The 72,089-nt window shown below is 40.2% G+C and overlaps 1 protein-coding gene across 1 annotated transcript; it reads left to right on the top strand.

The window, feature by feature from the left end:
* Positions 1 to 40,558: 40,558 nt before the first annotated feature.
* On the top strand, positions 40,559 to 69,703 carry ATP12A (ATPase H+/K+ transporting non-gastric alpha2 subunit; the record flags this gene model as incomplete). The annotated part of the gene is made up of 24 exons (XM_081279566.1): positions 40,559 to 40,567; positions 41,114 to 41,131; positions 41,235 to 41,393; positions 44,992 to 45,051; positions 48,967 to 49,170; positions 50,125 to 50,238; positions 51,059 to 51,193; positions 51,325 to 51,442; positions 51,675 to 51,943; positions 53,226 to 53,424; positions 53,580 to 53,689; positions 55,273 to 55,407; positions 59,616 to 59,808; positions 61,972 to 62,147; positions 62,853 to 62,989; positions 64,862 to 65,012; positions 65,750 to 65,918; positions 66,007 to 66,161; positions 67,640 to 67,763; positions 67,958 to 68,103; positions 68,556 to 68,689; positions 68,838 to 68,939; positions 69,366 to 69,457; positions 69,675 to 69,703. 24 exons carry the CDS (start codon positions 40,559 to 40,561, stop codon positions 69,701 to 69,703), a joined length of 3,138 nt encoding a protein of 1,045 aa, XP_081135692.1.
* Between the last annotated feature and the right edge of the window lie 2,386 nt (positions 69,704 to 72,089).

The raw sequence follows: 72,089 nt of genomic DNA, 5'->3' as shown, positions 1-72,089 counted from the left end.
AGAATTCAAAAAACTACTTTGGTCTCTTTCCCACCCCACTGCCAGCTAGAGAACTTACTTTGAGATGAGTATCTCAAGATTAAGTTTCTTATGACTTTTTTTTTTTTTTTTTTTTTTTTTTTTTTGCCCCAGCCCATGGCCAAGGGAACTCTTGGCATTTCTGACAAACACCTGAGTTCTGCAGGTCTAGAGAGTTGAGCAGAAAAAGTAATGTGACATCTGGCAGGATTGTCTATATTGGAACCTGCAGGAAGAAAATGCTAGAATAGGAGGTTGCTACTGCTTAAGAAAACCCAAAGACAATTGACTAGGAAGTCAATGAGACTCCTGGGGGAAAACCCAGGGTTGAGTTCTCTTCACTCCACAAAAGCTAGTTACTTTCAAAGGTTCAAGTCAGAATTTCTATACAATACCTTCCCCTGCAGGGGGCACTGCACTACAGGGATGGGCTGAAGCATACAATTACATTTCTGTTCAGTTGGATTTGAAGTCATCATAAAAATCCAAAGTAGAGCAATACAAAAAAAAAAAAAAAAAACTTTTCTACTATGGATTTAAGGAAGTAAGAATTTGGGAGGAAAATAGCCTTAGTAAATAGTTCTTAAACACTATACAAATATTTTATCTTTTGGAGCCATGGAGCAGGATGGAATGGGAGGTGCTGTGCATGTATCACATAAATCTGAGCCAGGCACAGAAGCATAAACCTGTAACCCCAGCAACTCAAGAGGCTGAGGCAAGAGGATCACAAGTTCAATTTCAGTCTCAGCAATTTAGCAAGGCCTTGCTGAGGCTGGGTCAAATACTTAAAAAGAGCTTCAACAGATTCCAAACTCTTGATGAAAAATTTGACCTTCTTCTCTGTGGGCACTCTGATTATGAGCTTCTATTTAAGCTAGAACACATACTAGAATCCAAGATTTACAAAATTGCTAAGGCTAAATGTCTAACCCAATGCTCACAAACAGACATCTAAAGCATGGAAATGTTACTTTAAAACTGAGGATAACAATATTTCAGGCACCATGTTCATCAAATGTTCAAACATTTAAGGAGATGGAAATGCTATGTAACCTGATCTGATCATTATAGACATTATCTCATAAGTATTTAAATTAACATGTGCCAATTAAAAATTTTAAAAAGAAGGGTTGGAGGCATAACTTGATGGTAGAGTATGCTTAACATGCACAAGTTCCTGGATTCAATCCCCAACACAAGAAAACGAAACAAAGCAAATTTTTTTAAAACTAAAGATACTATTTTACTTTGTCAACTTAAATTCTCCTTATTCTGTTAACACACCCTTTCAAATTCTTCTTCCATTATTTCATACTAACAACACTAAAGTTTACAGAATACCTCTTGATAAATAGTACTACAAACCAAATTGCTCAACTTCTTTTACCTGGACAAATAGGACCATATCACCTGACATGTTCCTTTTGTTTTGGCTTCCAGAACCTTAAAGTCGTACTTATTTTAAACTCTCAATAGGTAATCTGTCTTCAATGCCTAATACATTAAGTCTTTCAGACATTACTACAGATTTTTTTTCTTTGCAAAATTAGTGCATGGCTATTGTAGAAAAGTTGTACATTTAAAAAAATAAAGGAAGAAAATGTGAACCTTCCATAATCTAAGCATAGATAATCACTATCATATTGATAAATTTGTTTCCAATTTTGTTTTCATGACATGAACTATATTTTGTTAAAATTTTTGAATAGCCAGGCACAGTGGTGCACACCTGTAATCCCAATGGCTTAGGAGGCTGAGGCAGGAGGATCACAAGTTCAAAGCCAGTCTCAGCAACTTATGGAGGCACTTAACAACTTAGCATGACCCTGTCTCTCATTAAAATATTTTTTTAAAAGAGTATAGGGGTGTGACTCAGTAGTTAAGCACCCTGGGTTCAATCCCCACTACTAAAAAAAGTAAATTTTTTTTTGGATATATATCTCAGAGACCCTGTTTGTTAAACATTCACAAGAGCCTGGTTCAACCCCCAGTGCCACATACACACAAAAAAAGTGGAATTAAATTTTATATAAAATGTATAGGCTGCTTTCTTCTCTGGATATTAATATTGAACATCTTCTTCCACGACAACTAAGTGTATCTTCAAATCATAATTTTTTTCTATCTGTATAATAATCTCTAATAGGGACATAGTGTCAATGGTTTATTGTTAGACTTTTTCAATTTTAATTATTATAAATTAGTACAATATGTAATAGATATAAATTATTTTATCCAGACAGCTCCGGGGGCTGTGTACATGCCTGTAATCCCATGATTTGGGAGGCTGAGGCAGGAGGATGGTGAGTTCAAAGCCAGCAATTTAGCAATTTAGCAATGCCTTAGGCAATTCAGTGAGACCCTAAATACAAAAAAAAAAAATACAAAAAAAAATGAGGGTGGGGGGGATGGAGCTCAGTGGTAAAATGCTCCTGGGTTCAATCCTTGGTACCAAAATAAATAAAAAATTTTAAAGTACTGTTGTACCTTACAAAATTGCTTTCCAGTAATTTTTGCCAATCTATATTCCTACTAATAATGAATGAGAAAGACTTCCCCCTACCCCCTGCAAGGGCTCTATCAAGAAACATCCCCAGCCCTTTTTTGTTTTAAGACAGGGTCCCACTAAGTTGCCAAGGCTGGTCTTGAACTTGCCATCCTCCATCCTCAGCCCCTCCAGTCACTGAGATTACAGATGTGTGCCACCTCACCCAGTGAGAATGTCTACCTTAAAACTCCCTGCCACCAGTATTTCATCCATTTGGTAGATAAAAGAAATAGCATCTAATTTTAATCTTCATGAATTTGGTTTCTAATCAAATATTTTTTCATTTGCTTATTTTTTTATTTGTATTTCTTCCATGCTCAATGTTTTTATATATTGAAATGTTTATGCTTATTTCATTGGTTTAAGTGTTGTGGGCATGGTGGGGCATGCTTCTAATCCCAGAGACTCTGGAGCCTGAGACAGGAGGATTGCAAATTCAAAGCCAGCCTTAGCAATTTAGCAAGATCCTGTCTCAAAATAAAAAAAATAAAAAGGGATGGAAATGTTGCCCTAGGGTAAAGCCCCCTGGATTAAAGTTCCAGCACTGAAAAAGAAGAAAAAAAAATGAGCTCTCTATATATTAATGCTTCTAGCATTTTTAAAAGTTCCAATTTTTATTGATGTTTCAAAAAACTGAACCAGTCAGGAGTGATGGCCCACACCTATAACCCTGCAACTCAGGAGGCTGTGGCATGAGGGTCACAAGTTTGAGGCCAGCCTGGGCAATTTAGTAAGACCCTGTCTCAAATAAAATATAATAGGGCTGGGGATGTATCTCAGTGGTAGAGCGACCCTGGTTTCAATCCCCAGTACCAAAAAAGGAGCTGGGTAGGGAAAACACTTCAGTAAAAAATAAAACCAGCTCTGTGTTTTATTTTCCACACTAGAACTTAGTCAAAAGGCCAAGAAGTGGTGTGTTTTATTTTCTGTATTGCTTGTCTGTTTTGTATTCTGCTGATTTCCATTCCTGTTTATCTTTCCCCCTCCTGCTTATTTGGGGCTTAACTACTTGTAACTTGGAACATACAATCAACTGATTTTAGATGGTTTTTATTGTCTTTTCTAATGTAAACACTTAAAGCTATAAATTTCCTTTCAAGTATTACTTTTATGCATCCCACAAATGATAATATTGAGTTTTTATTTTCATTTTTAGTATAAAATATTTTCTGATTTCTATTGTGATTTCTGCTTCTAACCATAATAATTTAAGATGTGTATTATTTAATTTCCAAATATTTGGAGATTTTTCCAAATATCTTAACAAATTGTTAAAGTTAATAGTAGTTACAGTTCATAACTAGGTTCTTGGATTTTCTCTATAGACATTCCATCTCACGGTATACATTTTATATCAGCTAGGCCCTCTAAAATTGTAGTGTTAAATTGTACAGGGAATAACATGAGTGCTATGTCTGATTTTTTTTTTTTTTTTGGTACCAGGGATTGAACCTAGGAATGCTTTATCACTGACTACATCCCCAGCTCTTTTTACTATTTATTTTGAGACAGGGTCTCAATAAGTTGCTTAGGCCTTGCTAAATTGCTGAGGTTGGCTTTGAACTTGCAATCCTCTACTTCAGACTCCCAAGTCATGAGATTACAGGTGTGTACCACCAGGCCCTGTTTACTATAGGTTTTGAGGCAATACCAATTAACAGATTAAAGAGGATTTATCATGAACAAAAATTGGAAATTTGAGTGTATTTTCTTTTTTTTTTTTTAATTGTAAACACAACACCTTTATTTTTTTTTAAGAGAGAGAGAGAGAATTTTAATATTTATTTTTTAGTTTTCAGTGGACACAACATCTTTGTTTATATGTGGTGCTGAGGATCAAACCCGGCCTGCATGCATGCCAGGCGAGCATGCTACCGCTTGAGCCACATCCCCAGCCCTTGAGTGTATTTTCTAATCCTACTACTATAACAATGTGATTGTTTTTTTCTCTTTTAGTCTTTCAATGTGTAGAAACCATGGAAGATTTTCTGATCTTGAATTAGTTTTCCATGTCTCAGAAAAATCCTGTTGCTCTTTTTTAAAAAATAGTCTGGATGTATTTTTTCTTGCTTTGTTATTATATTTTGATAGTGATTTTAATATATCTGAAATTTTAGGGGGCATATGATGAGAATCGAAATATAGTTTATTCTATAGCTGATTTTTCTTACACTATCAATTGAATAGTTATTGTGTACGCTCTAAATAATTTTTGCTTCTTCTTTTCAAGTATTTAAGTTATCCTGTGGTTTGGGATTTGTTGTTGTTGTTGTTGTTATTGTTTGTTTGCTTTTTACAATGCTGAGGATTGAATCCAGGGCCTCATACATGGTAGGCAAGCATTGTATCACAGATCTAAATCCTTCAGCCCTATCCTATGGTTTTCAACAAAAATTTGTGTTTGTTTGGTACTGGGGATTTTGCCCAGGGGGCTTTACCATTGAGGTTCTTCCTCAGTCCTTTTTATATTTTATTTTGAAACAGGATCTCACTAAATTGCTGAGTATGGCCTTAAACTTTCAATCCTCTTGCCTCAGCCTCCAGAGTTGCTGAATGCCATCATGACCAGCTTGTTAAAAATGTATTTTAATGTTATTGGCCAATTTAAATTTTTCTTGATAGTTATCATGTTATAAGTGATTTTTTTTAGTTCAATGATGGTAGCAAAGATTTTCATATATAGGAAAGCTTTAGAATATTCTCATAAGGACTTCTGTGTGTATCTTGTGTAGAAATATTTTCACATGGGGCTGGGGTTTTGGCTCAGTGGTAGAGTGCTTGCTTAGCACATGCAAGGCCCTGGGTTCAATCCTCAGCACCACATAAAAATAAATAAATAAAATAAAGGTGTTGTTTCCAACTACAACTAAATAAATAAATTAAAAAAATTATTTTCACATAGTGGAAAATCATTTTACAAGAGAGTTCTGCTTATCTTTGCAAGGGAATTTACTACTTTCTATTACCATAATACATTTTTTAAAAAATTTTTATTAGTTGCTCAAAACATTACAATGATCTTGACATATCATACATTTGATTCAAATGGGGTACATAATCTTATTTTTCCACGTGTACAGATTGCAGGATCACATTGGTTATACAGCCACATTTATACATAGGGCCATACTAGTATCTATTGTATTCTGCTACCCTTCCTATCCCCTCTCCCTTCCCCTCCCCTCCCCTCCCATCACCTCTTTCTACCCAATCTACTGTGACACTTTTCTCTCTCTCTTTTTTTTCTTCCCCCTCACACCATCTTATATGTAATTTTGCATAACAATGAGGGTCTACTACCATCTTCCCTGCATTCCCCTTCTCTCTCCCATTCCCACGCACCTCTTGTCCCTATTTAATGGTAATCTTCTTCTCATGCTCTTCCTCCCTGCTCTGTTTTGAGTCGCCCCCCTTATATCAAAGAAGACATTCTGCATTTGTTTTTTAGGGATTGGCTAGCTTTACTTAGCATAATCTGCTCTAATGCCATCCATTTCCCTGAAAATGCCATGGTTTTGTTGTTTTTTAGTGCTGAGTAATATTCCATTGTGTATAAATGCCACATTTTTTTATTGATTCATCTATTGAAGGGAATCTAGGTTGGTTCCACAGTCTAGCTATTGTGAATTGTGCTGCAATGAACATTGATGTAGCTGTGTCCCTGTTGTATGCTCTTTTAAGGTCTTTTGGGTATAGTTGGAGAAGGGGAATAGCTGGGTCAAATGGTGGTTCCATTCCCAGCTTTCCAAGGAATCTCCATACTGCTTTCCAAAATACATTTTAATGATAGAAAGGAAAGCACGTCCACTCTGGTCCATATTAATGATAACCAAGTTTGGAATCCAGTTCCAGCTGGACCTGGAGAAAGCATCAGTCCCAGATGGCCAGGTAGTAGCCTGGTTAAGCTCCATTCCCTGCAAAATTATCCAAGGACAAGATTCACCCTTCAGAGCAAGTAGGACTGTGGCTAATCCCAGGACTTGACCTAAACATAACCACTGATTTCAGTTCTGTATATTCTTCCAGAACCAGGATATATTCGCAGAACCTGCGTGTGCTTATACATATATTCAGAAATATGAAGTAGAATGAAGGGATGTGTGCCAGCTTCACCCAAACAGTATCACTTATCCTTAATGTTTTTACTCAACAATGTCTGGGAGATCTTTCCATGCAAGTACATGTAGGTTTAGCCCAGTACTGCATGATGTACCATTGTATCAAGCAACCACTCCCTGACTAATAGGCATCTAGGCTATTGACAATTTTTCACTATTACATTGCAATAACAATCTTTCAAGACAAAGTTTAAAGATATTCAGTGGCATTTGAGGTTCTCTACAACATGTTTTTTCATCTGTCTCCAAAGTCTTACCTCCCTGAAAGGGGCCCTTCCCCAAATAGCATGCTCCAGTCAAACTAGTTTAACATGCTTTTCTAGCTTAAAACTTGGACACAAGTCAATCCTCCCAAATAACAGTCTCACTTCTCAACTTTCTAAATATGGCCTATTGTAGAAAGTCATCTTGTATTCTCACTCTTCCTAAAATAATTTCACCAAATGGCTACTGTATTCTATATCACTCACTCTATTATATTTGTACACACCCTTGTATTATATGATATTGCATATTTCGTGAAGTTACCAATCCTGATGTCTCCCAGCAGAAGCTACTTGAAGTCAGAGAAAAGCTAAGCATTTGCTGTACTGTTGAGCTACACCCCCAGCCTCTCTTGATTTTAACTGAACTCCCAAGCTCTGTTTTATTTCCTTTTGAGGCACTCCCTTCTCCAAAGTCAGACAACTCCATCCACATTATTTCTTTGCACAAAAAGTGATGATGAGGACACAATAATGATAATGATGTCATCCTCAGTAGCTCCCTCATGAGTGATATCCTTCCAAATCAAGTAGTCATACCAAAGGAAATGTTTTATAAGGTGACTCCTGCCTTAGGCCTACAAAAACAACATTTCCTTTTCCCATTCCTTCACTTCCAAAGGAGCCCCCTCCTCTTTGCTTGTGAGCTTGTGTTAGTAGGGATAAGCTACCTCCATGGTAATAAGTAAATCCCCAGTGTCTTAGTAGAACAACACACCAAGGGATTTTCTCACTCTTGTTGCACTTGGCTGTAGGTCAGGATAATCTACTTGTAGGTCTTATTCACCACCTTTCTTCTCTGCCATCCACAGGTCTTCACTATAACCACACAGCTAAAAGAAAATGTATTCCCAAGACTCCCACTTCCTTTTAACTGTCTCTATCCAGAAGTGATTCACAACCCTTCTGTTCATTGTCTTCAGCCCCCAGTTGTCAGACAACCCCAGCATAACTGGAAAAGTCTAGGAAGTATGCTGGCACACAGAATACATGGCGAATACTATTGTTTCCACCATAGAGCTGCCATGATGAACTCAGGACTTTAAGAAATGGAAGCAGCAAGAAGCTAGAAGAGGCAAAAAAGAGCACTGAGAAATGATTCCAAGAGAAAGACTTCCACATCAGACTGGAATGGTAGCTCTGGTAAAAAAAAATATCTATTCCAGGGCTGGGGCTGTGGCTTAATGGTAGAGCACTTGCCTAGCATGTGTAAGGCACTGGACTCCATCCTCAACACCACATAAGAATAAATAAATAAAATAAAGGGATTATGTTCATCTACAACACACACACACACACACACACACACACACACACACATATATGTATGTATATATATATATTAATCTATTCCAATGCTATCTGAGAATCTTGACTAGGTCACCCTGACTCAAATTCTACCACTGCTATAGGCATTTGACTTGATGATTTTTTTAAGGCATTTACTCTGGGCTGGGGCTGTAGCTTAGGGGCAGAGTGCTTGCCTAGCATGCATGAGGCACTGGGTTCAATTCTCAGCACATAAAAAATAAAGGCATTCTGTCCAACTACAACTTCAAAAGGGGGGGGCATTTACTTTGAGAGGTCTAAGTGATGTTCTCTCTCTCTCTCCACTCTCTCCACTCTCTCTCTCTCTTTATATCAGATTTTTCTCATAACCTCTAAATGAGGTCAATGAAATAAGAACATTTTGGGGAAAAATGAGGAGGAAATCTTGGAGTATGAAATAGTTTAAAAAGTGGACATGTTCAGGTAAGGTGCCAATCAACCAAGGAGCTTCAACCAAGGAGCTTCTGACAGCAGAAGAGAAAAAGAATGGTAAAATGGAAAGAGCCAGAAGCCCTTCTCTGAACATTTTGACTTCCACCATCTCCAGAGAAGGAGCAAATCTTCCTTTTACTTCTTTCTCCTTCACTCACATCCTCGTTCAGGTAACACAGACTTCAGGCTGGTTTCTTAGATGAAGGAATGAGAAACATGGCATACTTCAACTACTTTGTGGTGATACAGGATTTTTTTTCCAGTGCTGGGGATCAAACCCAGGGCTTTATGCATGTGAAGGAAGTATATACTCTATCTCTGAGCTACATCCTATATGAGATTTTAATCTAGCCTGAGGATCCAAACAGCATCTTTAGCTATTTTTATAGAAAAATGGTAAGGTTCTAAGTTCCAAATACCTGAATTACTTAAAAATGAGATCTATTTTTCCTGATTATAAAATAATACATATAATTGTTATGGCGAGATTGCAATAAATCACCAAGTCAATCTTGGAGCAGGAAATGAAATTCACCAGCTGGCAGGCTGGGAGGCAAACTGCAAGTTTGTACTCCTTGACCCTCTCGAGGGCTTAGAACACACCTTTTAGAGTTTAAAACCACAAGTAAAGCATGTCAGCACATTAATCATAATGGCTGTTGCCATGGTTCAAAACCATAATCATGAGAGGTAAAATCATAAGCAGAAGGGGAAGTGGATCAAAATGACCCTAGTTGAGTACAAATTAAAGAATGATTACTAATGTCTAGACAAACAGTAACATTCTATACAGTCATGGTACATTACACAAGTATAGTGTATAAGAATTAGCATTTTGTGTTGCCAAACATGTTATGCTAAGCAACTGTTGGTGGGTACAGAAGTGGGGTTTTCCCATGGGAGAAGCATTTCTTACATGACTTATTTACCCATATAAGTCTCAGGGTAAAATGGAGTCTGTTTGGTCATTGCCCATATAGCCTGGCCAATAACATAATCATAAACTTTGAAAAACATAGGAAAACTTGAAGAAACTAATTTATTTTTTTTATTGGTTGTTCACAACATTACAAAGCTCTCGACAAATCATATTTCATACATTAGAATCAAGTGGAATATGAACTCCCATTTTTACCCCAAATACAGATTGCAGAATCACATCCGTTACACATCACATTTTTACATACTGCCATATTAGTGACTGTTGTATTCTGCTACCTTTCCTATCCTCTACTATCCTCCCTCCCCTCCCCTCCCATCTTCTCTCTCTACCCCATCTACTGTAATTCATTTCCCTCCATGTTTGTTATCCCATTCCCCTCATAAACTCTTATATGTAATTTTGTATAACAATGAGGGTCTCCCTCCATTTCCATGTGATTTCCCTTTTTTTCTCCCTTTCCCTCCCACCTCATGTCTCTGTTTAATGTTAATCTTTTCTTCCTGCTCTTCCTCCCTGTTCTGTTCTTAGTTGCTCTCATTATATCAAAGAAGACATTTGGTATTTGTTTTTTAGGGATTGGCTAGCTTCACTAAGCATAATCTGCTCTAGTGCCATCCATTTCCCTGCAAATTCCGTGATTTTGTCATTTTTTAGTGCTGTGTAATACTCCATGGCGTATAAATGCCACATTTTTTTATCCATTCATCTATTGAAGGGCATCTGGGTTGATTCCACAGTCTAGCAATTGTGAATTGTGCTGCTATGAACATCGATGTGGCAGTATCCCTGTAGTGTGCTCTTTTAAGGTCTTCAGGAAATAGTCCGAGAAGGGCAATAGCTGGGTCAAATGGTGGTTCCATTCCCAGCTTTCCAAGGAATCTCCATACTGCTTTCCAAATTGGCCGCACCCGTTTGCAGTCCCACCAGCAGTGTACAAGAGTACCCTTTTCTCCACATCCTCGCCAGCACTCATTGTTGTTTGACTTCATCATGGCTGCCAATCTTACTGGGGTGAGGTGGTATCTTAGGGTGGTTTTGATTTGCATTTCCTTGACTGCTAGAGATGGTGAGCATTTTTTCATGTACTTGTTGATTGATTGTATATCCTCCTCTGTGAAGTGTTTGTTCATGTCCTTGGCCCATTTGTTGACTGGGTTATTTGTTTTCTTATTGTCTAATTTTTTGAGTTCTTTGTATACTCTGGATATTAGGGCTCTATCTGAAGTGTGAGGAGTAAAAATTTGTTCCCAGGATGTAGGCTCCTTATTTACCTCTCTTATTGTTTCTCTTGCTGAGAAAAAACTTTTCAGTTTAAGAAAGTCCCATTTGTTGATTCTTGTTATTAACTCTTGTGCTATGGGTGTCCTATTAAGGAATTTGGAGCCCGACCCCACAATATGTAGATCGGAGCCAACTTTTTCTTCTATCAGACGGAGAGTCTCTGATTTGATATCTAGCTCCTTCATCCACTTTGAGTTGACTTTTGTGCATGGCGAGAGGAGGGGATTCAGTTTCATTTTGTTGCATATGGATTTCCAGTTTTCCCAACACCATTTGTTGAAGATGCTATCCTTTCTCCATTGCATGTTTTTAGCTCCTTTATCAAATATAAGATAGTTGTAGCTTTGTGGATTAGTCTCTGTGTCCTCTATTCTATACCATTGGTCCACCCGCCTGTTCTGGTACCAGTACCATGCTGTTTTTATTACTATTGCTCTGTAATATAGTTTGAAATCTGGTATCGCTATACCACCTGATTCACACTTCCTGCTTAGAATTGTTTTTGCTATTCTGGGTCTTTTATTTTTCCATATGAATTTCATGATTGCTTTATCTATTTCTACAAGAAATGCCATTGGGATTTTGATTGGCATTGCATTAAACCTATAGAGAACTTTTGGTAATATCGCCATTTTGATGGTGTTAGTTCTGCCTATCCATGAACAAGGTATATTTTTCCATCTCCTAAGATCCTCTTCTATTTCTCTCTTTAGGGTTCTGTAGTTTTCATTGTATAAATCTTTCACCTCTTTTGTTAGGTTGATTCCCAAGTATTTTATTTTTGTTGAGGATATTGTGAATGGAGTGTTTTTCCTCATTTCCGTTTCAGAAGTTTTGTCGCTGATATACATAAATGCCTTTGATTTATGTGTGTTGATTTTATATCCTGCCACTTTGCTGAATTCATTTATTAGTTCTAGTAGTTTTTTTGTAGACCCTTTTGGGTCTTCTAGGTATAGAATCATGTCATCCACAAATAGTGATAATTTAAGTTCTTCTTTTCCTATTTTTATGCCTTTAATTTCTTTCGTCTGTCTAATTGCTCTGGCCAGTGTTTCGAGAACTATATTGAATAGAAGTGGTGATAGGGGGCATCCCTGTCTTGTTCCAGATTTTAGAGGGAATGCCTTCAATTTTTCTCCACTCAGAATGATGCTAGCCTGAGGCTTAGCATAGATAGCTTTTACAATGTTGAGGTAAGTTCCTGTTATCCCTAGTTTTTCTAATGTTTTGAACATAAAGGGATGCTGTACTTTGTCAAATGCTTTTTCTGCGTCTATCGAGATGATCATATGGTTCTTATCTTTAAGTATATTGATGTGGTGAATAACATTTATTGATTTCCGTATATTGAACCAGCCTTGCATCCCAGGGATGAATCCTACTTGATCATGGTGCACAATTTTTTTGATGTGCCTTTGTATCCGATTTGCCAGAATTTTATTGAGGATTTTTGCATCTAGGTTCATCAGAGATATTGGTCTGTAGTTTTCTTTCTTTGAGGTGTCTTTGTCTGGTTTCAGAATCAGGGTGATGTTGGCCTCATAGAATGAATTTGGCAGAGCTCCCTCTTTTTCTATTTCCTGAAATAACTTGAAAAGTATTGGTATTAATTCTTCTTTAAAGGTTTTGTAAAACTCCGCTATATACCCATCCGGTCCTGGGCTTTTCTTGGTTGGAAGTCTTTTGATTGCTTCTTCTATTTCATCTATTGATATTGGTCTGTTTAAGTTGTGAGTATCCTCCTGACTCAGTCTGGGCAAATCATATGACTTAAGGAATTTATCGATGTCTTCACTATCTTCTATTTTATTGGAATATAGGTTTTCAAAATAATTTCTAATTGTCTTCTGTATTTCTGAAGCGTCTGTTGTAATATTGCCTTTTTCATCCCGTACGTTAGTAATTTGAGTTCTCTCTCTTCTTCTCTTCGTTAGTATGGCTAGGGGTCTGTCGATCTTATTTATTTTTTCAAAGAACCAACTTTTTGTTTTGTTAATTTTTTCAATAGTTTCTTTTGTTTCAATTTCGTTGATTTCCGCTCTGATTTTAATTATTTCTTGCCTTCTGCTACATTTGCTATTGTTTTGCTCTTCCTTTTCTAGGGCTTTGAGATGAAGTGTGAGCTCATTTATTTGTTGGTTTTTCCTTTTTTTGAGGAATGACCTCCAGGTGATGAATTTCCCTCTTAAAACTGCTTTCATTGTGTCCCATAGATTCCAATTTGTCGTGTCTGTATTTTCATTTATCTCTAAGAAATTTTTGATTTCCTCCTTTATGTCTTCTGTAACCCATTGATCATTCAGTAACGTATTGTTCATTGTCCATGTGATGTAGGATTTTTCCTTCCTTCTTTTATCATTGATTTCCAGTTTCATTCCATTATGATCTGATAAAGTGCATGGTATTACCTCTACCCCTTTATATTTACTAAGGGTTGCCCTATGGCATAATATATGATCTATTTTTGAGAAGGATCCATGTGCTGCTGAGAAAAAAGTATATCCACTTGATGATGGTTGATATATTCTATATATGTCAGTTAAGTCTAGGTTATTGATTGTGATATTGAGGTCAATAGTTTCTTTATTCAACTTTTGTTTGGAGGATCTGTCCAATGGTGAGAGAGGTGTGTTGAAGTCACCCATGATTATTGTGTTGTGGTCTATTTGATTCTTGAACTTGAGGAGAGTTTGTTTTATGAACGTCGCAGCGCCATTATTTGGTGCATAAATATTGATAATTGTTATGTCTTGTTGGTGAATGGTTCCTTTTAACAGTATATAATGTCCTTCCTTATCCCTTTTGATTAACTTAGTCTTGAAGTCGATTTTATTCGATATGAGAATGGCCACCCCTGCTTGCTTACGAGGAGCATGTGCGTGGTATATTTTTTCCCAACCTTTTACCTTGAGCCTGTGTATGTCTTTTCCAATCAGATGTGTCTCCTGGAGGCAGCATATTGTTGGATTTGTTTTTTTAATCCATGTTACCAGCCTATGTCGCTTTATTGGAGAGTTTAAGCCATTAACGTTTAGAGTTACTATTGATATATGGTTTGTACTTCCTGCCATGTTTGATTATTTATCTCTTTTTTTTTTTCTAATTTAGTTTGTTTCTCCATGATTAGCTTTCCCCCCGTCCTCTGTCTTTACCGAGGCACTTCCCGCTGATGGTTTTGGTTATTGTTTTTCATTTCTTCCTTGTGTAGAGTTTTGCTCAAGACGCTTTCCAATGCTGGTTTTCTGGCTACAAATTCTTTTAGCTTTTGTTTATCATGAAAGATTTTTATTTCGTTGTCATATCTGAAGCTTAATTTTGCTGGATACAGAATTCTTGGTTGGCATCCATTGTCTTTCAGTGTTTGAAATACGTTGTTCCAGGATCTTCTCGCTTTCAGCGTCTGTGATGAAAAATCCGTTGTTAACCTTATTGGTTTCCCCTGAATGTAATCTGCCTCTTTTCTCTTGTAGCTTTTAATATTTTCTCTTTGTTCTGTATATTGGATATCTTCATACCAATGTGTCTTGGCGTTGGTCTACTGTGATTTTGTGTGCTCGGTGTCCTGTATGCATCTACAATTTGTATATCTGTTTCCTTTTTTATTTCTGGAAAGTTTTCTGTAATTATTTCATTCAGCAAGTTACTCATTCCCTTGGCATGAATCTCTGTGCCTTCCTCTATCCCGATGACTCGTAAGTTTCGTTTTTTTACTTTATCCCAAATCTCTTGGATGTTTTTCTCGTGATTTTTTACCAGCCTATCTGAGTTGGCTAGACTCTTTTCAAGATGATATATTTTGTCTTCATTATCTGACGTTCTAGCTTCTACTTGCTCCACTCTGTTAGTGATACTCTCGATTGAGTTTTTAATTTGGTTTATCGTTTCCTTCATTTCTAGAATTATTGTTTGATTTTTTTTATAATCTCTATCTCCTGATAAAGATGCTTAACTTCTTCTTTTATCTGTTTATGTGATTCATTTTCAATGTGATCTTTAAGGTTCCTTTCCATCTGTCTAAGGTGTTCCTTGAGTTCTTTATATGGCCATTTTTCTGATGACTCCAGGTCCTCCTGAATATTTAGGCTGTCCTTCATTGTTTGTACTCCTTTTCTTCCTTGCTTTTTTATGCTCATGATACTTCTTGTTCTGTTTGACTGCTGAGTTACTGTTTACTCTTATAAATTTATTTGATGCTTAGGAGGAGAGGTATTAGAAGGGAAGGGAAGAAGTCACTAAAGAGAGTGAGTGTAGGCAGGTAGAATTCAAGAAAGGGGGAATAAGCAAATTGAAAAGAAATGAAAAGACAAAAGAAAAAAGTGAAAAGAAAGAAAGAAAAAACGAAAAAATAAAAATTTAAAACCAAAAAAAATTATAATGATAATAAACAAATGGAAATTAAAGTTTAAAAAATAATAGTAATAATAATAGAATAAAAAGAATTAAAAAAATTGAAACCATTAATAAGAAAGTTGAAGAGCAACAACATCAACAACAAAAAGTGAAAATAAAATTAAAAAAAAAATACCAATAATAATCATTAAAAAAATAATAATAATAATAATAAATGCAGTCATAGAGCTCAATTAACTTCTCTTCCAGTAGGTGGGAACTGGGCCAGGCTTCTCTTCTTGATGGGTGGGAACCAATCACTGTTCCTCAGCTCTTCTTCCCAGACTGTGCGGGTCTCCAATCCTGAGTGCCTAGGGCCTTCTCTTGTGGTTCCTCAAGCCAGGCCCCGCTCACCTGTGAAGCTCGCCACAATACTGGCTACACGCCGGGTCTGCTGCTCCTGGGAGCCCTGTTTCCATGGATGCCTGGGCACACCCTTTCTGTTTGCCTCCCTCAGACCCTAAGTTTGTAGGGCTTGGGGCTGAGGACCCCCAGCGAATTTGTTTGCCCTCAGGTAGCAACTCCCCTGGTAGCTGGTGCAATGGACCTCTGTTGTCAGCAGAGGGATACCCTGGGTCTGACTGTCGTGCTCAGTTGGCTTTTACCTCTGTGAGTTCAGGTGGGCCGACTAGTTATTTCAGCGGGATCATTAGTGCTGAGTCACGAGAAGCAAGCGAACCAGAACTAGAATGCAGCCCAATCCGGGCTCAGTGTGTTCTGAGAGGGGCAGACTGTTTGCCCGAGATCCCCTTCAGCTCAACAGTGCCTAGTGGTCCTGAGCGAACAGTATTTTGACAGTTTACTTCTCCCTATGCTCGCACAGCTGAAGGGGTTAGAGACTTGATCTCTCCGAGTCCGCCGCCATGTTGGATCACTTAGATTTTAAATTGTCACTCATCTTATCAGCTGTTCCATTTAACTCGGCAGCTCACTCGCGCGGTGAAGAGTCTGCTCTATGGTGCTCCGCGGGAAGCGGCGGCGGCGTGGTGGCGGCCCAGCTGTGGCCTTCGGGACCCCCGGGGAGGGGGTGCGGGCTGGGGGAGGGGAGGCAGCGCCTCAGGGCCGCGCGTGCTGGGTACTGGACATGCGGGAGAGCGGGCAGGGTGGGGGAAAGAAATTGAGATCTAGATTTAGGGACTGAGCGTGGGAGGAGAGACGGCAGGGGAGAAGCAAAGCAGAAAGGCGGAGAGGAGAAGGAGAAGGGGCCGAGGGAGCCAGGCAGCTCGGGGGCTGCAGCCTTACTGCTTGCGCTGGAGTGGTGATGGACTCACTCCACCTTGGCTGGAGTCGCGGTGGATTCACTCCACCTAGGCCCCTTTCTTGACACGGTGCTGAGTGTTTGTCGACAGATCTCCTTTAATGATCTTTACTTCATCTTTTAAGACGCGGCAACATACGCTGCGGGCGCAGCGGCGCGGAGCACGGAGCGGCTTACTCACTTCCCGCCGCCATCTTCCCACAGTTTTCAAGAAACTAATTTAAATCATTCATAGTTCCACTTTAGAAATACAACCTTAAGTTAATTCCTTAACTGAGCAGCATGTACTACCAGTCATCACACAAAATCATGTTTTGCGCTTCCTGGGTAAACAGATGGTATGTATTTCCAGACTCTCTTTCCATCAAATAAATAAATCAGTGAATCTATTCAAATTCAATGAGGTCCCAAATTCTAGCCAATAAGTTTAAATAGGGTTTTCTTTAGCCCATCTTGGGCTGGCCCATAAGAAGCTCCCACACTTGCCCTTTGTGCTGAAGACCTGAAACCTTTCCTTTTCACCTGACTGAAGTGAAGATGATCTCCAAGGCAGCCTTGGAAGCTACATATTGAAAAGAGAAGTGCCATGTAGGCCTGCATCATGCCATAACTGTGTGGAGGAGTGCCCCCCACCCATCTGCTTACACTGCCCCCCACTTAGTGCTAAGTAAGAAAAAAATACTTCCTTCCTGCATTAGTCTTCTTACACTTTGAATCTGCTCCTTTCTACAGTTAACCTATCCTGTTACTATAGCTAAGGATATTCCAGATTTCTCTCGTAACCTGAAAGCTGTCTATTGTAGACCTAAACGTCTGTTGTTTGATTATTGATCGATTAGCCTATGGACACCTGCATTTCCAGGGAACTAATTCCTATGGAATCCCTTTCTCTCTTCAACTGCAAAAGTTTCAATGCCACAGCTGCAGCTTTACCATCTGAAAACTCCAGTCACTGCCAGTCCCACAGGGAAGCATGCAATAGACTATGAAGTTTTCCATTTCCTCATTTCTTCCTCTAGGGAATAAGAAAGACCATATGCCTCTCAAAACACAGTAAGGTCTAACAATATAAAATATAACTATTTTATACATTCAGAGTGCCCAAGGGAATGTCATGTCATCAAAGCGAGATCTGTCATCTTCTGGCAAAAGTTTTTGTACAATAAGCTCACACAGACAAATTGATCTGGATGCAGTTGCCTTGTCCTGAATGTAGACAAGTAGCTCTTAGCACATACACAATAGGCAAATACCCCCACATGTCAAGAGAAGAGCAAAGTGGGAAAGTGAAATTAGAAGATTGAGGATGAAAAGCAAGAAAATAGAAGAAAGAAAGTACTTTCAGTGTTTACAAAAAACAGAAATGAATATATATATATATATATATATATATATATATATATATATATATATATATATATATATATATATATTGAACTTGCCTAACACACACAAGGCCCTAAGTTCAATCAGTAGCACTTCAAAGAAAAAAAAAAAAACGAGAAAAACAATAAACAAATAATAAAACAATGAGACCAAAAAAAAAATGAAAGTGAAAGTTTCAGGGGACAGCCCAAAGATTTTCCTGTTTCCCACGGCACTGGCAAGGGAGATTGGGTGGAGCCTGATTCTCTGTAGGGGATAAGCTAACAAGTGACTGAGGGCCTTTCACCCACTTTCTCCTCTATGAACATACCTGGGTGTGTAATTAAGTTAACTATTCTGGAATCTTCTTGAAACTAGTGCAACAGTTTGCTTAAACCTGAGTGGGGTAGGGCTGAGATTAGTGAGAACTGAAATGTTCCAGAACCATCACCTAAAGAAAATGCACTTTCTAAGTGGCCCTGTCAAGGTAGGACTTTAGCAACCATGTTAATGAGAAAGGCAGGGGCTAGAATAACTTTACACAGTATTAACTGAGACAAGGACTACCCTGACAAAACTGTGAGGTAAGCAATGCTCATCTTGCCCATTTTCCCATGTCTATGTCCCCATTATCCAACCTTTCATTCCCATCATGGTCTTACCTTCAGTGACTGGCATTCCTCTAAAATGACCAGCTCAGGAAGGTTGAAGGACATATACCTTTTAACCATAACTCTTAGCAGTGAAAGAACTTTTACCTGGGTGCAGTGTTAAGGTGAAGGCCAGCCTCAGCAACTTAGGGAGACCCTATCTCAAAATAAAAAAATAAAAAGGACTGAGGATGTTGCTCAGTGGTAAAGCCTGGTGGTGGGGGACTTAAAGATCCTTAAGGAGAAACTATAATGGCAGATTTCAGGCCTGTTAGATCCTTCCCAAGCCACACCACATGGGCACTAACAACTCAATAAATGTTTTAGCTTCTTCATGTCCAGGGACTTGAGTCTCCAAAGCTGGCACATCTTCCTGACTCCAGAACATCTTTCCAGTCTAGCTCTGGAAGTAATTACAGCTACATTAACCTAAGAAGTGAAGACTGTTAACTCCTTCCACTCCAAACTTGCATCTAGTTCTGTGCCACATCTGACACTGGATGCTCTATGTAAAGCGGTGCTAAGTGAAACCATTAAGTGACTGAACTTCAAGAAAACCAAGTGATTTGTATAAACAGCTCCCAATTTCTTCCTTCCCCTGCTTTGTGTAAACAGCTCCCAATTTCTTCCTTCCCCATGCATGTGATGCCATTGACTCCATGCCCAGAGTTATTCCAGCTTAACAAAGCCAATACACCTGTCCTGCCCCTCTGCTTTCTGGCCCCTTCCACTTCTACAGAAGACTTTATTATAAGAAATAGTAGTTACTAGAGAGTAAGATCAAGAGGAGAAACCAAGGACTGGATGATACATGTAAAGGAGGGGCTCCATGATTTCTCTTTGGCATACCCAGATGTCAGAATCACGACTCTTGCACTTTGTGGTCATTATAAAGTAAAATAAGAGTCATTTGAAATCAAGCACTGAGATATCATGATAGTCAATCTGATAAACAAGAGGGAGGGCTACTAAGTTTCAACCCTGTTGGGGACCGCAAATCAAGTCAAGATGGCGCCTGGCAGCCAGGAGGAGTGGTTTGTGAGGCAACACCACCGAGCCATTAAGATGGTGGGGATTCCTTATTGGCTGACTGCTGTATCTAGATGATGCTAATTGAGTCAAGCTGTGTGTGATCAGTTAGGTATAAATACCTCTGCTGTTCCGCAATAAAGTGGTTCCCGTTACCTTGGGTTCCCGCTACCTTGAGTTCCCACTACCTTGAGTTCCTGCTCAGTTCCCGCTGAGTCCCCCCGCAATAAAGCAGTTCCTGCTTCAACCTTCAAGTTGCTTGTCACCTCTTGGTTATTTTGCCCAGAAGGACTGCGGCACAACCCAGGCAGGTTGGAATAGTATAACATAAAATTTCATCATGCTACACAGAATGAAATGTAAAACGTGAATTGTTTATTTCTGGAATTTTCCATTTAATATTTTCTATTTAATTAATTTTCCATTTAATATTCACAGTTGACAACTGTTGCATGTAACTGAAACTAAAAGTGGTTAAGAGGGCACTACTATATGAAGCATTTCACCACATACTTTCCCCTGTGGGGACTGCCATCCTATGAACTAGAGAACATGAGGATGATACTCAATGAAGAAACCAAGTGGGTTTCACAGCTTTTACTTGACAGATGAACCCAAGCTTTCCAAATTCTTATCCAGGGTTTTCTTTGCTATACCAACTATTCTGTCAGCAAGTATGTTTAACTCCTGAAAACTGTTTTCCCATTTGATTAGTAAAAAGAGGTCTGTTGAGAGAAAGAGTGATCCCAGGAAAGAAAAAGACCACAGACACCAAGGCCAGTGCAGAAAGTCACCATCTACTTTATGTTTTCCATTCCTGTTTCTTGGGAAAGATGGATCCCTCTGAATACAGGTTCCAGGTATTCAGGTCTCGGTCAATACAGGATGGGTGTAGAACCAAAATAAGAAGGTAGAAAAAAGCAACCCAGATCTGTATAAATGAACTAAATTTACCTATGGGGGAAAAAAACAGAAACTAAGCTGGGCATGGTGGCACATGCATGTGATGCCATTGACTCAAGAGGCTTAGACAGAAGTACTGGAATTTTGAGGCCAGCCTGGGCAACTCAATGAGACCCTGTCTCAAAATAAAATAAAAAGAACTGGGAAATAAAAAAAAAAGAACTGGGAATTGCTCAGTGGGTAGAGCACCTGCCTAGCACGCTAGAGGCCTTGGGTTCAATCCCTATCACTGCCAAACAAAAACAAAACAAAAAACTATCCATTTGTGTTGTGGTTTTTTTTTTTTTTCAAACTCATCTGTATATTACTTACGAGAGGAAAACCTTAAAAGGAACCAGCACAAAAAGATTGAAAATAAGTGACTAAAAAGAATCAGACAAACATCAACAAAAATGAAGCAGGTGTCACAATATCAACAGCAGAATAGAATATAGGGGAAATTATTAATAAAGGTAGAGGGCTTGGCATGATGGTACCTGCCTATAATCCCTGTGGCTCTGGAGGCTGAGACAGAGAAATGCAGGTTCAAAGCCAGCTTCAGCAACAGGGAGGCACTAAGCAATTCAGTGAGACCCTGTCTCTAAATAAAATCCAAAAAAGGGCTGGGGATGTGGCTCAGTGGTTGATTATTCCCTGAGTTCAATCCCCAGTCGCCCCCCAAAAATAAAAATTAAAATTAAAAAATAAAGATAGAGGGACATTATCTAAGAATAACAGGAAAAATCTATCAGAGAGTACAGCATACCAAATTATAGAACCTCTAAATTATAAAACAAAAACTGGCATAAATTACAAGAAATGTCTGAATCCCCAATTATAATGGGAGATTTTAAGACACTTCTAAAAGAACAAACATATAACTAATTAATAAAATGTAGAACAATGGAACAACATGAGCCTAATCCCATGATTTCCAGACTCTGCACTGAGGTAGAGTCACAGAGACACTGTAGGTGGCTACAAATTTCTTCAGAAATAGCAACATGTAACATCTAGTCAGGCACTATGCAAGAAGCTACTAGTCTGAGGGAGTTCACAATTTCAACATTAGATTACTACTCTCTTTCCTTGCCTTTGTGAAGTCTTTGTGATTGGGTTTTTAGCAGTTGTGATAAAAAGCAATTGCCAGAGGGATATCAAGATGGAATAAAGATAAGACTGGCAGTAGCATCCAATTTGCTTCTAAAGTTTGAAAAGTTGTGCAGTGCCCAACAGGTACACACAGCCAGTTCATAAGCAATCATGATTAAGAAGTTAAAAATATTTTTCTTTCAATTATGTGCAGTATTTTTCAAATTCTTTGGACACAAATATTTATTAAGTCACTGGGATCTAACAGATTCATTAGATATTTCTTTTAGTCTAGGAGTGCTACAAAAATAATTACTTAGACACAAAGTATGCTGTGACAGATAAAGTTTGGAAATCTCTGGGCTAATCTAATAATGTATATAGAAACATCCTGCAAAATTGGGACATATCCATTATTTTCAGACATACAAACTTTTAGAAAAACTCGTTATATATTGGGTCACAAAGTCTCTACCTAGTTTAAAAAAATTAATATCTACAAATCATAATGTCTGTACTTGATATCTTTAAATTAGAAATCAATAATAAATGCTATTAATAGAAAAAAATAAGACCAGCTAAATTTTACAAAGTTAGTTCTAAACTTAGGCAACACCCTGAACCAAAGATAGTTCAGAATGCCCCACCCCACCAGCATGCAGGTTTTATTTATAGACAGAAAAAAAACTAAGGGACATAGAGAACAACTTGATTGGCATTTTCCTTGAATAGACATGGCCTGATCAGTTGGCATTTTCCTTGAATAGACATGGCCTGATCAGTTGGCAGCCTGTGATTGGCTGAGACTCCATTGCTAAGTTATAAAAGTATACTCTTAGGTAAGGGTATGATTTTTTTTTACATATCAAGTCAGGGTACAGTTAAAAATGTATGGAGGGGGCTGGGGTTGTGGCTCAGTGGTAGAACGCTTGCCTAGCACGTGCAAGGACATGGGTTCAAATCTCAGCACCACATAAAAATAAATAAAGTTATAAAAAAGTATTATAAAAAAATGTATGGAGGATTTTTGCTGTGGGCCAAACTATATCACCAAGCATAGAGACAGTCTATATCAGATTTATTTCAGTTTAACAAGATGGTTTTGGTATCAGAGGATCAAAAGAAAAACACAATAACAGTTTTGATTATACACACACACACACACACACACACACACACACACACACATACATACTGGGGATAGAACCCCAGCCCTTAAGAATTCTAGACAAGGGGCTGGGGTTGTGGCTCAGTAGGAGTGCTTGCCTAGCATGTGGGAGACACTGGGTTTGATTCTCAGAACTGCATATAAATTAATTAATTAAATAAAAGTCCATCAACAACTTAAAAAAATTTAAAAAATGAATGCTAGGCAAGCACTCTACCAATAAGCTACTTTCTTATTTATTTATTTATTTGGAGATAGGATCTTACTAAGTTGCTCAGGCTGGCTTTGAACTTATGATCCCTCTTCATCACCCGCCTGTGAATATTTCTAACTTAACAACAACAAAAACAAATCTACATTTTTAAAAAAATTCACGAAACATGCCTAGTGGGAGATGAAGAGGGAATTTATACTTTATATGCATTTATATAAATATATGAAAGATAAAAAATAAACACAAAAAAAAACTAGGAAAAGGGCAACCTAAACCAAGGAAACAAACCCAAACAAAGTAGGATCAAGAAAATAATATAGATTAAAGTAAGAAGTAATGAAATGTAAAATATAGAAATAATAGAAAGAATAGACCAAATCAAAGTTCATTCTTCACCAAGACGATTAAACTAGACAACTCCCTGTAAGACTGATCAGAAAAAGAAAAATTGCAAGTTTAGAATGAGAAGGGTGGCACATTCACATATTCAGTAGAGTTTTTTTGAGGGGGGGGGCTTTTGGGGGGGAGTAGCAGGTACCAGGGATTGAACTCAAGGGCACTTGACCACTGAGCCACATCCCCTCACTCTGCTATTTTTTGTATTTTACTTAGAGACAGGGTCTCACTAAGTTACTTAGGACCACACTTTTGCTAAGGCTGATTTTGAACTTGCGATCCTCCTACTTCAGCCTCCCGAGAGCTGGGATTGATTACAGGCGTGCACCACCTCTCCCAGCCTTCAGTAGGGTTCTTAAGATCATAATAGCACAAACTTAAAGTCAATAAATTTTCATAATCTTTGATGTAACAAAAATTCCCAGTAAAATATAACATCAAAATTTACCAAAGAATAAATAGGAAGAATAGAAAAAACTGACTCAATATTCAAAAATATCCCACCTAAAAAGAAGTGGGTTGTAGCTCAATGGTTGAGTACTTGCCTAGCATGCATGTGGCCCTACGTTTAATCCTCAGTATCATAAAATAGAAACAAAACAAAAAATATAAGGTAATAATGAATAAATGAGGAAAATAGGCAAATCTCTCATGCAGAATCCCAAATAATTTATGTAGCTATCTCACCCTCAAGAAAATAAAATATAACTTCCCACTTCTTAATTGTGGGCTGCACAGGGTGCAGTATGAATTGGGGAGTTGGGTGAAGAAAACAACTTTCCAGTGAAGAAAACTGTGAAACACTAGCTCAGCCACATGTTCAAGAACAATATTGATAGTGATAAGTCCTATGAATAATATGTGCTTTTTTCCCCACCAGTGGTATAGATTGAACTAAGGTCTTGTGCATGCTAAACATTCGCTCCACCACTGAGCAATTTCCCCTTTCCCTAATACTATATACTCTTGATAAGATGTGATGAGAATGATATTGCACCTCCATGATCTGCTTTCCCAAAACTCATAACTCCAGTGTAATAATGAAGAAAAAAAATGCTAATTGGGAGACATTCTACAAAAGTCAATATTCTTTAAAATGCCAAGGTCATTCTAGCTACTCAGGAGGCTGAGGCAGGAGGATCACAAATACAAGACTACCTCAGCAATTTAGCAAGACCTTGTTTCAAATTTTTTTTTAAAAAAAGGAAAATCTAAGAAACTGTCACTTTTGAGAGGAGCCAAGGGGAGTACTTAACAATTAAAAGTAACATGGCATCTATCCTGCATGGGATGTTGGAACAAAAAAGGATATTAGGGAAAACTTAGGAAATCAAAATAAACTATGGGCTTTAATGAATAATAATGTTTTTAATATCAGTTTATTAATTGCAACAAATATACCACACTAACGTTAGATGTTAATAGTAGGGGAAAGCATATGTTGGGGGAAGGGATATATAAGAACTCTCTGCGATATGCTATTGCCTCAATTTCTCTAAAATTATTCTAAAAAATAATCAAATAATCATAAGGCCACATTATTGGCTGGGGATATAGCTCAGTTGGTAGAGTGCTTGCCTCACATGCACAAGGTCCTGGATTCAATCCCCAGCACCACAAAAATAAAAAAAGGTCACATTATTATCTCATATACATGCAAAAAATAATTAAAATTCAACAACTGTTCCTTATTTGTAAGATAATAGGTTCTATTTGTTGAATTTATTTTTAAATAGATAAGTTACTTTTTAAAAAGTGCTTAGTAAATATGGAATAAAAAAGAATCTTCTTCACCTGATATAGGGCATCTACCAAAAGCGTCAAACTTAATTGGGAAACACTAGAAGGACAAAGGTGCCTGCTCTCACCACACTATTCCACAGAAGAGTGGAGACTAACCTCATATGTTAAAAAAAGAAGGAAAAAAACTAAGATTAAACAAAAAAAATGTTAAGATCGAAAATAAGTGGGGAAATTTTATTATTTATAAATGATAAGCTTGTTTATCAAATAAACCAAAGGCAAGCCACAGACGGACTACGGATTCAACTCTGTCACCTGACTCTGGTATTAGCCAATTTCCACCTCAAATGGGAGGTCTCAAAGCAAAAGAGGCTGTTGCTCAGGTTTTTCTTTTCATTTTGTATATTTCTCGAACTATCTTTTTCTGCCACATCATCTTCTTCCTCCCAACAAGGTCATCTGTAGTTTCTAACCCAAAGCTTCCCTCAAGATTGTGCTGGCTTAGCAGTTAAGAGGGAAGGACTAAAATGTAGGTCTGTGTCATTCACAGCCAGGGCTGAACTTCACAACACTCATACCAGATGGTTCCATAGGGCAATGGTGTCAGTCAGCCCTATACTCCCCAGATGCCTCCCCCACCAAATCCTAAATACTTGATGTCCTGTAGTTAATATTTTTCTTTCCCTATGTCAAACCAACAGCAGCTTTGTCCCTCCAAAAGGACAAAATACTCCAGGAACAGATAGGCCTCTCCCCAAACATCTTGAACCACTCAAGTCCCTCTGCCCAGCCTCAACAATAGGGAAGGTTAGTATGACCCCCAATATCCCAACACTGACATTCTACCGCCTGGCAAATGGATTTTGAAATAAAAATTAAACTTAGAAAAAACATTCTATTTCTTATCCAAGCTTGTGGTCTGAGTCTCACCACCACTATGTAAACACTATTGCTGCTCAATAAATATTCAGGGATGGAGACACTTAATCTGAGTCACAAACATCATAGCTGGGACCAATCTCTGTGACAATATTCCAAAGCAAGCTATCGTGGCGACAATTTCTGAGAATAAAGTGGGGGTTAGGTTGGTGGTAGATGCTTTCATGTTTATTTTATATAGTGCTCTATTACTTTTATGTTTTTCTTTAATTTTTCTAAAAAACAACTGCTTGCCTGGCATACATGAAGGCCTGGGTTCAATCCCCAGCCCTGAAAAGAAAGTAATGAGTGAAAAAAGAAATTAATTCCAGTCATTCCTGGTTTTTTGTCCCTAAATGAGGGATTACATAAGGATCCTGAATCATATGTGCAATTCATACATCATACACTTCTGACCTTTATGATACAATTTTCTAACCTATATATAATCCATATTTGCACAGACTTTATGGGAAAACAAATTAAAATTCTATTTTAAGGATATGCTGAGCTCATAAGGAAAATACAAAGTTTAATTCTAAGTAAATATATTTGGGCTATATTCTCTCCCTCCTTATACTCAGAAATTTTATCTGGTTTGGGAGGAGCCATTACTCCAAACTGGAAGGATGAACTCATACCTCATTACTCTTTTTTTTTTTTTTTTGATAGAAAGGTTTATTATTCTAAGACACTGTTCCTATGTCAGTACTTGTGCACTAGGGAGAGCTTGGCTCTCTCCAGCAGCTCTAACTTGTGGTCCCCTGGGCAAAATGCTCTCAGTTTTTGATTTTCCACAGGATTGCTAGGCTCAGGCAGGCCTACACAAACCTTGCTGCAAACTCACAGATCTGGGCTTTAGTTTCCATAGGCTCCGCCATGCTGTAGTCACAAGATGGCTCCTGGATAGAGGACAATTGATAAACTCCAGTGGAGAGGGGTTTTGTTTTGTTTTTTAATCCAGTTAATGAGTCAAGCAGACTATGATTTAGCTAGGGCAGACTGCCATTCCAGTCTCAGGATTTTTTCCAGGGAAAACCAAATATTCCTGCTATTTGAGTTCTGGGAAGCCAAGCTAAGAGAAATGATGCTTCATGCTATTCTGCTATCATTGTCTCCCAACTCATTGTTTTTATTGGAAGGAACTTTTCAAGATTTTTCCAATGTATCTCCCTGTCACTAGAGTTAGTTGATCAGGTTTTTCTAGGTTTTCAGGTATAGAATGCTACCTATACGAAAGTTCTACTCTCCAGCCTCCTCTTTCCTATCTTGCAATGTTCAATCCATTGATACTTCAGCTGTGGGGTCTAACAGTCCTCCCTGACTATGAGACCAGAAGTGGGCTGAAGGTATAGCTCAGTGGAGAGAACTTGCCTAACATGCATGAAAGCCTGGGTTCCATCTCTAGCACTAAGAAAAAATAAAAACTGTCCTTCATGACTATGTGACGAGAAGTGAGTTCACTCAGGTCTAAGTGCCATTTCACCTGGAGAGCCTTTCTCCCACTTCTCCTTTGGACACTGCCCATCCAGCATCCTGTACTTGGTATAGCTACCTACTGAATGCCCTTGATTCCAGTTCATCAGCATGACACTTTTTCAGTGAGTAGCAATAAAATTAATCTGTCTCCCAAGAAGTTTATAAAAAGAACCTGTTCTATTTTTAGATTGTGAAGGGAGAGGGGAAAGGTAAATAGTTGCCTAGCATTTCCAAGGAAGGCTTCTTCCTTCTGTCAACCTTCATAAAACTTTTGTGGAACTTTACAGAGAACATTCAACAAATCTTTCCTTCCTTTAAGCCCAGAGTCAAAAGAGTAAATCCTTTATGTCAAGAGTCAAGAGAATGAAGTACAGGCTACATACCAAAAATAACTCCAGGTTATTTTATTCTGGATTTTGTCCTTGTGTTGTCACTTGCTCTATGATATTGTGAAAACCACTTAGCTCCATTGAATTTCCTTCTTCCAATCTAGAAAGCACTTGTAGCAACTGTATCAGTCAGACTCCAGCCAGAGAAACAGAAGCAATAGGAGATACATAAGAGACTGAGAGCCAGGAATTGGCTGACATAAATTCGTGGGCTGGCAAGGCAAGCTGCAGGCTGTTAGGACAAACAGCTGGAACTTGGAGATGTGAGTCAAGCCTACGGTCACAGATAGAATTATTCCTTCTTTAGAGAAGCTTCAGCCCTTCTTTTTTTTTTTTCTGGTACTGGGGATTGAACCCAGGAGTGCTCTACCAATGAACTATACTCCCCATCCTTTTTTATTTTTTGAGATGGGATCTTGCTAAGTTGCCAAGACTGGCCTTGAACTTTCAATCCTCCTGCCTCAGTCCCCTTGTAGCTGGAATAACAGATGAGTGCCACTGTGACCAGCATTTTTTTTTTTTTTTGAAGGCTGGCTTCAAATTCCTGAGATAAAGTGATACTCCTACCTCAGCCTCCCAAGTACTGGAACTACTATTGCTGAATAGTATTCCATTGTGTGTGTTGGGGGGTGGGGGAGTACACCATATTTTTTTGTCCATTCATCAGGTGATAAACACTTAGGTTTGATTCTGTATCTTGGCTATTGTGACTAGTCTGCAATAAACATGGAAGTGTAGATGTCTTTTTTTATAAACTGATTTCATATCTTTTGTACATAATAGTGGGATGGCTGGACATATGATAGCTCTATTTTTAATTTTTTGAGGAACCATTATATTGTTTTTCTATAGTGGCTGTATCAATTTACATTAGAAAGCATGGAAAGGAGGAAGATAAATCCATAGTATAAAACATTGGTGAATGTATTGTACTTATGGTCATGTTGCAAGACTAAGATTCCCTGGCAAACATTTGGGGAAGCCACTCATAAGTGGAACCCTCAAAGAAATCACCATTCTGTGGTCCGTGCCATTTCCTGCAACCTCTGAAATAAATCAAAACCAGAGCTCCTGATTGATGCTTCTCTTACTGGAATTGATAGTTCATTATCTGCTAACTACACTAACTCAATACCCCAGTGTGAGTAAAGTGGCTTCAGAACTAATTATGAAAATGGAGCAGTCATCCCAGCGACTCAGGAGGCTGAGGCAGGAGCATTCCAAGTTCCAGATTAACCTGGGCAACTTAGCAAGACCCATCTCAAAATAAATAAAAAGGGCTGGAGACATAACTCAGGCATTCTATTCCCAGTACTAGAAGGAGAGAGAGAGAGAGAGAGAGAGAGAGAGAGAGAGAAAGTCTGATGATAATATCTGGACTGTCATCAATAGCTTTTTTTATATAAAACTTCATCCCAAAAGGCAAGATTCTAAGATTCTTACAGATTTTTTTTTAGCTAGGGTTTCACTATGTTGCCCAGGCTGGTCTCAAACTCATGAGCTCAACTAATCCTCCCACCTTAGCCTCCAGATTAGTTGAGACGGCAAGCCTGCACCATCAGGCCTGCCTAACATAATTTCTTTCTCCTTTTGCTAGAAGTTCCCCATGAAGTTTGCTGGGCTTAAAGGGTTTAACAAGGTTGTATTAGAATTTTTCACAGACCCAAAACCAATAGGATGTTGACAGAGAAAGAAAAAGGAGAAAGAGATTTATTTTAAAGAATTGACTCACACAATATGGGGACAGCACGTACAAAATCAGCAGAGAAGGCCAGAGTTAGTGATTCGGTGTAGAGTGGAGGCAGTCTGCAGCAAAGTTTTCTCTTCCTCAGAGGCCTTCATCATATCTCTTAACCCCCATTATGGAGGTAGGGTCATTAATACTATCTTTTAAAAAATTATGATTTCACAGCAACATCCAGATGTGTTTGGCTCCAAACTGCATGCTAAAGGCTAGAATTTCATTAAGGCTAAAAGGTTACATCACAGGTAAGGTGGAATGACTAAACGAAGACAAGCATTTTCATTTCCATATGGCATGCTGAGACACAGTGGATTGAGGTCCTGGCAAAAGACCTGTTTCCCAACCAATGCCAAGCCAAGCTTCTTGGGAAGTGTTCACATTCAAATCTGGATCTGAATAAATATGCCTCTAAGTCACCACTACAGTACTGAGAAGAATTCACAGGCATTTCATGAGACCAGCTGTGTGGTACTGGAGCTCTAAGCCGTCTATGATGGTCTGGATTCTCAGGCTCCACAGTTCTTCCTTCACTCACTGCAGGAGCAATGCTGTGTCTCTGCAGCAGAGCCAGCTTGCCGACTCTGATGACAGCATCAAGTCAAATAACACACCACACAGGGGTAGATAACAACTCACAAAGCACAGGATTCACTGAACTAAACTGGAAAATCTAGAGACCACGGGTGTCTGGACCCAAGACCGGGTCTCTGGGATTGGAAAATGACTATGTGGATGTAAGCTAGGTGCTTTTGGCTTCATTCCCTTCTGCTGATTCAGAACCCTGGTGCCTCAGGACCCCCAGTAGCTCCAAATATCAGAAATGGTCCAGTTTCTCTCCTTCCTCTTCTCTGCTATAGCCCTGGTCATACTCATTTCACATCCACCAGACATCAGGACTTGCCACCACTTCCTGCAAGTTCCTGTTGAACCCCGTGGGCTTCTATCAGGCACTGTAGCCACTGATGCTCAGAGACTGCAGGTACCAAAACCTCAGGGCCTTCAGAGCTCTTTTTGACATTTGAGAGCTTTTACTATTAGTATCCTCCTGCCGAGATGCACCCATGTGCTGGGCCATGAGACAAATGGCATGACCATACACTGCAGGTCCTTCCAGCAACTATGGTTTTCTCCTGATCAACCCTGGCATATGTGGCACCTTCTATGCAAGCAGGTGCCTTCACTGACTGCCTTTTATTTTGCCTGTCCCTCAGTTGACCAAAGATGCCCAGACAGCTCAGAATGCTTGTGCTGGAAATAATATAGGCTCCAACTGGAGGCTCTGCATGCTAGCAATATGTTCCCTCACTCTTTCATGAAACATATACTCACCAGTTAGATATAAAAACACACAAATAATCAGAACTATGATTAATTTGGTGGTCATTCCAAATCAACATATTGCTGTAGGATGAATCTACAACTGTTTATGAAAATCTTTCTACAAATATCAGTGACACCTATAAATAGAAACCAGATACCAGCACATAATGGAACATACTAACTCACCATCGGTGAGATATGTACCCCACTCATGTGGTCTCTGGAAGTGGAATTAGCTGTACTACCTCATCTACATTCCCACAATCCCTTTTTTCTATGAACAAGAGAGGTCTTTTGTCAGGGGGCTACTATGAGACATTTGCCCCTTCGTCCACAAATATGAGCTACAAGAGCAGAGCACCCCATTTTAATTAAATGCAATAAAACTATCATGGGAAGTACTTAGAAAGGCAAAGTGAAGTGTAAAGCAAGAGTTCTCAGACCAGCAAGAGTTAGAGCTACAAGGGCTTTTGTTGTTGTTGTTGTTTTGTTTGTGATGACGCTGGAAATAGAACCAGGACCTCACTCTGCTAGGTATTATGCTATACCCTCCAGCCCCAGAAAGAATCTTAAAGAGCATCTAGTATCTCAACCTTAGAACAAACCCTGAGGGAACTATAAGGGAAAGTGTTAAACCTCAGCTCTAAACTGTACCAGCCCAGAGAGATGGTCCAGGTATATCCACACAGGCAAGCTAGGTACCAGTGATATGGTCCATGATTCTCAAGCCCACTGTTTCATATGAATCACTTGAAGAGGTTTATAAAAACAAGCTTTCAGGACTTATCCCAGAATTATTTGGGTATAGGATTTATGAATCTGGGGTTTTAAAGCTTCCTTGGATATTCTTCAAAGAGTAGAATTTGGAAACCACTGATATCTCAATCCTAACATGTCTAAGGCCAAAGAAAAGCAAAATATCTTGCCCCAATAAGTTGTAAGCAAACAGAAAAACAAGGACTTGAATCTACAGATTCCCAATTCAGCATCTTTCATAAAGAGAACATTAATCTCTCACCTAAGGTCTGGGGTTGTAGCTCAGTGGTAGAATGCCTGCCTAGCACTAGGATTTTTTTAAAAAAATTTAAAAATTTTTCAATTTTTTAAAAATTTATCCAAGAAGAATGAGATGTAGAGGTACCTACTACATGTTCCATTATGTGCTAGTATCTGGTTTCTATTTATAGGTGTCACTAATATTTGTAGAAAGATTTTCATAAACAGTTGTAGATTCATCCTACAGCAAAATGTTGACTTGGAACAACATTTGGTTGATTTGGGCTCAATCCTCAGCACCACATAAAAATAAATAAAATAAAAATAATGTATCCAACTGCAACTAAAAATATATTTTTTAAAAAATCTCTCATCTAAGCTGGTTAGATATGTCTTTTAAGCTTCACAAACAAATTTAAACTATAGTTTTTCTATTTCATCAGGAATCTCCACAACTAGACTGAGTTTTCCAGCTGCAAAACAAGTGTTTTCAGTTGCTCATAAGGAAGTCTTTCCTAGTTACAAAAGTTAACTACTGCAATCAAAGGTTATATGGAGAATTATGGGCTTTATTTATTTTTCAATATATATTTTGATACAGAATTTTGCTATGTTGCCCAGGCTGGTCTGGCCTCAAATGGTTCTCCTGCCTCAGTCTCCCAAGTGCTACACCACCGTGCCCTGCTTGGGCTCTCCTTTTAAATAATTGGTGTGGGGTTTTGTTTGTTTGTTTGTTTTTTAGGGTTAAGGATATATCTCAGTGGTAGAGCACTTGTCTACCATGTGCTAAGTCCTGAATTCAATCCCCAGCATCACAAAAAGAAAAAAAAAATTAAATTTATCCAAGGAGAATGAGATGTAGAGGCACCTACTACATGTCAACTAATGTGGCTATGCCTCTGAGGAACCTAAAAATGATTTTAGAGGCTATGGAGTGTAGCTCAGTGGTAAAACAGTTGTCTAGTATGCATAAGGTCCTGGGTTCCATCCCTAGCACTGCAAAAAGAAAAGTAAATATCAGATGTGTTCTCAAAGGACACACAACCTGGGAGACAAATGAATGAATGAAATGAAGTAGGCAGAGAATCATAGAATCAAGATAGTGATGGCTTAGCTCTTAGGAGAAGGCAGATAGTAAGGCTGCTACTCAGAGAAGAAGCAAGTATAGGGAGGTTAAACATATTTCCAAACCCCTCTAACCCTAGGAGAAGGGAAACAATCACAGTTTGGTTTTTCTTTTAGATCTTCTAGTTTGTTGTTAATTTGTGCTAATTGTTGTTGGAGTATTTGGTTGTTCTCTTCTTGATATTTTTTCTTGTTGTCTTGTTTGCTTGCTTATTTGGGACATGTCTTTCACTTAAGTTGTCCTTTGCTCAGTCAGAAAGGAAATATTTGCCTCTTGGTTGTGAATCTGGGGGTAGTCTATAAATGCTTTGTGACTGACTGATTCTAGGTGGCCTCATCTGGTCACCTGAATCCAGAGTGACATGGTAAAATGTGCGCCCTCTGCTGGTAACCTCTAAGAACTGGACACTAGCTTCAAGATGCCACTGAATTCCCACAACACAGTTCCAAGACACAAGAATCTCTGAATAGGTGGTAAGAATTTTCTGTCTAAAGTGATTATTGATTTAAAAAAAAAAACACCTTACTTCCACACTTATCAAAGTGATGGTCTTACGCTAAACTTGTTCATGTGGCTCTTGAGAAGGAATGGCACAGTAAAAAAACAAATTTTGAAATGTGTCTTTTTTTTAGTTGGCCTAACAATGAGCAGACTAATAGAGCTTAGGCAATGTCCCCAGATGTGCCATCGAATGGACAGGCAGTGAAGGACTCATGCCTAAAGCATCTAGAGGGAGGAGGGTGGCTGGAGTCAGCAAATAAAAATACCAGACACCCAGTTATCTATGCATTTCAGTTAAGCAATGTATAATTTTTTTTAATAATCCACATAAGTGTGCCCCATGCAATATGTGAGACAGGCAAAAAAATCATTTGTTTATCTGAAATGCAACTTAAGCAGGGTGCTTTGTGTTTTATCAATCATCCTAAAAGGAAGGAAGGAGAAATGAGATTAAGTAGAAAGGCCAGGGCAGAAGCTAAGAAAGCTCTTGGATAAATCGTTGGTGCCTGGAAGCTGAGCCATTAGACCTGAGATGATAAATGGTCTCAATGAGACCCTGGAATGAGTCTTCCATGATGGGCACTATTGCAATTGAATCTATTCTCTACCATCTTTGCAGGGATGATTTAAATCCAGCTATCTTACCTTTTAATATAAATTTTTATCTAAGAAAACGCTGCAAAGAACCTCAGCAAAGTACTTTAGTATCTTATCATCGAGGAAGCTTTCATGTTTAAATCTCACTTCTCCTCCTATACCTGCAGTTAGCACTGCTCCATACAAATGCAGTTTGTCCTGCTTTTCTGACTCTCCCTGTTTCTTGAGCTGCTTGTTGATGAACACACATTGTGCTTCAGCTATATTTCCTAAGGGGACATTTTGGCAGCCACAATAAGGTCACCCATAAATGTACAAAATGTTTTCTCTTGCATGGACTCAGACAAGGTGTTCTGTGGTTTTAGCTGGGCCTTTCCCACTTCCGGCCTCCCCAACTCCCAGATCCACATTGGAAGCAGGTCCAGCACACCCCACCTGTGTGAATGGGGCCTCCTCCACCCACTACCTCTCAGGTAGATTTCCCAGTAGGATTTACAGCCAGGCAGCTGCTACTTCCCTCACAGCTGTCTCTTGACAACAGTGTTTCTCATTTCCTTGACTTGTTTTTCATTTCCACTTTGTACACAAAATTATTGAAGTCTTGAGATAAATTTTTAATTTTTCACCATGTGAAGGTATGGTTCTCTGCACCCTTCGGGATCAGCAAAAACTAAGCCCTACCCTGAGTAAATAACACCAAAGATGTGGGATTTTTCTATTTTTTTACTCCACTTGTTTGAAGAGTGAACTTTTTATATTTTTAATTACTAATTTCCAGATAGATATGTTCACAGAGTTATACCAACATATTCCATGTTGACTTCAGATGTTGGATTATCACAGATGATGATTTAAAGTACATCAAAAAGATAGAGAGAGGTGGCCAAGACAATGAAGTAATCATCATAAATGCCTGGCTCTTACAGAATTCTGACCCTTTAAAAAGCTAAGGTCATTCTTCTAAGGTACCCTTGTGAGCCTGACATCTCACAAGGGACAGATCAGCCATGAACATTTGAGGGTATAGACACAGCTTAGCATCACTGCAAAAAGAGCTAAGATTTCAAATTCTACTTTTGTTAACTTAGATCATCACTTAAGAATGACAGTGACACATGGCACATGCCTGTAATCCCAGCCACTTGAAAGACTGAGGCAGAAGGATCACAAATTCAAGGCCAGCCTGGGTAACTTAGCAAGACCCTGCTTCAAAGTAAATAAATAAATAAATAATGCTGGGTATATAGCTCAGTGATAGAACACCCCTGGGTTCAATCCCCAGTAACTAACACACGCACATGAGCACACACACACATACACACACGCACACACACACACAGAAATGACAGTCTTGTTTTGCTATTAGATTGAAGCTAATCCTTCTGGGTAAGGTAGGTCACATCTCTTTCGACATTCTTTCACTGCAAAAACTATCTGTACCACATGGTTCTTGGAACAGCTCAGTTCATCCTGGAATCACCAAATAAATATACATTTATTGGAGGCATGGAAGAAAAAGTGCTATCTAAACTTAGATTGGTAACCATCATCTGCCCTTTCCCAGTTTCATCTCAAAGAGTCTTGATAGAGCAGATAAATTATATCTGAAATATTCTCAGAATAATTGGGGTATTAAAGTTCCTATGGCAGAGCAGCCATTCACATTCTGTACAAATCTACTGACAGGAAGCAGCACACAGATGGAACAGTTTCAGTCCCAGCTATGTCAGAAGGAGAGTCAGAAGAGCTCTTGTGTTTTACTATAAATGCTCTCACCATTCCTCGCAAAAAAAAAAAAAAAAAAATGCTGTTTCCATCATGCAACTATCATTCTCAAGAGCTCCCCAAGATAAAAGGATAAAGCTCAATGACTTCACTCCCTGATGGAAACTGTCAGATCAGCAACTTGTTCATCCCCACCCCGACCTTGGCTTCTTTGCAGGAACCAGTCCACTACCCACTCCTCAGTTTACCCAACCTTCAAAATCCACTTCCACTTGAGCCCTTTGAGAAATATCAATTATTATGTTGCTTGCAATTCATTTGTTCCTCAGCTCCTCTGATGCCTTCAGGTCTGATCCACCCCACCTAGCTGCCCAGTGCTGGACCATGGGCTGGTTTCAATGTGCCCTTTGTTAATATTCTAACTTAATAGGATGTGTCTTTTCTCTCCAGCCAGGTTGAAAGCTTTTAGAGGAAGAGTCTGGGATGGTCCTACACATATATCACAAGCTGCCAATCAATAGTCTAGGAATAAATAAATATTAGAGTATCTGATTTTGGTTTTGTGACTCTAGAGACTATGTTAGCTTCACTCATGCAAAGAGAAAATTCCTTCCAAGTTAGGCAAGTGTGAATTATACATACAAACATATAATCTTACATATTTATCTTACACATAAATGTGTGTATGTATATATTCATATGTATGTATATATTTGCATATACATATTGTCTTATAGTTCCCCCTACCCCTGCAAAGGGGGAGATGTAAGAAAAAGGGTACAAAGTTCAAAACAGGTAGGATGAACGCTTTGGATATCTAAGTACAATATGATGACTATAGTTATAATATTGTATACTGGAAATTTGCTTAGAGAATAAATTTTTATCTAAAGGATAACTATTCAAGAAATGGCTATATTAATCAACTTGACTATAGTAACTATTTCACTTTATATATCAAAACATCATGATATACACCATATATACACAGCATATATATATATATATGCTATAAACCATATATATGTGTGTGTACATATGCATATATATATAATTTTTTTAAAAAACTTATTATCCAATATAAGATACAGAAAATAAACACAGTGGTGACCTAAAAGTACCCTGGCAGAACTACATTTGGAGGCAGCTCTAATTACAGGAGAAGGAAAATGTGCCTTGTGGCAAACCTGACATCCCCACCCAAGCCCCTCACAGCCCTTCCCTGCTTCTGAAAATGTCACTGTATGCTCTAGTCATACTCCTTAACAACCCCAGGCAAGATCATTATCATAGTTTTACAAGCCAATTTCTGAACAGCAGGTTTCTTTTCTGCAGGATGTTCCTGTGCCAATCACAGGATTTCCTATAATGAAGAAATGAGGAAGCAGTGTAGAGGTGTGCTAGAGCTTTGTTTTGTTTTTGTTTTTTCATTCTGACTCCAATTACAGGAGGCTCTGGTCAGCAGAGAAACGCTGGCCTAGTCATAGCCTGGCACACTGGACAGATGCAGGTGTGTGGGGAGGGTGCAGGGTGGAGACCATCCAGTGTGTAGGAGAGGAATCCAGGGAGAGGGAGAAGGTGGGTGGCCAGGAGAAGCACCGCCAGTCCGGATGTGAAGCAGGAAGTGAAGCTTCCTTTTCTCATTGTCACCTGGAACCTCTTCCCTGTACTTTTATATTTTCACAGCCATACCTTGTAGCCAACTGGACATCCCTCCCTACAGTTTGAAGGAGCTTTCAGGACACCCAGAGGAGTCCTCAAACACAAGGTCCCAATTCAGCCATCCTTTCTCACTGTCTTCCCACCTTCCTTGGATGGTGCAAAGGGATAGGAAAAAAAATCTGCATAACTCTCTTAAGTAATAAGAATCATGTCATTTCTCTAACTTTATCTGTTTACTGTTACTATAACAGAATACTTGAGACTGGGTAGTTTATAAAGAACAAAGGCCTATTTGGGCTCATGGTCCTGGAAGCCTAAGGTTAAGAAGCTGCATCTGGTGAGGGCCTTTTTGCTGGTGGGGACCCTGCAGAGTCCTGAATTGATGCAAGGACATCACATGGTAAGAGGAGTATACCACAGAGACAAAGTTAAACTGGCTTTTATTACAGACTCACTCTCCAGATAACCCACTAATTCATTAATCATGAATGGATTCACAAGGGTACAATCCTTGTGACTTAATCACCTGTTAAAGGTTCCACCTAGTCCCACCTCTTAATAACTTAGAAGGGGATTAAATTTCAATGTCAGTTTTCACGGAGACATTCAAATCATAGCACTACCCTAAAGAAATCTTTTTCCTTTATATTCTTAATGCATTTTGAGTCTATACTATTTGGTCCTAAATGATTTTTTCTCTTGCATCATTTACCATTGTTTCCTTGCTAACTTTGCCTCTTAAGCACAATTCCTAGAGGACAGAGAATGGCACGATTTCATACTATTTCTCCTCATCACCCACTGTGTCCTAATAGTTTCCAATACATTAATCAGCTTTCCATTTCTGTGAAAAAAATTCCTGAGATAATCAACTTAAAAGGAGGAAAGATTTATTTTGGCTCATGGTTTCAAAATGTCAGTATGTGATTGGCTGGTTCCATTGCTTTTAGGACTGTAGCAAAGCAGAACATCATCAGAGAGAGCACATAATGGAGCAAACAGCAGCCAGAAAGAAAAAGGGGCCAAAGACAAAACTATCTACCAAGGGCACACTCCAACTCTTTCCTCCAACTAGACCCCACCTCCAAAAGTCTCTACTACCTCTGAACACTGTTACATTGGGGATCAAGTCTTTGACACTTGAGCTTTGGGAAGATATTTCAGATCCAAATCATACCATTAGGTGAATAAACTGATTAATATGAGCTAGGTATAGCAGTATATATCGTGGCAGGATGTTCAATATTTGTCAATAAGAACAGTCATGGGAGGGTTAGGTATGTAGCTCAATGACAGAGCACTTATCTAGCATGCATGAAGCCCTGGGTTCAGTTTCCAGCCATCCTCCTGAGACTCAGCCTTCCCGGTTGCTGGGTCTATACAGGCATGTGCCACCATGTCCCGCTCTCTTTACTTTGAAGAGCATTTCACCCAGAAAAGAGGATAAAACACAGAGCTCCCCAAAAGTCCACTATTGCTCAAGTCTGGATTAGAATGTAATGTCTCCTCCAATTCTAAAACCTCTCTGTGAAGTGTATCCCTACCTGAGTCGTCTTAGCTCTTAAGATTTAATGACTCGATGGTGTCATCCCTGCTCCACAGTAGAAGGACTTCAGACTTCAGAGGTCGGCGGGGTCTAAGGAGCGGAGGACGAGCGCACAGCACTGTGGAGAACTCAGAGATCTCCATAGAGGTGTACAGGAGGTGTCATCCGAGTTTCGACAACAGCATGAGCTCCATATCCTCCCAGCTTTTCTTCCCATTCTCAACTTCCAAATTTGTTTCAAAATTCCAAATTCTCTTCTGTATCCTGCAAAATAATTCAGTTACTCTTCAGTATTTCTCTCCGTTACTCCGAATTCGCTCAGAGACCCGCGTTTGCTGATCTAAATCCCCTCTCTTGGTAACCAATTGCGACACTTTCTTACCGCAGAGAATTGCAATTCTCCCCACTCCATTTACAGATTTTTATAAATTCCTTTATTGGTAAATAAATTACATTTTTAAAATAAAATTGGATATGGGTTTTCACTGAAACTCGGACACTGAGTGTGGGCGCCCGGAGCTTGTCAGATGCAATCGCGCTGGAAGGAGTACAGGCTCTCCCCAGGCACCCGGGCTACGCACTCCAGCTGCTCTAGCGGCTCCACCCGCAGAGCACCAAGGTCGCTGGACCCGTGCCGGGAGACCCTGTAACCCCCCAACCCGAGAATATGGGAGAACCACACCCCAGACCTTGTGGATCCCTCCTACTTCCCCCGGCTGCGCGCCCTCTGGTTTCCCGCCCTGGGAACGTCCCCTAGCCAGGTGAGTTGCGTTTCAGTTGGTACGTGGGCGGGGCGGGCAGCCTTTAATAGGACGCTCACCCCGACAGCAGCGGGGGATTTGCGGGAGGGTGCGGGCGGGATTTTCGCTGCCAGGGTTATCAGCACCACCAGCACAGCCACGGCCATCACCGTTCCGGAACCCCGGCTTGTGCACCGCCCCGCGGAGACTACCAACATTCCACCGCGGGATTGGCCTCCAGCCTCACCACCCGACCCTATCCCAGCCCAGCGGCTGGACCCGCTCTGGTGCACCTGCGCCCCACAGGCGGGGACCCGACTTCCAGCCTGCGCACCGCGGCGTTGAACACCGCTGCCTCAACGCCAGACCATCGGACACGGGCCCTATGCACCACTGAGCGGTGCAAGACCCATCACACTGACCGCCGCGACCCCTGCCCCGCTGCGGGTCCCTTCCCACCCCCTCCCCCGGCTTTTGCACCATTGCCCCACCACCAGACCCGACTCCCAGTCTCTGCCACCACCAGGGCCGCCTGACCCGACCCCAGGTCTTCAGCACCACTGCAACCACCGCAGCTTGCTAGCATCCAGCGCCCTCCTGTCCACTCTCCGGCACCACCGCCAGCCACAACATGCGCCAGGTGCGTGCAGGCTCAGCCCCTGGTGGGGATCAGATCCAACCGACAGGAAGAGCGCAAAGGGCAAGAAAAAGAAATGCCCTGTATGCAGATTTCTCTTCTAGCCACCAAGCCCCCGTATGGCACTCCTAAACTGGTTGGGTAATGAAAAGAGTCCAGATGTGTAGGGAGGAGGTCTTAGGGGTCCTAGGCTAGCTCCACAGCACCTCTTCTAGGGTCTCTCATTCAAAGATTGTACTGGGCTAGGATTAGGTGGATGTTGGTGTGATGGTATGAAAAGCCTGTCAATAAACCCATCCTGCTGGGGACTGAGGGTAGTAAGCTAAGTAGGCACCTCCTCTCCAAGAAACAGGGGGCTGCGCAGGTACAACCTGTGAGAACAAGGTCCTAGGAAGCCCTGTGATTTACTTCCCGCCCCAGAGAGGGTTCCCTAGAGGAGATGCCTGCTCCTTTCTGCCAATCCAGCCTTGCCCAGAGAGGAAGGAGAGGACTCTTGGGAGGTGGAGGAGGGCCACTCTCCACAGTCTTGTTCCTCTGTGTCCCCTCCAGGTGAGGATGAAGAGGATGGTAGGTTTCTTACTCTATGCAGGTTCTGAACCACAGGAAAGCAAACAGAACCTCTTCAGAATACCCATTAGGAGCCTATATTACACTTCTGCTTCTCTTTCAGAAAAAACTAGAAATTTACTCTGTCGAGCTCAATGGAACTAAAGACATTACACAGACTGACCAGGGGGATGACAAGGAGAAGTACAAAGGCCTGAAGAACGACCACTTGGAACTCAAAAAGAGTCATCAAAAAGAGGAGCTTAAAAAAGAACTTGATCTGGTCAGTAGCAGTAACCTTGAGGCAAAGAGGTCCTGCTGCCCCTCCTCCTGAGAGTTTTCTATAACCTTTCTCTTGAGAGAGAAAAATCTGTCTCAAGGATTTGGAATCCTCTTAAGACTTGTTATCTTGTTATCTTTTTTTTTTAATGGTATGATAATATCTGTCCTGGTCAGTCCCTCTGCAGGATTCCTGTGTTCTGGTTGGAGGCAGTCTCTGGTAAACAGCAGGGGGAAATTTTCAGATTCCAAGCCCCACAGGCATAGCCCAGACCTTTCTCCTTTTCAGTTGTTTTAATGAGATATAAATAGCCACTTGTCAGTTTTCAGTTGATAAAGAAAACCATTTGAGTTGAAACCCCCAGGAGGAAAACCAAAGCCACTGGGCCTTGCTAGGTTTGGGGTATGTGTGCCCATGAGAAAGAATAGTTCCAGTGGTAGGAATGTTGGACTTAGATTGAGCTTGGATTCAGGGAATCTAAGTCTCAATTCTCTACCACCTCAACTGTAACTGGAAGAAAAAAAAAGCTAGCTTTGCTGAAGTTTCATTTGCTTTACATAAAGGGGGAAACAGTTTGCAGAGTCTATACATGAGATATGAGAATTTTGTAATTAAAGTGCTTTATAGGAGTGTAATATTATTATAGAAGAACTTTGGAGTTATTGAAGCTGGCAGCTTTAGTAAAGAGCTGCCTTGGAGCTTAAATGTGACCGATTTTATCTCACAAATGCCAAAGGCAAAACTTCCACAGGGAGCTTGAGATTCTGTTAGATTGCTTGTACAGTCCATTGCAGAATTTAAAGCTCTATGATCTTTGAGCAACTACTGGACTGATGCAGCTAGCTCATTCAAGGCTAGGTAGCTGGTTATTTAACATTCAGGAACTTGGCAGGTAACAATTTGACTGAGGTCACAGTAGAAGCTTGAAATCTGGCTCTAAAGAGGAATCGGCCAATTCCACAAACCAGAGCTATTTGTTTATCTTTCCTGAAGAGTTTGTTAAGCATTTAGTATCACACTGCTAGACATTGGTTCATATATATTCTGACAGATGTTTAAGAACACAGCCCTGAAGTTGAGTGCAGTGGCACATGTCTGTAATCCCAGATACTTGGGAGGCTGAAACAGGAGGTTTACCAGTTAGGGCAACTTGACAAGACCATGTCTCCAATAAATTTAAAAGGGCTAGAGATGTAGCTCAATCATAGAGTGTATGCCTAGCTCATATGCCCTGGGTTCAATCCCTAGTAGCACACAAAAGAGAAAGAAAAAGAAAATAAAGGAAGAAAAGCAAAAACATCTCTGAGATTGGTCTGACCTGAATTCAATAAAATCTCAGTTTCCAAATTTTGCAAAGAAAGAATTTTAAAATGACTGGTGCCTACCTTTTAGAGATGTTCAGATGGTTAAATGAGATAAAGCAAGAAAAATAACAATATCAAAGAATGGTAATTATTTCCTGTGTATCTCTAGCATATTTATATATATATATATATATATATATATATATATATATATATACACACACACACACACCATATTTATATATATATATATATATATATATATATATATATACATACACACACACACACCATTCTTTCTTAAAATTGCTACTTACATGAATGATGAAAATACACCCATTCTCTCCATAAGCCTGTTGGTTGTGATGTGACTCCTTTCTTTGAGCAATCTATGAAGATGGATAATACTGTATAGAAAAATCATTTCCAGGCTATTAGCCAGAGTGTTTCTCTGCTTTCCTGCTGAAAAGCTGAAAAAGGAATATCTTGCTTTCTTCTTTTTTCTCAGGCCTCTCAAAAGACTCCTATAATTTGTAACAGTATGCTTAAATGCTTTGACACCCCTGACCTGTATGCAAATTAGAGCCCTGATAACTAAATTTTCTCTGACCTCTGAATGAATAATCTGCCAGTACTAGCCAGAAGAGAGTGCACCAGACACCCACCACATCACCCCCAACCTTCCCCCAAGCTCTCTTTCAGGCTGGAAGGAGAGTGAAGCTAATAGTACTCTGGTTTATAGAATGGCCCTTAAAGTTAGGCCCATTCATGCAAATGGTGGCTCTGATCTGCCTTAACTTAGCAGTACTTTACTATGCACAGAACTCTACTTAACCCTCTGAAACCCCATTAGCAACTATTTGATTGATACTGGTGAGAATGGATAAATGAGCAAAGCAGAATCTGACTGAGATGAAGGTTATAATAATAAGTTATCTTTTACTGGAAGGCATAATTTCTTATTGCAACATGGAACTTTTTTGCATATTTAAGAAACCAGGTGCAATGGTTCATGCCTGTGGTTCATGCCGATGGCTCATGCCTGTAATCCCAGCTACTCAGGACACTGAGGCAGGCAGGAGGATCACAAGTTCAAGACTGGCCTGGGAAACCTAGCAAGACCCAGTCTGAAAAAAAAAAAAAAAAGGAGGGGGGGGGAGAAAAGTAAAAAGGGCTGTGAATGTAGTTCAATGATAGAGTACCTCTCTGGGTTCAATCCCCAATACCAAAGAAAAGAAAGGGAGGAAGGAAGGAAGGAAGGCAGGGACATGGTACCAGTCACAGGATAAATCTATTTCACTCAGGGCTTAAAGAATCCTGGGTGGCCAGGCGTGGAGGATCCTATAATCCCAGTAACTCTGGCAGCTAAGGTAGAAAGATTGCAAGTTAGAAGCCAGCCTCAGTAATTTAGCAAGACCCTATCTCAAAATAAAAAATGAAAAGGCTAGGGATGTTGCCTAGTGGTAAAGCACCTCTGGGTTCAATTCCCAGTCCTAGGAGATGGGGGGAGTAGGGATTCCTGGGTGCTGAGCTTTCTAAGGGCATGAGGAAGAGTTATCTCTGGGTTTTCTATTACAGAAAGACTTTTCTAGTCTCAGTGGTTCTCAAAGGGAGAGGAGGGAGGAGTCCCTCTGTCCCATTTGGGACACATTTAACAATGTCCTGGTATATCTTTTGTTATTACAACTCAGCAGGAGGGTGTTGGTGGGTGGAGGGTCCACAACAAAGAATTATTAGCCCAAAATGCCAGTAGTGCCAAGAATGAGAAATGATTCTATGGCAAAATTTGCAAGTGTGGGCCATACTGGCATTTGTTTACTGGTAGATTTTTAATTCATGGAGCTCCCAACCAGCGGACTCCTTGAAAAGTTTGCTTCTTTCTGACAAAGATCCCCAATGAGTAGGGAGGACCTGTCCAAACACTGTCAGCTTTGGGTGTGCTCAACACCCTCAGCCAGTCCCAGCATCCAGGTTTGAATGAATTATCTAGCTAGATATACTAACACATGCTAGAGACCAGACTGAAGTTTTTTCCCTTACAAAAACTAAAAAAATAACTTCTAGATGTCAATGGCAAGTGCAGTCTGAACTCTCAAGAAGGCCGAGACTAAGAAGGACAAGATTCTCTGCAGCAGCAGCACTTTCCATTGCTGGATAGCCACTAGCACCAGGGCCCTTTCTCCCTTTTTCCCCAAACCACATTTTTCTGGTTCACTTCCTCTCAGTTTTCAAGGTTGGGGGTTCATCTTTTGGAATGACCTAATTCACTCTATTTTCCTTCCTTTCATGAACTCCAGGATGACCACAAACTCAATGATAAAGAATTGGAACAGAAATATGGTACAAACATCAGCAGGGTAAGTCACCAGGAAAATGGTGGGGAGTGGGGTCAGAAAGAGAAACCTCCTGACCATATAAGGTGGTGTGCTCAAGGTACACGGAAAACTGGAGGCACTTTTAGGATGGGTGACCTACAGCCACACCTATGAGACTGCCCATCATTCACATGCCTGGACCCTGAGATTGGGATGGTTATCTTCTGGGAGCTGGTGTGCCTGACCCAGGTTCAGGCTGAGCTCCTTCACTGAGATGCCTAGGTATCTTTTTGGTATCCCCAGAAGTGTGTACACATGCTTCCTCATGGTCATGGCCATAGATTGTTTTTAATCCATGCCTCCAGGAAGTATAATGGTGCATTAGGGCTCTTCTTATAAGAGACTAAGGAAGCTCGTGTCACAAAGTGAGAAACCAAATTAACCCTCTGAGAGCCCCATCTGCTTTCTCAGAGAAGGAACAAAGTCTCCAAGCACACTAACGTCTTATAAACTCCTTCAGCATCTATAAACTTCAGCATCTTATAAACTCCCCTACCACAAAAGGAATGTTTCCTTCTGTGAATTCAAATCCAAGTTCAATTTCAAAATTCTGGGTGTTTTGTCAGGCATGGTGGTATACACTCTTAAACCCAGCAACTCAGGAGGCTGAGGCAGGAGGCTCGCAAGTTCATGGCCAGCCTCAGCAAAGCAATTTAGCAAGGCCCTAAGCAACTTAGCAAGATGCTGACTCAAAATAAAAAGGGCCAGGGATGTGACTCAGTGGTTGAGCATCCCTGGGTTTAATCTCCAGTACCAGAAAACCAAACAAAATAAAACAAAAGTTTGGGTGTCTCAATGTAAGAAAATACAGATAATGTCCATCTGGTATTTTTAACTCACAAAAATACTTACTGTGTGGTTTACACTGGGTTGGCAGCAGGCAGGACAAAGAAGGACAGGTCACCTCTCACCTTAAAGAGGCAGATGCATAGGTATATGTAATGTCCACTTTATGCCTCCTGGGTGTCACAAGAGAGGTTGAATCTATACATTAAGAGAAAGGATGCTGGCCAGAGTTACCAGAGTAGTGTTTGAATTTGGACTAAAGAGGACAATTTAGATATACAGAGTACCCGGGAGCCAAAAAGGACATTGTGGGTTTGGAGAACAATCTGGGATTTCTGTGAGCTAGTATATGTGGAAAGCCAGGAAGAGAGGTAGAGAAGAGGCTGGGGAATGTCATTTAGGTGAAACTGCCAAGCTCTTTCATATTAACTCATTAATTCTCAAGTGTTCAATTCTGCAATATTTCAATGAAATTGATACAGGTGTATTAAAATAGGTTGTAAAACATAATCTAGAGTTTATTATATAATTTATTATCATTAATAATATTAGTGATAATCACTAATAATATTAATGTTTATCACTAATCTTTCACCTATTGTTTTCCTCAAACTATCACTCATAAATATTTACTTCAAAGTTTCTATAAGTAATATATTTGTGGCTCAGTTTTTTAGGTGTTCCTTAAATAGGACAATGGGACATAATGGGGCAAACTGAGGAACAGGAGCTATATTGTATAAGTAAGTGGGCACAATTTCTAAATAGAAGAAATTTGATAAGATTGGTTTTCAAAAAGCAGTTCTGGTAGAAGACTTTTTTTTTAAAGTGAGAGATGGAAAGGTCCAGAAAAAAAGGAATGAGAAGCCAGGATCAAGAAATAAGGATTTAAAAACTGAAAGCCCCAGGAAGATGGGAAGGAAAGAGACCAGGAAATTACCAGCAGCATTTGGTAGGAGGGAAGTTTGAATGAATCCCTAATCCCATTAGCCAAGTTAGAGAAGCAGAAGGAGAAGGGAACTTGATCAGGTGGTATGCTGTAGCAGGCAGATGAAGGTAAGCAAATATAGAGGTAATATAGAGGAGATAATGATGAATTTTTATTTTGAATCAATTGCCCCTTGTTATCCAGAGAGGAATGGTTCCAGGATTCCCCAAGGATTCCAGAAACCGTGTGTGCTGAAGTTCTTCTATAAAATGATATAATATTTACATATATCTTTCACACACCCTCCCATATACTTTAAATCATCTCTAGATGACTACAATATCAGATACATTGTAAAAGCTAGGTAAATAGTTGTTGTGTTATAATGTTTAGAGAATAATTACAAGAAAAAAGTCTGTACATATTCAGTTTTAATGCAACCATCATAGACTTAACTACACTTTTTGTTTGTTCTGGTACTAGGGATTGAACCCAAGGGATTTACCAGTGAGCTATATTCCCAATTCTTTTTTATTTTTAACTCTGTGGCAGGTTCTCACTAAATTGTTGAGGCTGACCTCAAAACTTGAGGTCCTCCTGCCTCAACCTCCTGAGTTATTAAAATTATAATCACAGACATGTATCACCACACCTAGCCTTAACTACATTTTTGATATGCAGTTGGTGAAGTTTATGGATGCAAAGGCAAACTGTACTATCAGAAATGTCTCTGAAACAGCCCTGTGGAAATGTTCAATTATTGAGAATGATGAAGATTCTGAGATTCTGAAAAAGGAATTACAAACAGAGGGTGATGGTATCAAGTTGGTGACTTGGAATTGAGTTATTCAAAAAATATTTGAGTTGCTAATACTGAAAAAGCATTAGACCCTAGAACACACTAAAAAAAAAAAAAAGATTAAAGACCTTGCCTTTAATTAGTTCTCAACACAACTGTGGAGAAAAGATATATACTTCTTGGGGGAAAGGCTATGAAAGTGTAGGATTTCAGGGTGGTATGCCTCTGCACACCCTTGGATGTCACACTTACCGGGGAAGGAATTGCTCACGTGGCCCTAAGGGTCAGGTAGTATTTATAACTATTATAATGAACCAGAACTTGGAACTTAAGAGTGAGTATATACAAAAGTAGGAAAATAACAGTCTAAGGATAAAAACCTAGCTTATGTGATATATGGAATGGATATTTTCTGGATGGTTATATTGTTTGGGGCTGTTTTTTGTTTTTGTTTGATACCAGGAATTGGACCCAGGGGCACTGAACCATATCTCCAGCTCTTTTTAATTTTTATTTTGAGACAGGTTCTCACTAAGTGGCTAAGGGCCTAACTAAATTGCTAAAGCTGGCCTCAAATTTGTGATCCTCCTGCCCCAAAGTGGCTGGGATTACAGGCTTGTGCCAACATGTCCTAGTGACTAGCTTCTTTATTTCAAATTCTTCTCAACCAAATTACTCCCATCTCTGGCTAAATCTCTCAGAAATGAAATTCCTAAGCATAGCTTCATATAGCAGCTCTGGAGCCAGTGACCTAGCTGAATCCTGGTGTCACTGTTTACCGGTCAGGTGACCTTGGGTAGGTTACATATACTCTCTGTGCCTCAAATTCCATATCTGTGAATGAAGGTAATGATAGTACCTTCCTCAGAGAGTTATTCTAGAGAATAAATATATGGGGAGCACTGTTTGACTGAGAATGATTATTAAATATACTTTCAAAGAAGGCGGGTGGAGGAAATAGGGAAAGGTTACCCAAAGGGAACTAAGTTACAGTTAGATAGGAGTAAGGAGTTCTGGTGTACCATTGTACAGTGGGGTGACTATAGATAATGGTAATGTAATATATATTTCAAAAAGCCATTAGAGAAGATTTTGGAAGTTTTTACCATAAGAAAATGATAAATGAGATATATATGCTTAAACATTATATCATGTATATAGGTATCAAAATATCACATGGCACACCATTAGTAAAATAATAATAATTTTTTTGACAAGGTGGGGAGTTGAAAAGATGAGGCATCAGCTTCATCTGCTTTTCTCAAGGCCTTCTTGGGCATGTTGATACCTAAACACAACCTGCAGATATAGAAAGCCCACCCTCTGAGGGAGGAGAAATGTCTAATTTCTGTGTTTCTGAATCTGTTTTTCTTGACTTTTTTAGGGTCTCTCCAGCATCAGAGCTGCTGAGCTTCTGGCTCGGGATGGACCCAATGCCCTCACCCCTCCCAAGCAGACTCCAGAGATTATCAAGTTTCTCAAGCAGATGGTGGGGGGCTTCTCCATCCTGCTGTGGATAGGAGCCATCCTGTGCTGGATTGCATATGGAATTCAGTATGCCAGTGATAATTCTGGATCCCTAGACAATGTAAGCCACCTTCCTGGTTTTGCTTAGCAACAGGGAGGAACATAGTCAGACCCATTAGGTACAAAGGGGGCTAGAGGCAGGAATTCTCCCAGCTGTAAAACAATAGATATCTGAACTACTACTACTACTTCTTTTCTTTCTTTCTTTCTTTCTTTTTTTTTTTTTTTTTTTTGTGTGTGTGTGTGTGCATGTGGTGCTAGGGATTGAACCCAAGGCTACATCCATGTTTGGCAAGTGCTGTACCAATTAGCTACCCATGTAAGCTATACCTATCCCTGGATACCTGAATTTTTCATATCGCAGAGGCAGCATGAGCATGAGTTTTAAAAGAGACAAAACACCCGAGTTTCTAAGGGAAAAACATATCTTTATACCCATGAAATATTTTGGAGCTCTCTTTCCTCAAAGCTAATTTTGCCCTTTACCATTGGGACAATTATGCCTACTAAGAACTGAATGCCATACCCTCAAAACTGAATCTTCTGATACCATGCTAAAGAAGAAAGCCAAATGTTGTATGAGGCCACTGATATGAAATGTCCAGATATTCATGTCCCTGGGGACGGGGGCACGTCAGTTGCCAGAACTAGTGATGGGAACCAGGTGTGATTATTGAAGGGTATGATGGACTACAAATGTTTCCAATTTCAAATTTTAGGGGATTTTGGAATATCTGCATATACATAATGAGATGTCTTTGGGGTAGTGCCCAAGTGTAAACACAAAATTTGTTTTGTGTTCATTTATATATATTTACTTGGCCTGAAGGTAATTTTTTGCAATGTTTTTAGTGTGCCTGTGTTGTGACTATGACCCATCCCATGAGGTTGAGTATGGAATTTATCACTTTGGTGCTCAAAACTTAGATTTTGGAGCATTCCAGATTTTGGATTTTCAGATTAGGAATGTTCACCTGGTACCTGTTTCTCTTGACTGCTGCCTCTTCTCATGCAGGTGTACTTGGGCTCGGTACTTGCGCTAGTTGTTATTTTAACGGGGATTTTTGCTTATTACCAAGAGGCCAGAAGTACCAACATCATGGCCAGCTTCAGTAAGATGATTCCCCAGGTGAGTAGCAACTACCCTCCTCTGGTCCTCTTGTGATTTCCAGGTGAATAGGTAGGCAGCCTTGGTCCTATCCTGTTTTCTGGGTCTTCTTGGTTGGGCTACCTCTCTCTCTGAACCCCAGTTCCTCACAGGGTTTTGACACTGTCAAGTGAAGAGAGATCCAAGAAATGTTTAGTCAAGGGAAAAGCAGGACAATCATTGCACAACATCCTCTACACCATTTAGAACGTCGTTCAGGGGGTTCCAGAATTTTCCTTCATTGGCAGCTAAGGAGATCCACCTGTGCATCTCTTGTGACTGCTTTCACTTTCAAAGCATATTGCCCCAAAATGCTCTTATTCCTCCAGCAACCTATGTTAGGTGTCCACAGCAGGGAAACCTGGCCTAGGCCCAGAGAATTGTCAAGTGAAGGAAAAAATTCTGGAGAAAAAGATATTCCTGCTGTGCTAAAAAAACAGGATACCACCTCATTAAAGTCCTCCCCACTTCAACAAGGCTATTAAACCTTTCAACTCAGTATTCATCCTTGATGCCTTGCCAGGTGGCTCACCTTTGTTCTACTTTCTTTCTGTGAGGCCCAGCTCCCACTTTGCCATGTCTGCCAAATAACTGCTTTTCCTGTTTTCAATAACAGAGCTCAATTTAAAAATAGTTCTTAGGATCTTCAGACCCTAGGTGACATAGTCTTCAGTTTCATCTGTGCATTCTGACAGTTAATGGATTCCATGCCCCTTTCCTGGGATTCAGTGAAATACAGAAAAAGGAGGAGGGCCAGCATCATCACAGGGTCTGAGATGTCTGTCGTGGTTTTCTTCTGTAGCAAGCTCTTGTTATCCGTGATTCAGAAAAAAAGATAATTCCTGCAGAGCAGCTGGTGGTGGGGGACATTGTGGAGATTAAAGGAGGAGACCAGATCCCTGCGGACATCAGGCTGCTGTCTTCTCAGGGGTGTAAGGTGAGCATCAGGGAACACCCACCTTGAAGCTCCTGCTCGGAGCTGACAGGTGTTCTGTTCTTTCCCAATCTTGGTAGAAGAGGCAGGAAACAAGGTGCCTAATTTTGAGTTCTTTCCAAAATTTCTTCTAGGTAGATAATTCGTCTCTCACCGGGGAATCTGAGCCCCAGTCTCGTTCAACTGAGTTTACCCACGAAAACCCCCTGGAAACAAAGAACATAGGCTTCTATTCTACAACCTGTTTGGAAGGTAAGACCAGTTGTCTGCCAGCCACAAGTCTGACCTGTACCACTTCTCCTTCTCAGGCCTGATGTTTTTGTCTCTCCTGTCCCTTGGTATGAATATTTACCCAGAGGAAACATGGAACTGAAGGTTCCAGAGGACCAATGTTGGCCTTTATAATATCATGTGCTGATTGCATAAGCCACCAGAGAGGGCTGTCGGTAGGACTCCTGGAGTAAAATGTCTACTTCCCCTATAGGCACAGCAACCGGCATGGTCATCAACACGGGTGACCGCACCATCATTGGTCGCATAGCCTCCTTGGCTTCAGGTGTTGGAAATGAGAAGACGCCCATTGCCATTGAGATCGAGCACTTTGTTCACATTGTGGCAGGCGTGGCCATCTCCATTGGCATCCTTTTCTTCATCATCGCAGTGTCCATGAAGTACCATGTCCTGGACTCCATCATCTTCCTCATTGGCATCATTGTGGCCAATGTTCCTGAGGGCCTCCTGGCCACTGTCACTGTGAGTCCACACTGTTAGGCAGCCTGCATTTCCACACTGTTGGCACCTACCATTGCTGCTGGGGAGGCTCCTACCCACAAACTACAGCCCCCTTTCAACAACATATCCTCCCTACCAGGGACCACCATGGAACATTCTGAATAGACTGTTTCTTACAGGAACTGATTGAGACTATCATTTACAGGTTTTTCTAGACCCCTAAATGCTTTCCCCACATTTCTTTAAAGCAACAACAAAAATCTTCCTTGGTAGTTTCCACAGCCTAGGAATTGGACATATTCTCTCTTCCTTCTCTCAGGCCAAAAAAAAAAAAAAAAAAATCCTCTATTTCTTTTCTGTAGAAGAATTCAACCCTGTTCTTCTTATCTCTCCCTGTGTTAAGGACGTCTCATTCAGTCCTCAGATAAAAGGCTCCTCCCAGTCTGTGTCTTGGAGGCCCACAGGGTCTGGGAGGAGGAATTCACGCTCCCATTGTATAATTACAATGGCCTATGTTGCCCTGGCCAAAGACCAGAGAGGATGTTTCAAGTCTCTTGTGACTCTGGGAGATAATAATTTGAAGAAAGTTAAAAAAAAAAAAAAAACAACTTTGAGATCTGGAGGTTTCAAAGGATCTTTAAAATAAGGAGCTTGTAAAATGTAACACTGGGGCTAGCACTGTAGTCAGTGGTAGAATACTTGCCTAGTATGTGTGAAACCCTGGGTTCAATCCCCCACTACCTTAAAGAAAAAAAACACAAATGTTTCTTAAGGTCCCAAAGTAACATGTAAGTCCTTGAGGACAACCTCTTTGGCCTATAATAGTCAAGGTCTCTCTTACCCATTCATGCTCATGAGTGACAGGGGCTAGGTGGCTAAAGTTTCCCCACCCCCCCACTCCATCCCCCAGTGCTGGGGATCAAATCTAGGGCCTCTGCCTGTTAGGTAAGTGCTTTACCACTGAGCTATACCCCAGCCCTGCACGTTCCACTTTGGAATTATACATGTTCCCAAACTGCAGCCATGCAGTCTGTCTGTTATCTGTGGGCCCCTAGAAGCATTTTCTTCAAGGAATGAAGGGACAAGAATACTATCCCATATTTAATTTAAGAAAAAATATTGTGGCTTATAAGGCTTTTGGTAGCTTATAAGTCACTAGACAAACCTTGCTGCATTGCCAACTATGTCTTTGGTCTAAAAATTTTCCAGCTCTCTCCTAAAATCCCAATGACACCTAACTTCTGTGATTGAACCTGAATTCAAAATGATTATTCCCAAAGCCTCCTTTGCTCTTTCCTTTCAGGTTACCCTGTCACTAACAGCAAAACGGATGGCCAAGAAGAACTGCCTGGTGAAGAACCTAGAGGCAGTAGAGACCCTCGGCTCTACCTCCATCATCTGCTCAGACAAGACCGGAACCCTGACCCAGAACAGGATGACGGTGGCCCATTTATGGTTCGACAACCAGATCTTCGTGGCTGACACAAGTGAAAACCAATCAAGTGAGTTTTCTAGAGGGTTTATTCAGACCCAAATCCATACTCAGGCAGAGGGACTGGCTGGGTATAGCAGCCAGTCTCAAACAGGGTGTGAAGGCTGTAACTTGGGCATGACAGGCCCAGCATTCACAGTGACCATTGGTCTTTCTCTGTTCCAGACCAAGCCTTTGACCAAAGCTCTGGAACATGGGCCTCCTTATCCAAAATAATAACATTGTGTAATCGAGCTGAGTTCAGACCAGGACAAGAAAGCGTCCCCATCATGAAGGTAAAGCTGCTACAGCTCTTGGTCTAAGCCAGTGCAAGATCACTTTTTCTGTTCTCTTGGGCACCTGATATAATTTCTCTAGCTGTGTGAAGTTTTCACTAGTGAGAGCAGATCCCAACTCATAGACAGACATAAAGTTTTCTTCACTCTATCTAGTTATGAGAAATCACAGATGATCTCAGGATACTGGTTTAGGACCTTTTGAAAATTCTCTTATTCCAGAAAATGAACGTGTCTTTAAGTTGCTTTCCTAACTTTTTATTTTTTTAGAATTTTTTAGTATTTATTTTTTAGTTTTTTTTTTTCGGCAGACACAACATCTTTGTTTGTATGTGGTGCTGAGGATCGAACCTGGGCCGCACGCATGCCAGGCGAGCGCGCTACCGCTTGAGCCACATCCCCAGCCCAACTTTCCTAACTTTTTTACAAGCTAAGTGAAAATAAGCAAAGTTTTGTTTTGTTTTTATTATATAAATGCCATTCACTAAAGTTTAAAGTGTAATTGAATGGAAATAAAGGGACTGATCTTAATATATAGTCCTCTTGACTAGAATGTGGTGGCAAATGGAGTGCAAAGAATATTGGAATATTGAAATATAAAATAAACTCTGGGCACCGTGGCACATGCCTGTAATCCCAGCAACTCAGGAGGCTAAAGCAGGAGGATCACAAGTTTGAGACCAGCCTTACAACTTAGTGAGACCCTATCTCAAAATTAAAAATGAAAGAGGCATATAGCTCAGTGACAAAATGCCTCTAGGTTCAATTCCCAATACTGCAAATAAATAAAAAATAAAGTAAAATAAAACTCTTTTTTCCTTTTTCCCTTTTCCCCATCTTTCTCCCCTTCCTCATTCTCTTCTCCTTCTCCTCCTCCTCCCTCTTCCCCCTTTTCCTTCTCTCTCTTGCCTTCTTACTTCTTCCCTTCTTTCTTTTCTCTTTTCCATCTCAGTGAGCCACTGAATCTGTTTTCCTGGCTTTTCCATTTGCCAACTTTTCTTCACTGATTATTCCACTGTCTCGTATTTTTGGTGTGTTTATCACAATACCTTGCATCTAAATAGCTGGACCAACCTCTTCATGGGCTTTGCTGATTCTAATTAATTCCTTCCCATGCTGTTCATTTTCACATGCCTCTAATTTTCCTCAAGTATTGAATGTATCATCACCTAACTTTGCTAAAAATCTTCCTGTGATTCCCTATTTTCTACTTCTTGAGTCTAGATTTCAGCTTGCCTTTCATGGACCTCCAAATCTTGCCACACCTTCTATGTCCAACTGTACCTCCAACACTCACAATGCAACCTTCACCGTCCACTGTGGTATAGCTCAAATCCTCCAGTCCTCATAAAGCTCCCACTTATTTGAAATTTTCTAGTACTGGTAGGTGACAGCACTGTTTTACACTCTTACAATGGTCTTGATTCAGTTATTGATGGTCACATGATAGCCTTGTCTCTTCAGCTAGATGGTAAGCTAAGTCAGGAGACATGTTAGTTCATGTGCTAAAGGCATGTAGGTTCATTAAACACAGTCACACAAGAACCAGAGAATTTGCTGTAAATATTTCTTTTGGTTCCCAGAAAGTCGTGGTTGGAGATGCCTCGGAAACTGCTCTTTTGAAATTCTCAGAGGTCATTTTGGGTGATGTGATGGAAATTAGAAAAAGAAACCGCAAAGTAGCTGAAATCCCTTTTAACTCTACGAACAAATTTCAGGTGAGTTTTTCCTCACAACTGGCAATATTTGTTATCACTGCAACAACACTTCTACTTGCATGTATTCATTGGTTAACCCACAATTTGAATGATACCTGCTTTTAAAAATAGTCTTTGGGATTCAGGGTCAGAGCATCTGGTAAGCCCAAGTCAATGTTCCTTTGTTAGCCTCCTTACTTTCCCTGAAATAGAGAAAAACAGAAAGGCAAACACATGATCAGGGTCTGCTGCTTCTGTATATGATCCATCTATATTACAAATTGTGTGAGTGTGTGTGTGTGTGTGTGTGTGTGTGTTTCAAACACACACCATTTCCACCTTTTGCACAAAGGATACACACACAGGATCAATGAGAGATGGGAAAAGTGGGTAAAACTAACATTTATTGCTTAACTAGTACCCTTACTAGATCCTATGTACCCTCAAGTTTTACAACCAAGGATTCAATGAACCATGGATCAAAAACAATTGGGAACAAAAAAATTACACAGACTATGTCTTGTCATTATTCCCAAAACAATAGCATGTAGCAGCTGTTTACTTAACATGTATATTAGGTTAGGTAGTATAAGTCACCTAGAGTGCAGAGAACGGGCAGATGTGCATAGGTTTTATGCAAATACTAGATCTTCTTTTTTGGAGGGTACCAGGAATTGAACTCAGTAGCACTCAAACAATGAATCACATACCCAGCCCTATTTTGTATTTTCTAATTTAGAGACAAGGTCTCACTGAGTTACTTAACACCTTGCTTTTTGCTGAGGCTGGACGATCCTCCTGTCTCAGCCTCCCAAGCTGCTGGGATTACGGTTGTGTGCCACCATGCCTGGCAAGATCATTTTATATGAAAGACTTGAGCATTTGTGGATTTTGGTATCCCAGGGAGTACTGAAATTAATCCCTTAAAGATAAGTCTGACTCCAAAGTCCATGCATTTTCTACTACACATAGGCTTTGCCCTAAGGAAAATAAGACTCCTCAGATGACTAGTCACATTGTTTTCTGGTTCTAGCCCATAGGCCATTGGTAGGTATTTTCTTTCTAACCACTGCTCAGGAAAAACTTGGCCATCCTTGTTTAATTGTTCTACATTACTCCAGGGATGGCCAACAATCAGCCATCTTCATCTTCCTGTTCAGACAAATGACTCTTTGTAGCCCAAGGTCCTGTTACACATGAGAGAATCCCAACCTAAGATGAAGGGATCAATACTTGGGCTTTATGTGTACAGTGAAGTAGTCATATGTTGCTTAATGATGGGGATACAATCTTCTAAGAAATGTGTTGTTAGATGATTTCATCATTGTGCAATCATCACAGAGTATACCTACACAAACCTACTACACGCCTAAGTTATATGGTAGAGCCTGTTGCTCCTAGGCTACAAACCTGTAAAGCATGTTACCATGCTGAATACTGTAGGCAACCCCAACACATGTAAGTACTTGTGTATTTAAACATATCTGAATGGTAAAAATATTAGGCAGTAAGAAATTTTAGCTCCCTTATAATCTAAGGGACCCTGACTGAAAAATTTTAGCTCCATTATTATCTAAGGGACCATTATGATATATGTAGTCTCTCCCTGACTGAAACATCATTGTGTGGCACATTGTGTAGCATACTATGTATAAATAGGATAACCATATGTTTATAGAAATTTCTGATGATTATCTATCCATCTTTGTTTGGATGAAATTTAGGCTTGATGAAGAACTATTTGTGTCACAAACATCTTCTTTGTGAATAGTAGCTAGTCATGGTTAGCTAACTAGACAACTAACAAAAATGTATATGATATTAAAGCAGGAAATTATCTCTTATTTGAAACTTAAGTGAAAATAGAAGGAGTAATGATCATAAGATAACAGCAGTACTGGTAGCTAGTTTGTGCTAATTTCTACATGTATTCAATCATTCATTTTCATAATGACTTTACAAGGTAAGTAGAGGATGAGGAAATTAAGGTATAAAGGATTGGAACACAGCTAGAGAGGGCCAGAGTCAAGATTTCAAGCGGGGCTAGGTAGTCCAACCTGGAAAAGTCAAGGCTAGGTGATCTTTTAAGCAGAAATAAGACTCAGAATGTTCCTGAGGTGCCATCTACCATGGCAAAGGCATTTTCTGTCATGAGAAATGAGAGCAGGTTCCATGAGGCCTCATGTATAACACATTGGAGTAGAAAGTGAAGCTGGGATCAGAAAGGGGGAAGAGGGCCTATGTGAGCTTCCACTGTAAAGGTCGGCCCAGGTCAATATTGGGGGCCATTAGTACAACACTGTATACAGAGCTTTAGACATTGTGGCATTGGAGTTCAATATGTATCATTCAATGGAAGCAAAGAAAGTGGAAAATCTGTATCTTATTGATCTTGGAATAGCCATACTCCAAACAGACTGTCCATGAGAATTTTTTTTAAGTCATCATCTCTTTCTAAGTTGCTTAGGGCCTTACTAAGTTTCTTTGCTGAAGCTGGCCATGATCCTGTGACTCTCCTGCCTCAGCCTCCTAGGTTGCTGGGATTACACCACACCCTACTCCATGAGAATATTGTTTAGGGCACATTGGAAAATTAAGAAAATGCTTCATAGTTTTCTATAAAGATGAATGCATGTAATTGAAAAGATTATTATTTACATCCTCCATGATTCAGGACAGGTACTCTAGAACCTGCTAGCTTGGATTTAAATGCCAGCCCAGTACCTACTCATATGTGAACTTGAGCATATCATTGAACCTTCTCTGAATCTCAGTTTACACCTTCACACATGGTGATAAAAATAGTGCTCAGGGCCTTAGGGTTTTTTGTTAGTTTGCTTGCAGTGTTAAGGTTTGAACCTGGGGCTTCGTGCATGCTAAACAGATGCTCTGCCAGTAAACTATAACACCCGCCCTGCCACATCTTTTGGGAAATGACAGTGATAATAGTTGGGAGTATTTTTCGGTTTGAGTTGGGTTGGGTTGGGTTTTAGTTGGTTGGTTGCTGTTGCTGTTGTTTTAATGTCTTTACTTGACCACAAGGAAAAATAATAATTTTTAAAAGCTGGCAACCTACTTGCATTCCATCATTTCTTTTTCCAATTGAACTCATCTTTAATATCTCTGAGGCCAAGATCTACTGATGTGGAATCAATTCTTGAACTCAAAATGGTATCATTTTTCTTTGTATTTTCTACCAAAGACTGCAAATTTCAAAAGCTACCTGGGGCTTGGGGAGCAGAGTTTCCTGAGGCCAACTACAGTGGCACACATGTATAATTTTCCAGCAACTCGGGAGGATATGGCAGAAGGATCACAAGTTCCAGGCCAGCCTCAGCAATTTAGCAAGGCCTTAAGCAACTTAGTGAGACCCTGTCTTAATATAAAACATAAAAAGAGATGGGGATAACCTGGGGGTAATGACACACACCTGTAATCCCAGCAACTTGGAAGGCTAAGGCAGGAGGATCACAAGTTCAAGGCCAGCTTCAGCAATTTAGAGAAGTCCTAAGCAATTTAAGAGAAATCCTGTCTCAAAATACAAAATAAAAAGGGTTGGGGTTGTAGCTCAGTGGTAAAGTGCACCTGGGCTCAATCCCTGGTACCAAAAATAAAAATGGGGCTGAGGATATATAGCTCAGTGGTAAAGTACCCCTGGGTTCAATCCCTGGTACCAGAAGTGGAGGTGCTAGGGATGAAGTTCAGTGGTAAAGTACCTCTGGGTTCAATCCCCAGTACCAAAAAAATAAATTTTAAAAAAAAATTCCTGCTGCTCCCAGAGCTCAGGTCTGAAAGATACTTATCTGCTCACCAGAGGCTGGGAAAGATGGTAAGACACAGAGACCCTGAACTTCAGACTCTCAAGAGCTCCCTGGGAGAGCTTGTTCCAGAAGGAGAGCCACATATGGCCTCCTTAATGCAGTCAGTGTCTGTCTGAAAGACGAGCTTCACTTAGTTTGGAATCCAACTCACTGTGCCCCTCTGAGCCAGGGTCAAGTCTAGGATTCTGCATATTAATTGAACACAAAAATAAAAAGGATAGGATATGCCTGGGGATGTCATTATTCCTCTCCCTCCTTTATACTTTAAAGACACATGGAAAGAAAGGAGTGTGTTTCCCCTTCTTGTCCTATTATTAGTTGGAAGAGCCATGGCAAAGATGCTTTATCTATCAAAAATCAGAAGGGCCATGGTAAAGATGCTTTATCTTACAATTCATGACCTCCCAGCTCTCCATACATGAGACAGAGGACCCCAACGACAAGCGCTTCCTCATGGTGATGAAAGGGGCTCCCGAGAGGATCTTGGAGAAGTGCAGCACTATAATGATCAATGGTCAGGAGCAGCCACTGGACAAAAGCACCGCTGCGGAATTCCATACAGCCTACATGGAGCTGGGTGGGCTGGGCGAGCGTGTGTTGGGTGAGTACAGGCCATAGGACCCCTGTCCATCTCCCAGGTGGTGTGGAATAGGCGGCCTCATGAGCTAACAGTAGTGTGGTATCACATGGGTCATATAGTCATATAAAGAAGGACACAAAAGGCTAGGGCTATACCTCAGTGGCAGAGCACATTTGTGAAACACTGCCTCTCATGTTTGATCCCCAGCACTGCAAAAAATATACACATATATGATAAACAGGATGTAACATATAAAAATGTGATGACACCAAGGAGAATGGAGTCACTTGTAGACAAGCAAAATCAAAGACTTTATGGAAAGAGTCACATTTCAAAACTGGACCTTGAATGGTGGTATTCAGAGAGGTGGGGGAGAATATCCATGTAGAAGAAACAACAAAGGCCAAGCAGAGGTAGAAAGAGATAGGATTTATGCATGCAGGATGAAGCTACCCAATTCCTACAGACCTGCAGAGTAAATGAGATGGTGCAGGTATGTGAAGAAGGGCTGGAAAATAGATTGGAGATCATGATATGGAGCCCTTGAATATGTTGCAAAGAATTGGGGTTTCATCCTGCAGTTAGTAAAGAACACCCTAGTCTTAAAGCAAGGGGGAGCTGGTTAGAGTTAACAATACTTCTTAAGGATAATCTTTGGTGGTAGTAAGGAGACCTAAACCTCAACAAGAGGTGACTGTACTCATTCAGGTAAAAGGGGGTGGGAATTTGATGCAAGGCTACAGGAATGCAAAGGAGAGGTCAGGTGCCAGAGCCTTCGTGGAGGCAGAGTGGTTAAGATTTAGTAATAGATTAGACAAGAATACTGACAAAAAATGATTTAGCCTTCCATTTCGCAAGTAGGATTAAAAGTAATGCCAGTAACTGAGATAGGACATGTTAGTGGTGGAAGGAACTTTAAAAATAGAGCCACTGTGGTAAATGAAGGGGTCTCATGGGAGACAATGTGGTTCATTGTCAGAATCATGGATTGACCAAATGGCACCTCCTGTTCAGAACCACATAATGATGAATTCAAGGAAACAGAAGCTCACAGTTGAAGGATAAGGTTCATTAATCACAGGAAAATGCTTACCAATAGATGTGGAATCCATGGAATGTGTTTCTAAAAGGTATATGAGTTTGTAAAGCAGATAAAATATACAAATGAGCTGTTAGTGATTTAAGTATGCCCTCAGTAACCCACAGCACCAAGTAATCTTTTCAACACAGGGTTAGTCCCTATCTGATAGAGTCACTCCGAGATCCTCATGTTTGACCACTCAAAGTCTGGTTTACTGAAGTGTGTAAAGCAGCGGGCCATGCTGAGAACTAATTTGGTGTAAAAGCCAAGGAGAGGGTCACCCAAATATAGGTCACCAGATACAGGAATGCCTTTCTACCCCAACCTGAGACAGGCTAATGCCTAGGAGACAAGGATGGGTCCACCCCATTTCTAATGGCTTTTCTCTTGTACTGTGTGTATGTGTGTGCGCACGTGTGCGCATGCTGGTAGTGCTGAGATTGAATGTGGGGCCTCACACATTCTAAGCAGGCACTCTGCCACTGAGCTGTACCTCAGCCCTCTTGTACTTATCTTAATGAAGGACTAGACTTCTTAACACTCCCCTGACACCCTGAGTTCTTTCCTCATTTTGTGCAGTAGCATGTATTGGTTCCTCTATAGAAAATGGCCTTCCAACCCCTGGGAAATCTCTCCTGACTCTCTAGATATCTGAAGTGTTGCTCTACTCTGCAATCCATAGCATGTCTTTTGATGATTTGTCTCTTTAGTGCTCTGTTGGCCCACTAAATGGAGACGTCAGAATAAAATGCTATCCATTTTATTTGTCTTGGTCTTTATATCTCTAGAACATAGCATAGAACCAATTGAGCACACACTAAATTATTTTTGAATGAAATGTGTCTTTCCTAAAGAAAACATATATTATGGAATTGAAGGATTTAAATGATTCTGGTATATGACTACTTTATTGGTAAAGTAGTCAAAGATTGAGAATGTATCGACATGTTTGCCCTTTCTTTTTATTGTTTTTGTTTGTTTGTTTTTCGGTGCTGAGAATTTAACCCACACACTCTACCACTGAGCTACATGCCCCCAGGCCCCCTTTCCTTTTGTCATTCCTTATCTAGTTTCATTGACTTCCAAATTCATGTCCATTCCAGGTTTCTGTCATCTCTACCTGCCAGCAGACAAATTTCCAGAGACCTACTCATTTGATATAGACACCATTAACTTTCCTACCTCCAACCTCTGTTTTGTGGGGCTCTTGTCGATGATAGATCCCCCTCGGTCTACTGTGCCAGATGCAGTTACCAAATGCCGGAGTGCAGGGATCAAGGTGGGAGTTATTTTCCTGATTCAAAAAGCCCTCCATTTATGTTGCAACACTTTATCAGAATATTGTTGTAGGATATGGTCAGTATTTAGGTCTACTCAAGTAAATGTCATAATCCCCCCTTTTTGAGTCCCTATCTTCACTGTGTTCAGATTTCAGTAACTATCTCATAAAAGCAAAATTATTGTATCTACGTGGAATGAACCACCACAGAAACTATGGCAAGAAGAATCTCCCAGTGCCATGAATTAACCATGTCTTGCCCTAGACCATGATAGATAATAAAAGATTTTACTAGTCTTGAGGTTTAGCCTCCATAATCCATTTATTGTCATGATATTTAAGCCAAAATATGAATTCTATTGCCATACTACCATATTAGTATCAAGACTGCTAAAGCTGCTCAGGGCTGTCTCAAATAGACATCTATAGGCCTCCTCACAAATACAGTGACATGGAAGTAGAAGAGTGTCCTCCAATATCAGAGGAAGAAATCTAAGAAGCCCAGGAGCAAAGGTAGACTCAATGGGATCAGTGTGTCCTTCATAGTACTTGTATCTTAGATCAAAATTGTCCATAGGGAAAACAATAGCTATTGCTAACAATATTCTACCTAGTCCTGGCAGAGTAGGTGACATGGAACCATTGTCCCTACTTTGGCCAGCCAAATTCCTCATTATCCACAAGTCATTGTTATCTGTGTTCTAGGTTATTATGGTTACAGGTGATCATCCCATCACAGCCAAAGCTATTGCCAAGAGTGTAGGGATTATTTCAGCCAACAGTGAAACAGTGGAAGACATTGCAAAACGCCTCAACATTGCTGTGGAGCAGGTTGACAAACGGTAAGCACAGAACCAATATCACAAGTTCTTACCCATGGGGTCTTTTTTGGTTCTGGAGCAGATCACCTTTTTGCCAAACACTATCTCAGGGTAATGCTGGACTGATTTGATCTATAATTCACATATTCATACATTCATTTCGATTTTTATTATGTATCTGTGCCAGGCACTCTATTGATACCATGAGAATGAACCTTGATGTATTCTTTGTCTGAAATTTCAAAATTCAATGAAATATAGCATGTGTAGCTTAACAACAGGGAAAAGTTCTAAGAAATGCAGTTTTATCATTGTATAAACCTCAGAGTATACTTGAGTCCAGGAGTTCAAGACTAGACTGGGCAACATAGCAAGACCTCATCTCAAAAAATTAAAATTATAGGATTATACATTTTCATACAAATTGCCACACTGAACAGCAGAATGAAGTGAATACTTTTGTGAATGTTTTATTTTATCCCCTTCTTTACCTCTGACTTTATGAAGATATAATAATATAGTCTGGCAGCTGTAAAAGGGCAAGAAAACATTCTTTCCTTTCCACCTTACCTTGTTGTTTTTTACAAGCAGTTATGTAGACTTGTGGTTTGAGTCAAGTGCTAGAATTGCAGTATTTAGCACCAAGAGGGGAAAAACAAAATTTGAAAAACTAAAAATTTACATAAACTTAAAGAAAAAGGCAGATTTGAGATTTGAAGGCTAAAATGTGGAGTTTTAGTCAAGAGAAACTGAGGTGAGAGATGCCTATTCCTACAAGGAAGATCTGTGCAGTCCTTGGGGCAGTGGAGGTATAGGGTCTCCATTTGGTAGGCTGGGGAGGAGAGCCAAGAGGAGGTAAAATTCAACCGCTCAGGCCACACACACTGGCCTTCCTGACAATCCAAGTTAAGAATTCTGGAGTCTGCCAGGACCATGGTAGAAAATTCCTGAAGAATTTAGCTAAGGAATGGTACAGTCAAATATTTATAATCAAAAATCCCTAAAGTCAGATTCATTGGCACAGGCCTGTAACCCCAGACACTCAGGAGGCTGAGGCAGGAGAATCACAAGTTGGAGGCCAGCCTCAGCAACTTAGTAAGACTCAGTTTCAAAATAAAAAAATTTTAAATCCCTGTTATAATATCTAGCTGGGGTTACAGGCTTATGTCACCATGCCCTGCAGAACCTTATTTGTATAGTCAGAAGACAATAATTTTGCTCAAAGAAGACTTCCTGGGGCTAGGGATGTGGCTCAGTGGTAGGGCGCCCGCCTGGCATGCGCGAGGCACTGGGTTCGATCCTCAACACCACATAAAAATAAAAATAAAGATATTGTGTCCACCTAAAAACAAAAAATAAAAAAGACTTCCTCCTACAGAGCACATTGCACACAGTAGCCTTCTATAAACCTGAAATAACAACAAAGAATTATTACCTATGTGTATTGATACAAGAGAATTTCAGGACCCATTTTTTAAATTTTTATTTTATTAATTTATTTATTTATTGTGGAGTTAGGAACTAAACCCAGGGCCTCATTCATTATAAGGAAGAACTCCACCACCCTGAACAGGCAGATTTTTGACTTTCCTTTTCCTTGCCCACAACCCCATGAAGCACCACTTCCTATCCATTCCTGCAAAGAAAAGGCTACTTGGCATTTGATTCCTAGGATGCCAGGAAATGGCCTTATTTTTTAGCCTCAGTTTACTATTTTGAAATGGAGACCAAAGTGTCCCTAGTACCTATCATCAGTAAGACCTCACTAGACATCAATTGTCAAATATGTTATATTCTATGTGATGACATTAAAGAAGCTTACTGTTACCCATAACAGTGTTTCAACCTAAGATCTGGCTTTGTGCCTCACTTACTTTCTTCTGGCCCTTGTAGTGATGCTAAAGCTGCTGTGGTGACTGGCATGGAGCTGAAGGATATGAGCCCAGAACAGCTGGATGAGCTCTTAGCCAACTACCCAGAAATTGTCTTTGCCCGAACATCCCCTCAACAGAAGCTGATCATTGTGGAGGGTTGTCAGAGGCAGGTGGGTGGATGACTGATCAAACCCATCCTGTCCATGGGCAAATGCAGAGCAGAGATCAGGTGGGCTGACACCCTGTCCTCTTTGGAAACCCTCTCATGGCCACATATTCTCCGTCTCTCTGCATTTTATCATGAGTACCTGGGGTTTCTGACAGCCAGGCATTTGTACTGTGGTAGGTAGGGATGTAGAAAATTTAGAAGTGTAAAAATATATCACAAAATATGTGATACAGTCATGCCTTAATATCCCTGGGGATTCTTGAGGACTTTTTTTCATTTGCACCTACATACTTCCCATATACTTTAAATCTTTAGATTTCTTCAAATACCTAAATACAATGTAAGTGCTATGAAAATAGTTTTATACCATATTGTTTAGGGAACCATGACAAGAAAAGATTCCATGCATGTTCTGTTTCCAATATTTTCTATTCTCAGTTGGTTGAATCTGCAGATATGGAACCCACCAGTATGGTGGGCCAACTATGCAAGACACCTCTGTTTACTTGTCACACATATTGGTTTTTGTTTGGTTTTGTTTTTTCATGTAAACACACCTTGTTTGGAGCTCCTTGATCTTGTTTCTGAGATTTCCCATCTTTATTTTTCTTCCCAATGGGCCCTTCATTTGAGCTCTAGTAGTCCTACAGCTCAAATTGAAAGGCAGGCCATGTTTTTCTTTTCATCCTATGGCCCCTTAGACCTACTCTGTCTCGTTTTTTCACTGGGTACCCATAGGATGCAGTTGTTGCTGTGACAGGAGATGGAGTAAATGATTCTCCAGCTCTAAAGAAAGCAGACATTGGGATTGCCATGGGGATAGCAGGTTCTGATGCTGCCAAAAATGCAGCCGACATGGTCTTGCTGGATGACAACTTTGCATCTATAGTCACAGGAGTGGAGGAAGGTGAGTGAGAGTCTCGGGGTGTCTTCCCAAGGACTGGAGTTGCCTGGGGGACTAGAAGCAAGTCCTATAATGAGACATCTTTGTCTAGGCCGCCTGATTTTTGACAACCTAAAGAAGACTATTGCATATACCCTGACCAAGAACATTGCTGAACTTTGCCCCTTTTTGATCTACATCATTGTTGGGCTCCCTCTTCCCATTGGCACCATCACCATCCTGTTCATTGACCTGGGCACAGACATTGTAAGTGGCACTAAAAGGAATAGAGTCTGATAACCGCCCAAGGGGATATAAAGTTCAGGGTTGTTTCTTTCAAGGCCATGAGATAGACAATAATAGTCGGTGCTCTTAAACTTCCCTGCAATGGGTTCTGAAGTTCTGCATTGCTAACAAGCTCTCAGGTGACACCAGTTCTGCTGGTCCACAGACCACACTCCAAAGCAAGAGACTTAGGACATTTGTCAAGTGTTTGGAAATTAAAACCACTTCACTCTGGGGATGTAATTTAGTGGTAGAGTGCTTGCCTAGCATGCACAAGGCTCTGTATTCAACCCCAGCCAAAATAAATAAATAAATACCACTTTACTCCATGTTGAACTTTTCAAGAAAAGAGTCTTGGAATTAGGGATGTAGCTTAGTGGTAGAGCACCTCTCACCAAAAAAGACATGAGTCTTGACCCTCCAAAAAATTATGCCATTGATCAGATCCAGTCCATGTCCCTCCCTATTTGGGCAAGGTAAAATAACCACCCAAGTAAACAGTTCCTGTCTTTGTTAGTTAAGGGGCTTCCATATCAGATTCTTTATCTATACACACAGTACAAAGGAACAATTATTAAGACTTATAAAGCTTTATCCAACAATACTGCCACCTAAAACTTCCCATCTTCCAGTATGTATCCATTTAAACAAAGCTCTGTGAAAGTCCCCTATGTGAGTCTGACTTACTCAGGACAAGAAGAAACAGCAACAGAGAAAAATCTAGATGCACAACACAAAATAGGCCTGTAAATTGCCTCCTTCCCCATCTCATTCTATATAGTACTCAAGTATAATACCTGCATCTCAGAGAAACTAGAGATGTCTTTATTTTTGGGGGTAGTCAAGGTCCCCACAGTAGATGGATCATTTTCCAAGCCCTTTAAGTTTGCTCATTTTTCTCTACTGCAGTGGTTCTCCAAGTGTAATACTTGTTAGAAATGCAAATTCTCTGATCCAAAACTTGACTTCCTAAATCAAGAAGTCTGGAGATGGTGTCCAAGAATCTGTCTTTTAACTGGTCCACTGTGGTGGGACCTGTGAGAGGACCAATATTCTAGCATATTGCTTTGGGATCTAGCTGCACACCAAAGGGGGAAAGGTGGTACAGGAAATTGTCCCTGGAGAGGAAAAGTAGTTTATGATTTATAATAATAATTGTTTAGAACTAATTATAATATTTAACCATGATTATTATTTAGAACTAATTATAATATTATGAACACATTATGTAATGATGAAAAATAGAATGATTTTTTAAAGCCAGCTCTTCTTAAAACCATACAGTCTGAATTCCAACTGTTGCTTCTATTGCCTGCACCCTGAATGGACTAGTTCCACATCCCCACCACCATCATCTAGCAGACCCCTACATTTGCTAGGCCATAGCTATTACCATCACTTTATGGGTAGACAGAGCATTCATTCCAGTATTAAGCTTCCTGGGCCCTCTCCCCCTTTAGATCCCCTCCATTGCTTTGGCATACGAGAAAGCTGAAAGTGACATTATGAACAGGAAGCCTCGCCACAAGAAGAAAGAAAGATTGGTAAACGAGCAACTTGCCGTCTACTCTTACCTGCACATTGGTATGATGAGGGAATTTCCTCCTTGTCACACAGGGCCCTCCCTAGTGAATTCATTTGAGTCCTAGGCACAGGTAGAATGTGTTTTTTTTTTTCCTTTGGATTGGGGTTGGATGGCAAGAGAGGCTGAGAGGAGTCCCAGGAAAGCAAGGTAATTCTCTGAGGTCATCATATGTCTGTATCTCTTACTCCTTCAGGTCTCATGCAAGCCCTGGGAGCTTTCCTTGTATATTTCACTGTCTATGCACAAGAAGGCTTTTGGCCCACCTCTCTCATTAACCTACGGGTACAATGGGAAAAAGATGATATGAATGACTTAGAAGACAGCTATGGACAGGAATGGGTAAGTTGAGAGCTCTGCCATCATCACTTAGTTATTACCTCCTTCCAAAGCCCTTCCTGAACCAAGATAGAACCTCTATTTTCCCAAACAGCCTTGAAACAAATTCTAGAAGCTGCTTAGTTAATAATGTTGGTGGTTCCTCACTGACATTGGTTTAGCCATTGCTGAGCCTTAGCCACATTTCTCAAACTAAACCAAAAGTTCACTTTTTTAGTTAGCTTTGTCAATGGTGCACAAGTACAACTAGTCCAACAGTTGGGCCAAGTAAGTTTCTATCTTTTTCTATTTACCTGATTCAAGGAAAAAGATATTTCTTTCCAAACACAAGGAGGTAGTCCACCCTCAATCTGGCTGAGTTGGGGGAAGGAGTCAAGCTTTATAGAAGGGCAGTGGAATCCCCCTGAAATTCCCCCTCAAGGTCTCACATCTCATCTTTCTCTGCCCATTGACAGACAAGGTACCAGAGGAAATACTTAGAGTGGACAGGATACACAGCCTTCTTTGTTGGCATCATGATCCAGCAAATAGCAGATCTGATCATCAGGAAAACTCGGAGAAATTCTATCTTCCAACAGGGGCTCTTCAGGTACTTCCTATCCCTGACCTCATATATATAACCCACCTATGGCCATACTGTAATGCACAAGGTGCTGACTCCAGTGGCATGGTCTGCTGGGTACATGATCATGGAGCCACTGGAATTCAGAATCCATTTGCTTTTGTGTGTGTTGCAGAAATAAAGTCATCTGGGTGGGAATCGCCTCACAGATAATCATCGCACTGATCCTATCCTATGGCCTTGGGAGCGTCACAGCCCTGAGTTTTACTATGCTTAGGTGAGTTTGGCTTTAACAGCATAGAGCAAAGAGCCAGCCCCTGTTCTAAGTTGTTCTAAACAAACACTAGGATTCTCACCAGCTCTTCCCAACAAAGTCTTTCCAAAGAAGTCAAACTGATTCCATGCTCTAAGAGCCCAGCCCTTGACCTACCTATTTTCCAAAAGAAGAAATGGGTTTTTCAGGCCTCACTAAGTCATCTCCACCCTCATCCAACAGGTTGTGTCAAAGGCAGATGTTGCTTTTAGCAGTCATAGTAAAGGTTAAATAAGGAGTTTTCCAGGTCTATGTTGTGTGATTCAGTGGATTTGTAATTCTTTTTAGTAAGGTAAGGAAAATGAAGATGAAGCTGCCCTACTCCTTGGCCAGGGACTGGACTATCCCTTTGAATAAACTAGGGCTCATCTTCCTCCTCTCTGTTTTCAGGCCTCAGTATTGGTTCGTGGCTATACCACATGCCATCTTGATCTGGGTGTATGATGAAGTGCGAAAACTCTTCATCAGGCTCTACCCTGGAAGTGAGTAATGATGTGGTTTTCTCTCTCTCTCTCTCTCTCTCTCTCTCTCTCTCTCTCTCTCTCTCTCTCTCTCATGCTGGGGATTGAATCCAGGGCCTCATGCATGCTAGCAAGCTCCCTACCATTAAGCTATACCTCTGGCCCAGCAATATGATTTTTTAACCTCTGTACCTCTTTCCACAGGCTTTCCATTTATTTTTTTTTTCTACCTCTACAGGCTGGTGGGATAAGAACATGTACTATTAAGACCACATCACTCTCCAAGTCTCCCAGTAGCATATTGGGAATATTCTTCATCTTCTGGCTACTCACTGGGAGATCTCTTGCAGTACAGACATCATCAAATCTCAAGAGAGACTTTCATATAGAAAACTATGTGAAACATACTCATGTTTTGTACTTTAAATCTGATTCAACTGTTTATATAGAATTTTCATCTCTATCTCAATCTCCTTAATTTAAAATATGTGAACTTTTAAGTGGTATAAGGAAAAACATGTTTATATGTATATAAAGTTCACTGTTAAATAGTCTAGTGTAACCCGGTATCTGCTGGGGTCTGCCTTAAACCAGGATAGGATTATTCAAACCTCACTCACTCACCCTATAAAGGCACAATGACACCCCCCTTCCGAGATTTCTGTGAATCCTACCAAGAACATGTGCTCATGGTCACCATGCTCGCAAAAGGCTAACTTAGCTGAATGTTTGTGGAAGGTCAAAGTGGTAGCAGGCATACATCACAGCAGCACAGATGACCTCAGTTTTGACTCTGAGATCTCCTTCAGTTTGTGACAGTTTCCCTGGCCTTGTCACCCTATCCTGCCTCCTGTCATCTTCTCAGCCCTTTCATGTCCCACCCAGAACCCTTTCTATCATCTCCTCCAAACCAAAGCTCCAAGTCCATTTTGTATATCCTAACTCAGAATTCTCAACTCATCAAAGGGAACTTTATTTACCAGGATTAAACCTCAGCAGAGACCACTGTGGATTAAATAGTAATATTTATTTCTTAAAAAACAGCCTCCAGATTCTCTAGCAATGATTTTATGTCAGTCATGTTTTGGTTGTAATTTAGATATATTCATGTGTGACTCGCATCATGTTAACAGGTCTGAAGAGGCCTGATTTTTTAGTAAAAAAAAAATGTTTTCTAAAACTAGATCTCATTGTGGTGTTCTAATTTAATTTGAGTTTTTCTAGAATGCAGAGCACAGTACACAAAAAAGATGCAATGTGATTTCCTTTTATTTATTTAGTTTTTCTCGCTCTTTCCAATCATTTTACTTATCCATGGAAGGTAAGATATTCCTTCTGAACATTTTCTACATATACTTGCACTCTAGCCTGTGCTTCCATGCTGCCCACAACTCTTAGTCGAGACTCATTTCAGCAGTGGCACCCTAGGGAAAGTCATTTTCACAGCCTTTTCATCAATCACATACCCAGAACTAACTGATTTGATGAAACCTAAAAATTATATTTGGTTAAACTCTTTCCTAATGGTCTCTCCCCTAGTCTTTGACAGGAGGGCATCTGCTGCTGATGGCTCTAGGCTGATAGCTCTGGAACTGGGAAAGGGAAACTTAGAAACACATGTTCTCATGATTCACTTTTAGGAACATGAAAGAAGTAAGGGAGCCATCATAATTTTATGTAAATAGATTATAATGTCCAATGTGTATTGTGTGTGTTAATGGTGACATTAAGCTAAAATAATGTCACCATTCTCATGGCTCTTAATCTCTAGGTTCAGCCACAATTATCGTGAGGTTAATCTCCCATTAGTAGTTCAGTGAGCTGGAAACCCTTTCCAGGGTAGTTGGGGCAGTGTAGGATTGCCTCATTCCAGTTCCAACAACGCAGTTAAGGCTTTCCAGGCTTCAGCTATGAATAATTTGTCATTTCTTTTTCCTGCCAGGTTGCCTGTAACACTTGGCAGCTCTTTGTCCTGCCAGAGCCAGCAGGAGGTTATTAACATGGCACAAAACTATAAAACTTACTTTGGAGCCTGTGCAGTGGCGAATACCTGTAATCTCAGCAAGTCAGGAAATGGCTGAGGCAAAAGGATTGGAAGTTTGAGGCCAAACTCGGCAATATAGTGAGACTCTGTCTCAAAGTAAAAAATAAAAAGAACTGGGGATGTAGGTCACTGTTAAAGCACTCCTAGTTTCAGTCGAGGGAGGGAGGGAGGGAAGGAAGGAAGGAAGGAAGGAAGGAAGGAAGGAAGGAAGGAAGGAAGGAAGGAAGGAAGGAAGGAAGGAAGGAGAAAACTTTATTTGGGATAGGAGTAAGCTTAAAAAGATTTAAATTTGAAGAAGCTTCTTAGCAGGAACTCTATCTAGAATTACTTTTATATGTTCAGTTACCTATTCTTGCAAAATATTTGTAAAATGAACAAATAACTAACTTAAGGAATCCCATAAATGAGATGCATATAGCAAGTAGCTTTATGAAGTTGCAGACTGAAAAAGGAGATAAAATCCTGTCTTAGGGTTCTGTTTTATTTTGTTTTCAGGATATAGTAATTAATTACTACAGAAAGGACTAGCTTTTAGAAAAAATAATAATAAGCCAGATATGGTAGCTCATGCCTGTAATCCCAGTGGGAAGCTGAAGCAGGATGATCACT

This window comes from Spermophilus citellus (assembly GCF_964194105.1).
Source record: "Spermophilus citellus genome assembly, chromosome: 1".
In the NCBI taxonomy this organism is placed as follows: Eukaryota; Metazoa; Chordata; class Mammalia; order Rodentia; family Sciuridae; genus Spermophilus; species Spermophilus citellus.
This window is presented reverse-complemented; position numbering and strand designations above follow the sequence as displayed.